At 39.7% G+C, this 67,290-nt stretch overlaps 3 protein-coding genes across 3 annotated transcripts; 2 read left to right on the top strand and 1 right to left on the bottom strand.

Moving 5' to 3' along the window:
- Nucleotides 1-8,068: 8,068 nt before the first annotated feature.
- Nucleotides 8,069-10,182, bottom strand: LOC110368361 (gastrula zinc finger protein XlCGF57.1). The gene is made up of 2 exons (XM_036133526.1): nt 9,637-10,182; nt 8,069-9,484 (listed from the first exon to the last, which is right to left on the bottom strand). The coding sequence occupies exons 1-2, from the start codon at nt 9,828-9,830 to the stop codon at nt 8,884-8,886; spliced, it is 795 nt and encodes a 264-aa protein (XP_035989419.1). The 5' UTR covers nt 9,831-10,182; the 3' UTR covers nt 8,069-8,883.
- A 22,288-nt stretch (nt 10,183-32,470) lies between these two features.
- On the top strand, nt 32,471-33,995 carry LOC118561428 (gastrula zinc finger protein XlCGF57.1-like). The gene has a single exon (XM_036133509.1). It carries the CDS (start codon nt 32,607-32,609, stop codon nt 33,900-33,902), a length of 1,296 nt encoding a protein of 431 aa, XP_035989402.1. The 5' UTR covers nt 32,471-32,606; the 3' UTR covers nt 33,903-33,995.
- A 29,894-nt stretch (nt 33,996-63,889) lies between these two features.
- On the top strand, nt 63,890-66,080 carry LOC105924111 (gastrula zinc finger protein XlCGF8.2DB-like; the record flags this gene model as incomplete). The annotated part of the gene is made up of 4 exons (XM_036133539.1): nt 63,890-63,898; nt 64,440-64,580; nt 64,662-65,197; nt 65,696-66,080. Coding segments are annotated over exons 1-4 (1,071 nt in total), but the record flags the coding sequence as incomplete, so codon positions are not given.
- Between the last annotated feature and the right edge of the window lie 1,210 nt (nt 66,081-67,290).

Genomic DNA, 67,290 nt, shown 5'->3' with positions numbered 1-67,290 from the left:
ACCAATACATGGACTCAAGTAACAGGTTGGAGGATTTGTGGCAACTTCACTCTAAACAAGATTTTCCTGATGCAGGTCAAACTGAAGAGTTTGAGATGTCCAAAGATGACAAGCAGTTCATTTCTATGATGTGTAAGTCTGTGGAGCTGGAGAATGGACATTACAAGGTTTGTCTCCAAGTGAAAAATACTACAAGGAGTGTGTGGCGTTCATGGACAGCATCTTGGAGAAAGGCTACGCAGTGGAGATAAATGCCCGAGATGAAACAACAAGTAACCGTGAATGGTACTTACCTCATCATGGAGTCAGACAATCCTGTGAAGTAAAAAGCTATGCGTTGTCTTTGATTGCGGAGCTAGTTTTGGAGGAACATCTTTAACTCAGGAGTTGCTGCAATGACCAGATTTGACAAGCTCATTAGTTGGAGTGCTTTTGAGATTCCGTCAGGAGAATGTTGTTATGATGGCTGAAGTGGAGGCCAATGTTTTATCAAGAGCAAGTGAGTGATGAAGAAACAGACCTCCTTAGATTCCTCTGGTGGCCTGGTGGTGATTACAGTAAGGAGCTGGTGGATCAAAAGATGCTGGTGCACATTTCATAGCGACGTCATCACCTAGTGTAGCAACATTTGCCATGCAGAAATGAGCTTCTGATTTTGAAGGAGAGTTTGGTCGAGACGCAGCTCAAACTGTATTTAAGAACTTTATGTGGATGACTGTATTAAGTCTGTTAAGGATCAAGGTAGTGCAATAACCCTTGCTGATGCTTTGACAGAAATGCTGGCAAAAGGCGGCTTCCAGCTGACAAAGTGGTCCAGCAACTGTCGAACGTTGCTTAACACCATACCAGCAATGAACGAGCAACTGGATTTCAACATCTGGATTTGGATCAGGATTACTTAGCAGTGGAGAGGGCCCTGGGAATACAGTGGTGTGTGGAACAGACCAAGTTCAAGTTTAAATCAATCTCAAAGAGCGCCCACACACCAGAAGAGGACTACTTTCACTGGTTAGTTCTATCTTTGATCCAATGGGTTTGCTCGCTCCCGTCATTTTACCAGTAATGAAACTCTTTAGGGGTTGTGTCGTTTAAAATACTCCTGGGATGAAGAGCTACCAGACACCATCACTAAAGGTTGGAAGAAGTGGCTTTCTGGACTCGAGCTACTGGAAGAATTTGGAGTGGACAGGTGCATTAAAACAAGCATTTTGGTAGACCAGTCTTTGCACAACTTGCTGATGCAAGTGAAGATTCTTATGGCACAGTAAGCTACCTGGTGCTACATAACGACTCAGGTGAGGCACGGTCCACTCTGCTGATGGCCAGAGCCAGAGCCGCTCCTCTAAAAACACCCACTGTTCCAAGGCTGGAGCAGCTGCTACAGTGGCAGTTAAAATGGATAAAACTGTTGAAGAAAGAGCTGGAGTTAGAGCTGAAAGACTCTGTATTCTGGACTGACAGTACATATGTCATTAAATATTAATATAAATATAAATAACAAAAACAATATTATTATAAAAAACACGGTTCAAGACCTTTGTGGCGAACCGTATTTCAGCCATCCTGCAACATTCACAACCACATCAGTGGAGGTATGTGAACTCTAGCTCTAATCCAGCTGATGTTGTCTCCAGGGGACTGACAGCCGAAGCTTTGCTGCTGTGTGGAGACTGGCTGTCTGCACCAAGTTTCCTTCTCCAGACATCTGATCTGTGGCCCACAAATCCTGATATCAGAGTTGCAGATTGTGAAGACTTGGAGGTGAAAAGAGTGGCTCAAGTTCACACTGTACAGGTACAGCTCAGCAATGCTACAGAGTACAGACATGTTAATGCAGCATTTCTCCTCCTGGATAAAGCTGAAGAGAGCTGTAGCGTGGTTTCTCTGGCTGAAAAAGCTGCTGCAGCTAAGGTTGAAAAGAAAGAAGATTTTATCTTCAGAGAATGTGACTAACATGGAAGACATGGGATCTGTCATGGTTGAGTTTTGATTTGGCTTTGTTTTTCTGTTATTTAATTTTTTCATCTCTTTTGAGTTAGGTTTAATTTTATTATTGTTTTCAGTCATCAGTTATTTTCTGTCAATTTTCACTTCACCTCCTCAGCAGTCAGTCACACCTGATATCATTTGCTTGTTAATTAGTCAGACCCTTGTTTCACCTGTTAGTGCTCTATTTAAACCTCCCCTCTGTCTTCAGTTCAGCACTGGGCCGTCATCAATCCACACCTCTCCATGCCAGTCCCTCTGTAAGCCTTTTATTCTGTGGTTTGTTGCTGGAGAAGCTCTGCTCTTTGTCCAGGTGTCTCCTGAGAAATGCTAACCTGTCAAGCTGCTCTGGTGAAGCCCCAGCTCTGTGCCACAGTGTATCCAGAGATCTGCTAACCTGACTAGCTGCTCTGAGAAAGCTCTGCTCAGTGCCCTGGTGTCTCCTGCAATCTGCTAACTAAGTAGCACTGAGCTTCCTGGCCACTTAGATTATTGTGGACTCTCGCTCCGGGCTGTCAGCTCCTGCCATCACCTACATCCCTGACCTTCTGCAGCCCTGAACCTCCGGTCTTCATCATCTGCCATCCAGCACACTTCCTTAAAATAAAAACTCTTAAGCTTTAGTCCCGTGTGTGCTTCCTGAGTTCTTCGGTAAACAAATCATGACAGGATCAAAATCCAAAGGAATGGACTTGTCCTGTGCTGATTTGGATGACGCAGAATCGGAAATTGTGAAGTATTTCCAAATGCGAAACTTTGCAGAGGACATAATGATCTAATAAAAGGAGAACAGCTTAAGAGAAGTAGCCCACTACATAAGCTGAATCCAGTGCTTCTACACTGCAAAAAGGGAACTCAAAGTCCAATTTTCTTGAAATTAGTATATTTTCCTTAATTTGAGCAGCTAAATAAGATTATTTGCCAGTGGAATTAGTATTTTTACCCCTAAAATAAGATAAATATATATCCTGCACTGAATTGTTCTTATTTTAAGTGCAAAAATCTTATTTCACTGGCAGATCTTATTTACCTGCTCAAATTAAGGACAAATGCACTAATTTTAAGAACATTTTACTTATTTTGAGTTCTGTTTTTGCAGTGTATTACAAGCGCTTCTTCAGACTTCAATGATTTGAAAGCATTGATACCCAATCATTTACTTTTGCTCAAAGTGAACCATTGTTGCCCCCAGGTGTTTTTGATAAGGAAGACCAATACGCTAGGAAAAGATGGAAACAAGTCCAGTATCTGGCAGATATCTGCTGGAAGCGATGGTGCAAAGAATATCTTGCTCACCTGAAGGAACACCAGAGGTGGTCCACAACCAACAGAAACCTTCTTGTGGGTGACATAATGATTGTGGATGAAACATCACCCAGAAGTTCATGGCCAATTGGAAGAGTGGTAGAGACTTTTCCTGACAGAAAGGGTTATGTCCGCCAAGTTAAAGTCAAGACCAAAACTTCTGAACTATGTCGGCCAGTGACTAAGCTATGTCTGTTAAAGGAGACTGGAGACATGAACTCCATCTGGAGGGAACTTCTTCAACTCTGTTTGAGGCTCCGTTTAATAAATTATTCTGTTTGATAATTGTTACAATAAACTTGTTAACAATTAGGGGCCGGTAATGTAGTAGCCTGAATATATGTTTAGTGATTTTATTCATATGCATTATGGTAATGTTTTGGGTTTGTTTTTCTTGCTAAATTTACTTTTGTTGAAATTATTAGATATTATTGGTAATTCCTGTAAATTTTGGGAATTGTATATTTAGCTATTGTGGTTATTCTTATTTCATTACTTCTTTGGTTTAAGGCTCCATACATGTCACTTTTTTAAGGATGATGCATCATGGGAGTTGGCGTGGATGTGTCGCTCACAGAGTGGAGCCAAATGTTTTTTTGACCTCTGTCGCCCTCATATTTTGTATGCATGTTTGGCAACCTTTTTGTTCTTCCATCTACTCACTAAATGTTTTTAAATGCAATAACGTCTCCATGGATTTCTTGGACGAATCATCTACACAACTTGTTGAAAATGTTAAGGGCGCAATGAGTCAGGCCGGCTTCACTTACTTAGAGGTCCGCCACAGTACCCTCAATATTTTGTTACACCATTGTTACACAAATGATTCCTGTAACTGATTAGTCCAAAAATTAGTCCATGTATGAATGTACTCAGTATACTTTCTGATTTTCATTTGTGTAAATACTTTGTCCTGTTTTAAGATGAATAACCTAATGATTCTTGAATGCATTAAGGTCAATCTTATTTAGTTGCCCTGTTTTTAAAATCTTCTCTATGAAAGTGATTGAGAATGAAAACTTAAAGAAGCATTAACAGGCTAGTCTTGAGTTTAACTAACTTATTATCGTACCTGGAATAAATATTTCACAACTTCTTTTCAGATATTTCCCACTTGTCTAAAGCCTGGATATTTTTCCTTTTTTCAAGAATTTTACCTAGTGCAAACCGTTTTACTTTACTGTCACATTATTTCACTTAATTTGAGGAGATCCAGACTAATACATTTTTAACTTTTTAGATGACAAGTTTTTGCAGCATTCTAACAGTAACCAGTCTTCTTAAACAGAATTGACATACAGATTATTCTGTTTTATTTGTTTTAACTATATGAATACGTTTGTTTTTGCAGAAGATGGTGTATACACACGTGCAAAATAAAAAGTTTACAGGAAAGACAATAAATCTATTTAATATTCAAGATTAACATATGTTGTGAGGGACCGAGCCGGAAAAGCATGAGGATACAGTGGGGATTTTCAAGGAAAATGAGTTTTATTTCCCCAAAAAACAAAAGTCCAAACAATAATTACAGGGCCCTGAAAAGAGGTCATATGAAGAAACTAATTTAAGGCAAAACATATCAAAGTTAAACAAAATCTCAAACTAACAGCTCAAATAAACTGACCTAACACACAACAAAGGGGTCTTAAATACTGGCTGATCAAACCAGACTGACCCACTGAGGAAGAGGGAAGGGGGAACATCTACACACATTTAACAAATATAACTAAACAGTTAGCTTAAGGATTAAACTTAAATGACTAATAGCTAAACATAACAAAATAGACAAATCAGTAAAGCAAAAGAAAGATTATGCAACAAAGTTAGAATAAGGACTCCAAGGTGTTCCCCTTAAAGGAACTCCAGATGGTACCACCCAGTCAGTCAGTCAATAAGGGACTGGAGTGTACCAGCCAGAGTCCTCTGCTTCAGCCCACTTCAAGGTACTCCCCACAACACCAGAACAGGAAGCACAAACAAATGTTATGTGGCAACATTAAATGTACAAAAGTTAACCAAATGTGTGCGCTACAATTGGAACTAACGTCTTTCAATACTGTCACAATAAAAATAAACAAACCAATGTATTTATGCTGCAGTGTATGTGTGTGAAAACTTAAAGTGAAGAAGTAGTTGTTTGTGGGGTTACTGACTGTGTGGCTGCAGGTGTGGCCAACACAGATGTATAAATTGTATTTTATCACAGCTGGTGATTTTATTGCTTCCTTTAACACGTTGCTGTTACACTGTTACAATATCTAACAGATCTAAGTTGCTGTAGACAACAAAGGTGGAGATGGCCAAAGGCCTCTTAACCACATGGATGACCAACAACTCCTGGAATATGTGAAATGGTAAATGGTGCTACTTACAACCACACGCTCTGTTCTCTGCAGACTTTATGATAATTTCTGTGAGGTGGCTGTGCCTATATGTCATGTCATGCAAAGGATTGTGGGATTCCTTATAGCTCCGTAGCGCCGGTAAGGGACATTGTGACGTACCTATGCTAAAGGAACTATGAGAGGAAGCATACAGGCTGAAAGGCTACTCTTGCAGGAAGAAACACTGTCAGGTTTAAACACCTAAAACATTCATTAAACAACACAAAGAAGAGAGACAACAACCATTAGATCTTTTCTTCAAGGAGAACGCCAGGTATGTGCTCAGTTGCATCTCCTACCCGTTCTGAAACACATCCCTGTCGCTCCTTACTTTTATTTTCTAAGGAGTGTAGGGGAGGCATACAGCAATGTGACCTTCGAGAAAATACAAAGTTTCCCACAGTTCAATTATGCGTATGCAGACCAGATGGCTGAGTGCAGTTCATATCATTATCACAACATGTTTTTCTGCTTTCTGCAGGCCTTCTGTACACATAGGAGAGAAAATCAATAGATATATACAGGAAAATAAGATGGTAACCACTGGTCTACATGTTCCAGTAAATATATAATAAAAACATTAAACACAAAAATAGTAATACATGAGAGAGAGGTCACCTGAAAACAACTTTAATATCTGAATAAACTCAAACCATAAAACCTTTTTAATGTTAATGAGTAAATATGTGATAAATGTAATGAATATGGTAAATAAAATAAAACATATAGAGAATAGTAAAAATAATTCTAACAAACATGTAAAAGCCAGATTAAAATTTTCAAACCCACACATGAACAAGGGAATTAATTTTTGGAGACATATCCTGTGGTCTAAGAACACTAAAGTTGAGCTGGTTGGCCTTAAGGACCATTGTTACATTTGGAGGCAGAAGGGGGAAGCTTTCAAGTCCGAGAACACCATCCTGAGAAATATGAGTTGGTAGCATCATGTTGTTATTTTTCTGTGTGCCAACATCTCCTTTCATTGAATAAAAAAAACTTTTTCACACAGCTTTAGTTGCTTCAGCTAGTAACCACAGATCAGGCCCAAAATCTGGGTGCACTGACGCAGGGGTTCACCTAATAGAGATTTGCTGCTACCTCCATTTGCTATCCATTGTTAATGTTTCTGTTTATTAATTTTTATTTTTTGTTAAAACTATGAGTTGTGCAATATTTGTTATAATTGTGTTATTTTCATCATATGGAAATAAAAGGCAATATTCTCTTCATTAATAGGCCCAAAAAAATAGGCAGCACATTTTTGGGCTAGATCGACTGATGTGAAAATAATCATCTATCTTCAAAAACCTTTATCAATCACTAATATGCTAAAGGAATAAAAATAAAGATTTTAACTCCTTAAATACAGAAGACATTCATTCAAGTTATATTTTCACAGGATGTTTTCTTAAAATATAACAATTTAAAGCTTCCAAAAAAATAAGCTGTGAGAAGACTGAAGTTAATTCTGGTGAACCCCATTTGGTCCATTATTCAGATTATAGACTCTTTTAATTGGCTCAATTTTAGTACAACAATCTTATTTAAACTATTGGCAGAAAAACATTCTTATGAAAATCTGCTTCAGACTTTGTTACTCACAGTCAATGACATCAATAACCTCTTGACAATTAGTGAGAAGGATGAGCCTGTCTCTCCCCACAGTTTATTCTTGGAGGCATGGATGACAAACAGAGTCTAAGATCATCTTCCACTTGTAAACCAGCTCTGCATTTGTTCTTCATTACAGTCAGAGCTGAAAATGTTGATCCACAGAGGTAAGTGGTTGGAAACAGCAGCAATATTTTCATGGCCTCAGCAGCCAGTTCAGGATACTCATGTGAGAGGGAGGCCCAAAAGTCTGCATGACTTTCAATGTTCTGTCACAAGATAACTCCAAGAGCTGTTCTTGTTTTACCTGTTAAGACATTTCTTGTTGCAGCAGGTGAAAATGGATCAGCATCCAGTCCCAGGTGTGAAGTCACAACATCCCTCACAATAGGAACAGACACCTTCTCATTGTTTAAAAAGTCCATCAGTTGGGGAAACATGTCTGTTATTCCATCTTGTATTTTTCTTCATAAAGGTGGTGATTTTGTCTATAACTACAAGGACAGATGTGTAGCCTCCTTGGGTGGAGAGGTTGAGGCTGTTCAATATGTTGAACATGTCTCAGATCGGCTAACTTTGCGATGCAGTCTGGATCATGTCAGAAATGTCCAATGTCCAGTTTCTCCTCGCATAAATTCAGTCATTTCTTTGTGTAGGTCAAAAGCTCTGCAACACTTTCCCACAAGACAACCATCACACCTCAGTGATAAAGCAGTGTGTCATGTTCAGCATCCAGATTTGGGCAAAGTGACCAAACAGCTGTGATTGCAAGCTCTGGATTTCACAAAGTTTTACTTCCTAATTTTAGCTGAATTGACTTTTACCTTACTTGATGAGGTGAATGGAGCTAAATATTTGTCCATTGTGAAACTTAGCTCAACCACGAAGCATCCTCAGCAGTGCCTCCTGAGGCTCAAAAGCATAGTTTCACGGACCCCAGTTTGAGGGCCGTAGCACTAATGGACTCAGGACCTCCATCTAAACAATTACAAAGTCTGTCTTCCATCATTTGAAGAACATTTCCAGGATTAAAGGACTGATGACTCAGCAGGTTTTGGAAAAGCGAGTCCATGCATTCAATTTTAGTCAAATTGATAACTAAGCGATGTTTTCAGTCCACCAAAAAAGTCGATCAGACAGCTGCAGCTGATCCAGAATGCTGCTGCCCACGTCCTCACTAAGACTAAGAAAGTAGAGAGCATAAAATCCCCAAATGGCTCAGCACATAAATACATCAAAGACTTGTTATCAGCATATCAGTGACAAGTGAATTTCTCCACTGTGAGATCAATAAAGCCTTATCAACCCTCCTGACCACTAAAGACATCCGTTTCAAACGTAATCTGTAAAAAGTGCTTGAAATGGTGAGTTCTTTTAAATCAAGATTATAAACCTATTTGTTTAGGATTGACTTTGATTGTTTCTAATAAAGCTTTTAACTGAAACATTATGTTTAAATTTGTAGTCCAATTGTTTATAAAATCATTAACACTTGCTCTTAGTTGCCCTTTTCCTGTTTTATTTTGTTTAACTTTTCCTACATTTCATTCAAACTAATCGTTTACATTTTTATTTATCTACGTTTTAATCATCAGAAATCAACAGGCATCTGTCCTGTATGGATTCTCATGTGTTTGTTTAAATTGTATTTTTGGCTAAAGCTTTTCCCACATAGATCACAACAGAAAGGCTTCTGTCCTGTATGGATTCTCATGTGTTTGCTTAAATTGGATTTAATGCGAAAGCTTTTCCCACAAAGATCACAACAGAAAGGCTTCTCTCCTGTATGGATTCTCATATGTTTGTTTAGAGAGGATTTCTCGCTAAATCCTTTCCCACATAGATCACAACAGAAAGGCTTCTGTCCTGTATGGATTCTCATGTGTCTGCTTAAACTGGATTTTTGGCTAAAGCTTTTCCCACATAGATCACAACAGAAAGGCTTCTGTCCTGTATGGGTTCTCATATGTTTGTTTAGAGAGGATTTGTTGTTCAATCTTTTTCCACATAGATCACAACAGAAAGGCTGCTGTCCTGTATGGATTCTCATATGTTTGTTTAGAGAGTATTTATTGATAAAAAAATTTCCACAAAGAGCACAACAGAAAGGCTTCTCTCCTGTATGGTTTCTCATGTGGCTGCTTAAATTAAATTTGGAACTAAAGCTTTTTATGCATAGATTACAACAGAAAGGCTTCTCTCCTGTCTGTTTAAATTTCCTGTATCGCTAAATCTTTTTCCACATAGATCACAACAGAAAGGTCGCTGTCCTGTATGGATTCTCATGTGTGTATTTAAGTTTGATTTGAAGCCAAAACTTTTTCCACATAGATAGCAAAAGAAGGGCTTCTCTCCTGTATGGGTTCTCATGTGTCCTTTTAAGTGTGATTTATTGCAAAACCTTTTTCCACATAGATCACAACAGAAAGGCTTATGTCCTGTATGGAATCTCATGTGTGACTTTAAATTTGATTGCTGGCTAAATCTTTTCCCACATAGATCACAACAGAAAGGCTTCTGTTCTGTATGGATTCTCATGTGTGTGTTGAAAGCGCATTTTCCAATAAATGTCTTGCCACAGTCTTTGCAGCTGAGCTTCACACCTCTGCAGCCTTTCCTAGATGACTCCTCATCTTTTTTCTCTGTAGAACATTTCTTATACCCAGAGTCTGACAAGTGTTTTAGCTCAATGAGAGGGTGGTCTATATCACTGTCTTCTTCATTCTCCTCAGTGTCTTCAGTCTTTAAAGAAATGGAAGCATCTCCAAGACCTTGTATCCTGGTGGATTCTCCATCATTCTCTTTGCAAAGCCCTCTGCCTTTAATTTGGTTTGGATAAACCTGTGAAAGCAGCAGAGACTGTTCATCCTCCAGACTCTTTATGGGAGGAGGAACCACTGGAAACCTGATGGTATTAATCACCCTCCTTCCCATTGAGCTGCTCTCCTGGCAGACTGATGTAGACTCCCTTCTGTTCCTCCTTGATGTGGGGGGGGCTTTGAGTCATGCAGGTCAGCAGGAGGTCTGTGGTCTAAAGAAGCTTCTTCTTTAACAATCAGCTTCTGCTGAACATCTGCAGGAAACATTGAAACACATTATCCACATTAGAAAGTATTTGGATCTTAGCCTGAACTGAGGCACATTTTATTTCAGACATATTTAGGCAATTTAGTTAGATTAAATTCTTTGACAGAACAACAAAATGACATGACTGTAATAACCCCTGCAAAAACTCAGTTCTTTGTAGAGCTATCTTTTTTTACTTTAAAGTGCTGATGACACAATATTGACCTTTTCAGCCATGCTTTAAAACAAAATGTTAGGCTTTTCCAATGTGCCTAATGTGTCTATGTCCACACATGGTGCACCGGATTCTAAGGCGCACCATCAATTTTTGAGAAAATTTAGGGACTTTAGGTGTCCTTTATACGCTTTGCGTGCCTGGATTCTTGTAAGCAAGCATAAGGGAGGGAGCCTTTAGTTGGCTGCACTTTTATACGCCTATATTTACTTTCTTAAGGTGTGTGCTGAGCTCCCCGCAGTGTTCTGTTCATTTGGTAGATTCAGGGTTTAACCGTTTACTTTAAATTATGTGATTCTGTCTGTGTTTCAGCATTGTGTAAATTACAGGCCACAGCTACTAGCTACTTTATCGATACCTTATAGATTACATAGTCCTACAAATCAGAGACAATGTCCTTAGCTCTGAAACACCAGCTTTATTGAGTTCTAGGTGCATTAAGTGGGTGCAATTACTTTCCATCTACGTGATCTCTGCTCTGTTTCTCAATAAAAGTGCTGGAACTTCATCACCACCATCTCTTCGTTTAGGAAAGATAGGAATTCAGTTGTTGTTTAGAATTCCATCCACATTTGAAGTCAACGAACAAGATCTCCGACCGACGGAGATCTTGAGCCGGGGAGTCCGGGCACAGGAGCAGCTTTGGTCCGCCTGGAGAAGTTTTTCCGGCCACTGGTACCCCAAATGGATTTTTAAGGGACTTGGAGGAGCTCCTGGTCTCTGAGCGTTGGCGCGAAGATCCGAACCGTTAGTCTAAAAAATGTTCATTTGTTTTATAGCTGTTTGCGGTAAGGCGTATTGTGTCACTTCTGTTGTTGCTGTGTGAACGACGGAGCTTTGCTCCAGGCTCTCTCGCTTTTTATTTTTAAACCTCTTTGCTGTAACATCTGTTTCCAAACATAAGCACTTTTAAAACATTGTCTGTGGCTGCTCATCACGTTTGGGAACTCCTCGTGTTTCACGCGGTTTGTTCTTTGGCGTGATAATAGGGCGCTAGCCTAGCTTTAGCCTAGCATTAGCCTAGCGTTAGCCTAGCGCTAGCCAAGCCTTAGCCTCATAATGGCTTCTCCGTCCCTGACTAAGTCTCCTATCTGCTGCTCTCTGTGTCAGATGTTCAGTTATTCCTCTGCCTCCTTTAGTGATGATGGTACATGTAATAAATGTAGTGTTTTTGCAGCTTTGGAGGCGAGGGTGTCAGAATTGGAGACCCGGCTCCGTGCTGTTGAAAAACCAGCTGATAGCCGCTCTTTTGCTAGCGCGGAGCCGCATAGAGTAACTTCACGTAGCGAACCTAAAGCAGTAGCACCCGAGCAGCCTGGTAACCAGGCTGGCTGGGTGACAGTTCGTAGGAAGCATAGCTCTAGATTACAGACCCCAGATCACCACCAACCCATCTGCGTTTCTAATAAATTTTCCCCTCTGAGCGACAATCTCGCCGAGGAGCCGACCTTAATAGACCCCTTGCATCTGACGTCACAGTCACGTGATCGGGGGTGCGCGCCTCCATCTTGGTGGGCAGGCTAGCCTGACAGCCCGTCTACTACATGACAAAACGGGTGATTTAGAGCGTACTTTTAGTTAGTTTATTTTTGGAATCTAAGCAATGCCTACGACTTGTTGCGCTCCCGGTTGCACAGAGAGGCATTCCAAATCGTTGGATGTACGTTTCTGTCGTTTACCAAAGGATGAGGAAAGAAGAAAGAATTGGATATTTTCAATGAAAAGAGCGCAGGCAGACCCTCCCAATGGACTGGGGGAGCCAACATACTACGACAGAATTTGCAGTCTACAGTTCATCTCCGGTAAATACAACTTAATTCTGCTCTAGTCATTGTTCTACTTAAATAGCGGCGGGGGGGGGGGGGGGGGGGGGTAGCTATCGCTACACGGGCCGGAGAAGCCGCCCGTGTAGCGATAGCTACCTCCCCTCCGCCGCTGTGTGTAGCAGCAACAGCGGCGGAGGGGAGGTAGCGATCGCTACACGGTCTCCGGCGGCAGAGACAGCGGCGGCTCTCCAGCCCGTGTAGCGATGAGCCGCCGCGGCTGCTGCCTCCGCCGCCGTCTGAAGCAGCACCCGCTTCCTGCTGCTCCAGACAGCGGCGGCTCTCCGGCCCGTGTAGCGATCGCCACCTCCCCTCCGCCCGTTCACGGGCGCTAGTACGTCTGTGTTTACGCTGCAATGTCGCCGACACCTCCACCCATTTTAACAAGACAAAAACACCAAAATAATCCGTAGTGAGTGATGTTTTTTTTAACCTACCGGGCGGGTGTTCCTCTCTGCTTTGTGCTGTTACACAAACATGTCTGAACATCCATCCATCCATTTTCTGACCCGCTTAATCCCTCATGGCGTCGCGGGCGTTGCTGGAGCCTTTTTCCTGATATAAAATAATTGCAGCCGTCCAGTGGTTTCAGGGGCTTTCGTGCTCTCTTGTCCGTATTGGCCTGCCGTGTTTATAAAGCAGCTGTGTCGCAGTACGAAACCCTTGGCCAGCATTTCACAGACTCGCTCCTCCCTTCAGGCTTTTGCTGTGTGGATCTGGCAATCTGATACCATCAACCATCAACTTACTCTTAAAACGATCTTGTGATACGTTATCTAAAGAAGAAAAATACCTGGAGAACTCGTCATTTCGTCAAATGGCGTGCCAACCAATATGGCCGCCACGCAAGGGGTTCTGGGTAACGGAGTCACGTGGTTGCAAGGGGTCTATTATTGGCAGCTCCATAATAAGAAATGTGGCACTAAAGAAACCAGGGACCATAGTTAAATGCCTACCAGGGGCCAGAACGGGCGACATAGAATCCTACCTAAAACTACTGGCTAAGGATAAGCGTAAATACCGCAAAATTGTTATTCACGCTGGCGGTAATGACACCCGGTCACGCCGATCAGAGGTCACCAAAGTTGGTGTTGCTTCGGTTTGTGAGTTTGCTAAAACAATGTCGGACTCCGTAATTTTCTCTGGTCCCCTGCCTGATTTGACCAGTGATGACATGTTTAGCCGCATGTCATCATTCAACCGCTGGTTGTCTAGGTGGTGTCCAGAAAACGACGTGGGCTACATTGATAACTGGAGAACTTTCTGGGGAAAACCTGGTCTGATCCGGAGAGACGGCATCCATCCTACTTTGGATGGTGCAGCTCTTCTTTCTAGGAATCTGGCCGGATTTATTAGTTCTCCTAAATGCTGACAACCCAGGGTCCAGACCAGGAAGCAGAGCCGTAGTTTAACACACCTCTCTGCAGCTTCTGTACTGTTACCCACCCATTATCCTATTGAGACGGTGTCTTTCCCACGGCCAAAACTTAACAGATCAAAAACTGATCTAAAAGGAACAAATCATAAAAACCTAATAAAAATCAATATGGTTCACCTTGAACCTAAAAATAAATAATAAAATGTGGTCTATTAAATATAAGGTCTCTCCCTCCAAAGACTTTATTAGTTAATGAATTGATTTCTGATAATCAGATTGATTTGTTTTGTCTCACAGAAACCTGGCTACAAGAGGACTACGTTAGTATAAATGAGTCAACCCCCTCCAGTTATTCAAATTTCCACATTCCCAGATCTGTGGGGAGAGGAGGAGGAGTGGCAACTATCTTTCAGTCTGATTTATTAATTAGTCCCAGGCCAACTAATAATTACAGTTCTTTTGAACATTTAACCCTCAGTTTCCCTCATCCAAACTGCAAAGCAATAAAACCTCTTCTGTTTGTTGTTTTGTATCGTCCTCCAGGCCCTTACACTCAGTTTTTGGATGAGTTGTCAGATTTCTTATCTGATTTGGTGTTAAATACTGATAAGGTTATTATAGTGGGTGATTTTAACATCCATGTTGACACTGAATGTGATAACCTTAGTGTAGCCTTTAAAACTATCCTAGATTCAATTGGTTTTGCTCAAAATGTGCATAAACCGACGCACTCTCGGCTCCATACTTTAGACCTTGTTCTGACATATGGCATTGATTGTGAAGAATTAACAGTATTTCCTCACAACCCTGTCCTATCTGATCATTTTTTAATAACATTTGAGTTTAATCTAACTGAATTCTCCACCCCCAAAAGAGGGTTCCATTATAGTAGATTTTTATCGGATAATGCTGTATCAAAACTTAAAGAGTCTGTCCCCTTTTTAATATCCTCAGTATTGCAGAAATGCCCTGTAGATGGCAGCATTGCTGTTTCTTCCCATTCACAAATCGATACCTTTGCTAACAATGTGACTTCCTCATTGCGTTCTGCATTAGACAATGTAGCTCCCTTGAAAAAGAAGGTGATTATTCACAGGAAGCTGGCTCCTTGGTTTAATTCAGAGCTGCGTTCCTTGAAGCACAATGTTAGGAAATTGGAGAGAAAATGGCGCTCTACACACCAAGAGGAATCCTACTTAATCTGGAGGGACAGACTATTGTTGTATAACAAGACCCTCCGCAGAGTTAGAGCAGCATATTTTTCATCATTAATTGAAGAGAATAAAAATAATCCTAGATTTCTCTTTAGTACAGTTGCCAAACTTACCCAGAGCCACAGCTCTGTTGATCCATCCATTCCCTTAGCTCTTAGTAGTAATGATTTTATGGGATTCTTCATAAATAAAATTGATGCCATTAAAAATAAAATAATTGGCATCCTCCCAAACATGATTACCTCGTCCTCAGTAAGTGAGGCAGCATTGGAGGAATCTTTAGAATCTGCGCAGTGTTTGAACTGTTTAGAAGCAGTAGAGCTTTCTGAGCTATCTAAAATTTTAGCTTCATCTAAACCTTCTACCTGTATGTTAGACCCAATCCCAACCAAGTTGTTTAAGGACATATTCCCTTTGATCAGTGGCACTATTTTAGATATGATTAATCTATCCTTAGTAAATGGATATGTACCACAGGTTTTGAAAGTAGCTGTTATTAAACCTTTACTTAAGAAACCTTCTCTTGATCAAGATGAGTTAGTAAATTACAGACCTATATCTAATCTTCTTTTCTTATCTAAAATTCTTGAGAAAGTAGTTGCTAATCAACTTTGTGAACATTTACAAAGTAATGACCTACTTGAGGAGTTTCAGTCAGGCTTCAGAGCTCATCATAGCACTGAAACAGCTCTGGTGAAGGTCACTAATGATATTCTCATGGCCTCAGATAATGGACTTGTGTCTATACTTGTCCTGTTAGATCTCAGTGCTGCGTTTGATACAGTTGATCACAATATTCTCCTACAAAGACTTGAACATACTGTAGGGATTAAGGGGAAAGCATTAGGCTGGTTTAAATCTTATCTGTCAGACAGATTCCAATTTGTTCATGTTAATAATAAATCTTCCTCAAACTCTAGGGTCACCTGTGGAGTACCACAGGGTTCAGTCCTTGGACCAATTCTCTTTACTATATATATGCTTCCGATAGGCAAAATTATCAGACAGCATGGGATTAATTTCCACTGTTATGCTGATGATACTCAGCTATATTTATCCATAAATCCTGATGAATCCAATCAATTACTTCGACTGCAGTCATGTCTTGATGACATCAAAAGCTGGATGACTTTAAATTTCCTGCATCTAAATTCTGACAAGACCGAAGTTTTAATCTTTGGGCCAGAGTCCTCAAAAAATAAACTTCTTAACCAATCACTTAATCTGGGTGGCATTAACCTGGCCTCTGGTAATAAAGTAAAAAATCTTGGTGTTATTTTTGACCAAGACATGTCATTTAAATCCCATATTAAACAGGTTTCCAGAGTTTCCTTTTTTCACCTCCGGAATATCGCCAAAATTAGAAACATTCTGTCCAGGAGTGATGCTGAAAAACTAGTCCATGCATTTGTTACTTCAAGGCTGGACTATTGTAATTCTTTACTATCAGGAAGTCCACAAAATGCAGTTCGAAGCCTTCAGCTGATCCAAAATGCTGCAGCAAGAGTTCTGATGAAAATCAACAAGAGGGATCATATGTCTCCAATTTTAGCTTCCCTTCATTGGCTTCCTGTTAAATCAAGAATAGAATTTAAAATTCTTCTTCTAACGTATAAAGCCCTTAATAATCAATCTTCGTCATATATCAGAGCTCTGATTACCCCGTATGTTCCTAACAGAGCACTTCGCTCTCAGACTGCAGGTCTGCTGGTGGTTCCTAGAGTCTCTAAAAGTAGAATGGGAGGCAGATCCTTTAGCTATCAGGCTCCTCTCCTGTGGAACCAACTCCCAGTTTTGGTCTGTGAGCAAGTTAATGGCTCTATGGTCATTTTCGGATGTCCTACAAAAATAACATTTACTTTGATTGTCGCACATCACCAAAAGTCTCAGTTGGAAACAAAAATCCACCTTCCTGAGTCCATCCCTGAAAACAGATGCTGCTTTATTCTTGGAAAATGCATTTTTGGGGCTTTATAGACCCGATGAATGGATCTGAAACAGATCCCAAATGTAATAAAATTAAAACTTAACGTTACACTCAAAAGTAATAAACTCTGGCAGATCTAGAATCTAAAGGGATTTACAATCACCCCAGATTGCTCCCCAGACGCCGTACAGTGGCAGCCCACTGCTCCCCAAGGGGATGGGTTAAGATGCAGAAGTGAATTTCTCCATTGTGAGATCAATAAAGTTCAATTATTAATTATTATTATAAATGTGAGGTTAATAGAGACAGAAGATGGCCGCTTGTATAAAGCTGCACTCTGATTTAAATGGACAGCTAATGGAAAAAAAGACCCCCCCCCCCCCACGATATATTATTTAAGATTTGCATATATCCTTATCGTGTGATAGGTAAATAAAATGCAGTTTATTCTTCCACTATCACATTTTTTCTTTCCTTGGTGAATATTTATTCTGGTATTTTACTCTTATCTGCTACTCTTGGTGTTTCTTTAGGAGGTAACTTTGGATTAGACAGATTCCTTCATTTTTATTCTCATTTTTGCCTCATTGCTAATAATTGTGTGTAACTGTCCATGTGTTTGCAACTGTGACACCAAAATTTCCCCATTGTGGGACACTAGAGGAATACTTTTTCTTACTTTTGTATGCGATCTAAATTATGACAGGATTGGTCCTCCATAACCAACAGCCAGAAGAAAACATGCAACCATCTTTCTAGACAAGATAAACCAAAAAGTGATGATCGGAGGAACTTTGCCATGACGACAGACAAGAAGAACTTGATGCTGAATATTGCTACATGCTAAGCTAGCATTAGCATCCCATGTGCTACATGTTAAGCTAGCATTAGCGCCCTCTTTGCTACATTCTAGCTGATCATGTGCTGCAGGCTTAGCCAGTTTTCTGGGGGAAACCCTGCAACGAGTTGTGATGAAGAGGAGGAATCCATCAGCTGCTGAAAACGGCTCCTAAACTTTAGCTCCATCCACACAGTTAGCATGAAGAAGGAAATCTCCAAACCTGATGGGTGCAGCAGAACTCTGGGCTGGAAAACATCCCCCATCATCGGTGTCTCCTCTGCTGCGTCCTGCCGCTCTTTGAGCTCCTGCTTCCCTCCAGTTTCTCCGCTGTGCCTCCAGCTGCTGGACTTCTTTCCAGACTTCATCACCTGCAGCAGCTGCTGCTCTCTTTCATCTTCAGAATAAGAATCAAGACCAGAAATACTTTAATAATCCCAGGGGGAAATTGTTGTTTCAGTACAATCGTAATAACATAAACTCACCAACACTGCCGCTTCTGGCCTCACAGCAAAACAACAAAGAACCCGGAGGATCAAAGTGCCTGCGCGATGGGAAGAGGGAAGGACTGACGAAACCGGAAACACCCCTCTTCTTCGTGTGGGAGGAGTGAGTGTGAAGGAGAGCAGCGCATGCGCATATCGTGGTTCGACTCTTTCAAACCACTGCTAAGCGGGCGATTAGCACTCCAGTGTATAATATATCTCAGTGTTTCAAACGCAGAACCGCCTGTCACTACCCGATCCGTACCGGTAGCACGATCCGTACCATCAGCTCATCTGCGCACGCGCGAAAGGAATAACTTCCGGGTCGCCAAAAAAATAATGTAATTACGGTACTGAAAATACTTATTTCTATACTTAAATCATTAAAGAATGCTAACTATATTGTATAGAAAACATTTAAGATTTTTCTGGAAGAAATTGATGCTTTTTACATTCTATACGTTGCAATGCCTGACGTCATCATCGGATATGCTCAGAGGTTTGAGAATATATTATTTCGCAACATTTGTCTGTATTGTCTGAATACACTCTATAAGTTATATTATTTGTTCAAACAGGACTGGAAAAAATATTTTCTCCTTAATTATAAAGGTGAATTTTGTCATCTAAATAATCTTGTACTAAAAATTATTAAAACCATATATTAAGAGTTTAGCGCCCGCTGGTGTACAAAACATAAACAAGAGAAGACCCCGTCATTAAAGTATCCGCATTGTTTATTTTTTTACAAAAACCGAACAGGGAATAGAACAAAGAGCAAATAACAAAGACAAGGCATACTTTTTTAAAAATGCATTTTTTAGGTACAAAATACACAAATACATATGCAAATCAAATAAATGATAAAAAAACTGAAGAATATTCGAAATAAAATATGTTTCTATACTCCTAAACGTCTTCATAGCTGGGGGTTTTATTTACTTTAATTAATGGTGTATATATTGTTATTAAAAAAATATACACCATAACAAATATATATATATATATATATATATATATATATATATATATATATATATATATATATATATATATATATATATATATATTTACGTTTTTCTCTATTTATTTTTAAAATATGGAATATTTACGCAAATACAAAGATATATAAAAAGAAACACCTGCCCGAAAAAAGACAAAAGCGAAAAAACCGGATGAAAACAATAGCAGTGAACTACCCTATTATACACTGGAGTGCTAATAGCCGCTGTTAGAACGAGTCGCTTTGAAGCCACCAGCCGCCATATTGGTACTCCCTATTTCTCCCCAGTAACTAGTGAATGTGTGCGCTACAGCATCGAATAAGGGGGCTTAAAACCTTTAAAATGTCAAATGCCATATACTTTTATATTGACTTGGGCAAACTCAAGCACAGTATTAATGGAGACGAGGTGAGCAGAATTAAGAGACTGTTGAGAACAGTAAATGGAGAAAGGTTTGAGAGCTTGTCGGTTCTTCTGGAGTTTCAGGAGTCCGTACTTCCAGAGAAAGTGAAAATAGGATGCATGAGCTTTCCAGTAAGGCCCTACATTCCTCCACCGCTACGCTGTTGCAAATGCCAGAGATATGGACATATAGCAGTAGTCTGCAAAGGGAAGCAGATATGTCCTAAATGCGGAGGTGAGCATAGAGTGGAAGAATGTAAGGAAAATGTGCAGGATAAATGTTGTAACTGTGGTGGCCAACACAGAGCAACATATGTTGGAGTCAGGAAGAGGGCCGTGGAAATACAGCAGGTTAGAACAGTTAACAACATAAGTTATGCAGAAGCAGTGAAGAAAGTACAACGACAAAAAGGAAGGGTGGATTCTGACAATGTTATCCAGGTGTGGAGAACAGAACCAGGTCAAACAGAGAAAACAAATCCAGGACTGTCAGTGGATAAGATTATTTTGTTTATGGCATACGTGATCAACTGTACTGATCAAGTTAAACATAAAACTGAGAAAATTAAAATAATAGTTAAAGGAGCTGAGAAGTTTTTGGGCATAAAAGATATATCCTGGGAGCATATCAAAACAAGACTTGAAGCAGATGGTAGGGCTGGAGGCCCGGGTGATGAGGCAAACTGATTATTGTACAATGGAATGCAAGAAGCTTAATAGCAAATGGTCAGGAGTTTAAAGGATTTATTAGAGATTTAAAAAATAAACCAGATATCATATGTGTTCAAGAAACATGGCTTAAATCAGAGTTAGAGTTTGTTATTAAGGGATATGATAGCATCCGTAGAGATAGGGGGGAAGGTAGTGGAGGAGGATGTATAATATTTATAAAACAACAAATGCAATATAGAGTTTTAGGGAAAGGAAAAGAGTTGGAATATTTAATAATTGAAGTATGGACTAAAGAAGGAAACATCAAAGTTGTTAATTTTTTATAATCCATGTAAAAAATTGTCATTAGAGTTGCTGGAGGAACTGGTGGTACAGTTAGTAGGGAAGGTGATTTGTTGTGGGGATTTTAATGCCCATAGCTCATTATGGGGGAACAGTAATGATGCTAATGGGATGGTGATTGAGGAGGTGATGGATATGACAAATTTAGTGTGTTTAAATGATGAAGGTGGAACAAGATTTAATATTAGAGCAGGTAGAGAAACAGCACTAGATCTCACATTAGTGTCAGACTCATTAGCAGGCATTTGTACATGGGAAGTAGTCAGAGAAACAACAGCAGGAAGTGACCATTATCTTATTGTGACAGTAGTAGGATTGAGTCTAGAGAAATATGAAACAGTAGGGTTGAAAAAATTGTCATTTAGTAGTGCTGACTGGAATCAATTTAGAAATATTAGTCATCAAGGTATTGGGAAAATTGATAGAAATAAAGATGTTGAAAATTTAAATATTTCATTATGTAAAATAGTTCTAGATCCTGTTTGTGGATTTCAGCTCTGCTTCAGGAGAAGCTCTCCCAGCTGAATGTTCCTGACTCCACCTGCAGGTGGATCACAGACTTCCTGTCTGACAGGAAGCAGCAGGTGAAGCTGGGAAAACATGACTCTGACTCCCAGCTCATCAGCACTGGTTCCTCCCAGGGCTGTGTTCTTTCTCCTCTGCTCTTCTCCCTGTACACCAACAGCTGCACCTCCAGTCATCAGTCTGTCAAGCTCCTGAAGTTCCTGACGACACCACTCTCATGGGACTCATCTCTGATGGTGACGAGTCCGCCTACAGGTGGGAGGCTGACCATCTGGTGACCTGGTGCAGGGAGAACAACCTGGAGCTCAACGCTGTAAAAACAGTGGAGATGGTTGTGGACTTCAGGAAGAACTCAGCCCCAGCTACCCCCATCCCCCTCTGTGACTCCACCATGGACACTGTGGAGTCTTTCTGCTTCCTGGGAACTATCATCTCCCAGGACCTAAAGTGGGAGCTGAACATCAACTCCCTCACCAAGAAAGCCCAGCAGAGGATGGACTTCCTGAAGAAGGCAGCTGAAGAAATTCAACCTGCCAAGGACAATGATGGTGCAGTTCTACTCCTCCATCATTGAGTCCATCCTCACCTCCTCCATCACCATCTGGTACGCTGGTGCCACCGCTAAGGACCAGAGCAGACTGCAGCGTGTCATCAGGTCTGCAGAGAAGCTGATTGGCTGCAATCTTCCATCTCTCCAGGACCTGTACGCCTCCAGGACTCTGAGGCGTGCAGGAAGATTGTGGCTGATCCCTTCACCCCAGTCACAGACTATTTCAGTCACTTCCCTCTGGCAGGAGGCTGCGCTCCATCAGGACCACAACCTCACGCCACAACAACAGTTTTTTCCATCTGCTACCAGCCTTATGAACAAGGCCAAGAGCCGCCTGTGACACTGGACAATGTCTCTCTCTCCCGTTCAGGACTTACAAGCTTCTGCGTTACATTAATGCACAGTTTACTGAGTGTATATAGGTTCTGTATATATATCGATTTTATTCAATTTTATTTTATTTTATTTTATTCTTATTTTGTCTGCACCATCAACACCAAGTCAAATCCCTTGTATGTGAAAACCTACTTGGCAATTCAACTTGATTCTGATTCTGAGAAGCTGCAGAGAAGTCAATAAAGAAGAAGGCAGGTGTAAAAGTGTAAAAGTAAGATTGTTCCATGGTGGACAAAGGAAAGAGCGATTAAATCTCCAAATAAAGCTTTTAAATTGTTAAAAGGGAATCATTGTTTTCAGAATCTTATTGAATATAAAAAGTTACAAGCAAATGTAAGGAGAATCATTAAAAGTGCAAAGAAAGAAAACTGGAGGAAGTTTTGTTGTTCAGTAGGGAGGGAGACAGAGATTGGTAAAGTGTGGGGGATGATAAAAAGAATGACCGGGATAAAAAGAAAGTATGGATACCCAGTCTTAGATGATGGACAAATGATAGCGGTACGAGATGAGGAGAAAGCAGAGATGCTGGCTAACAGTTTTGTAACAATTCACGGCTCAAATAATTTTAGTGAAGAAGGAAAAGAGGGAGGGAAAAAGCAGTAAGGGAGAATGAAGAGTTACAACAAGAAGAAAATTATAATGACTTATTAAACAAAGCTTTTACAATGGCAGAACTAAAACGCGCTCTCCAGAAATCCAAGATGTCAGCACCAGGAAACGACCAGATTTGTTATGTAATGATAAATCAACTCCGTGAAAATTCAAAGGATGTATTACTTGAGCTATATAATAAAGTCTGGGAGGATGGGAAACTGCCACAGAGCTGGAAGGGAAGCTGTGGTGGTGCCAAAACACAAACCAGGAAAAGATTGTACAAATCCAGGAAATTATAGACCAATTACTTTAACATCTGACATATGCAACATAATGGAGAAAATTATAAATGAAAGGTTAACATACTATATGGAAAAGAAGGGATATATAGCTAAATACCAAAGTGGTTTTAGGAAAGGAAGAAATACAATGGATCCAGCTGTAAGTTTAGAACATGAAATTAGAAAAGCACAAGTTAACAAAGAAAGTGTCGTGGCTGTCTTCTTTGATAAAGAGAAGGCATATGATAAGATGTGGAGAGAAGGATTGTTAATTAGACTGTGTCAATTAGGTGTCAAAGGGCGAATATATAGGTGGATTAAGGATTTTTTACAAGGGAGATCAATACAAGTTAGAATTACTCAAGAAAATATACTGTAGAGAATGGAACACCTCAAGGGAGCATAGTGAGGCCTTTATTATTCTCTATATTAATTAATGATGTGTTCAGGGAAATAGGGAATGGGATGGGGTTTTCTCTTTTTGCGGACGATGGGGCAATTTGGAAGAAGGGAAGAAATCTGAAATTTATTGTTAAAAATAAAATAGAGGAGTGGTCATATAAATTGGGTTTTAAATTGTCAGGAGATAAGACAAAGACAATGTTTTTTACAAAGAAAAGAATTAGTACAGAGGTAAAACTAAAGCTGTATATTCAAGAATTGGAAAGAGTGAAACATTTAAGCATTTTGGGGTTATGGTTTGATGAGGGAATAACATGGAGTGTACATATCCAGAAAATACAAGACAAATGTAGGAAGGTGTTAAATGTTATGAGATGTTTGGTGGGAAGTAATTGGGGAGCAGAAAAGCGTTGAAGGCAATTTACTGTGGATTAATTAGATCAGTACTGGGTTATGGTTGTGTGGTGTATGGATCTGCATCAAGTTCATCTCTAAAAAAGATTAGCCCCTCTATTTGGAACAAAGAAACCCTTCTGGTTCTGACCAACCCCCCCCCCCCCCCCCCCCCCTCTGGCAATAAACCTTCATGATGTTATGTTTACCAAACCCTGGAGCAGGGAGAGACAGACACCACTCTGCTTTCCTCAGCAACCCCAACTAAGATATATTTTTTATTCTCAACATAAGCTGGACAGTATCGCCGCCGAGAGACAGAGCTTGACGGAGCGGGTCGACGAGGCGGAGGTCCGCATTCATCAAGTGGAGAACTGGGCAAAAGAGGCGACCGAGGCGCTGTGCTCCTGCATCGAACAACAGAGGAAAACACAGCTCAAAGTGTTGATTTAGAATTGGTTACTCAAACACGTTTTACAGCTCTTGTAGAAATAGTAGAAAGAGGGGGGTAGTCACCCTTATTTCTGACTCACTGAATTTTGAACTGATATCTGAGAAGGGAGACAAAGAGGGCAAATTTGTCATTATAAAGGGGAAAATCGATGATGCTGTGGTCACAATTGTCAATATATATTTTCCTCCAGAGAGCGACAGGACCTTCTTAAAAATGCTCTTTGACACCATTATCTCATTTAGCGAAGGAGTTCTTGTTTGTGCTGGAGATCTGAACACAATTCCTAATTATGCTCTAGATACAACAAGTCACAAGAAACAAAAAACTGGCAGGTCAAAAGATCTAAATATCTTGATCAGGGAGTTGGGCCTGTTTGATGTTTGGAGGGGTCTTCACACTAAAGAAAGAGAATTTACTAAGGATCCAGGATCGATCTGTTTCTGATGAATAATATTAATAAATCTAAAGTGAAGGAATGCTTAATTGGAACTTCTGATGTTTCGGACCACAATACTATCTATTTGTCCCTCGGTCTGTCTAAGAGGCCTAAGACGAAACTATGGCGCTTAAATATAGGTATCCTTAATAATGAAACCACTACAAAAGAGATTAGAAAAGAAATAACGGAATGTGTAAAAGACAACAGCAATGGCCAAGTGAATCCCACTTTAGTCTGGGACACGGTCAAGGCAGTAATGAGAGGAAGACTAATTTCTAGAACTGCTTATCTTAAAAGACTGAAAAGGTTAAAATACGATAAACTAGAAAAGACATTGAGGGAATTAGAATTAAAACAGCAAATGACTAACAATGCGGAAGTATCAGAACAAATAACAAAAACTAAAACGAAATGATACTCGAGGAGCTAGAGGAAAAATTACGATTCTCCAAACAAGCATTTTATGAATCAGGCCCAAAAGCTCACGAATCTTAACCAGACAACTTCGTAAACATCAATCGAAGCATTCGATTGATGTAGAGAATTTTGGAAGATTCTCTACCAAAATTAGAAAATCTTCAACTGGTAACTTAACCTATGACATGGATAAAATACATAAGACTTTTGAAAATTATTTTAAAACATTATACTCTCCCCCAGAACCAGTTAACATAAATGATATTGACAATTACTTGGCAGCCTTGGACCTATCTTCGATTGGACTAATCCAAAATGAAGCTTTATCTGCTCCCATTTCCCAGAAAGTATTAGATACAATTATTGGACATTTGAAAAATAACAAGAGCCCAGGTAGTGATGGGTTTCCAAAGGAATGGTACAAGATGTTGAGAAAGGAGCTTTCCCCTGTTCTACTTGAGTCTTTGAACTGGACATTGAGCAGAGCTGAGATTGCCCCATCTTGGAGAGAGGCCATAATATCTGTCCCCCCTAAAGAAGGAAAAAACGTCAAATACTGTGAATCATATCGCCCAATCTCAATTTTGAACGTTGATTATAACATTTTTACGTCAATAATTTCTCGGAGAATGGAACATTACTTGTTAGATATAATACACAAATACCAGACAGGTTTTATCAAAGGCCGACAAACTCATGACAACATAAGACGAACATTACATGTAATAGACCATGCTAAAAAGCAGGGCCTTAGCATTGCATTAGTTAGCCTGGATGCAGAAAAAGCCTTTGACCGGGTCAACTGGGCTTTTTTACATAAGGTGCTTGAGCGTCTGGGCTTTAATAATCAGTTTATTAGTTGTTTGCGGTCACTTTACGATGAACCACGGGCCAGGGTAAAAATTAATGGGCACCTTACTAACAGCTTCCAACTATACAGAGGAACCCGCCAGGGTTGTTGTCTAAGTCCATCGCTTTTCGCAATATTCATTGAACCATTGGCACAGGCCATTAGAGAGGATGATGGAATAAAGGGCATCAGTTTTGCTAATATAGAACACAAAATCGGCCTTTTTACAGATGATGTAATCACATACCTCCAAAATCCAAATATAACTCTCCCCAAACTGTCAGGCTATAGTCTAAACATCAAAAAGACGCGGGTCCTGACCATTAATTATTCCCCTAGTAAATCTATAAGAAAGGCCTATGGTCTTAAATGGGACGCCAAAAAGCTAAAATATCTCAGAGTATTTATTTCTCGAGATTTAAATGAGCTATTTAATTTGAACTTTGGTAGTCTTACGGAAACTATACAAAAAGATTTGGCAGCCTGGGCAAGGTTAATGCTGGGTTTCACAGCTAGATTGGAAATAGTGAGAATGAATCTGCTCCCTCGATTTACCTGCAGGACATACCTTATATACCGGATATACCTTTTCATGTCATTGCCTGTTAGAATATCTAACGCACAGTTTCATGCCTGGGACAGGCTGATCTCAAGATTTATTTGGGCTGGGACCAGACCAAGGATAAAATTTATAACACTTCAAATTAATAGGGAGCAAGGGGGTCTGGCTCTTCCAAATTTGAGGGAATACTATTACGAATCTCAGATTGGTGCTCTTCGGAAATGGAGACTGGATGGAAACAGATTGAACTTAGGCAAGGTGGGGTTCAACCCCCATCAAGGCTGGGAGATAAAATAGTTACAGATAGAAATGGGAATGGTATAGTTGAAAACACATTGTTAATCTGGAAAGAGGTGGTGGACAGGTACAGATTGGCAGATGTCACTGGACTCCTGATGTGGCCCTCCTGTAACTCAAACTTTCGGCCAGGAGAATTGGATCCCTCCTTTTTAAGTCGGAAAGATTGTGGCTTTATGCCAGTTTGTAGATGGTAATACTTTTAAAACATTTGAACAATTGAAAAAGGAGTATAATCTTGAGAACAGAGTCTTATTTAAATACTTTCAGGTGAGACATTTTTACATCACTAAGATAATAAAGAGTGTTCCTCCTGAAGGTAATACTATTGTAAACATTTTCACAAATGCTTACTCTCACCTTCCATCTAAAAGTGTTTCCAAACTGCAGAAATAAAATGGAAATAACACCTTGAATATTAAGGCTAAATGGGAAAGGTAATTAGGAAAAATGATTTCAGAGGATGATTAGCTTTCAATGTGTACGACACAACAGACATCAACCAGTTCTAAGAGGTGGAAAGAATTTGGATTGAAATGCCTAATCAGATACTTCATTACACCTAAAATTAGTAGAGAGAGAGGAAAAGAACAGCAATGCTGGAGACAATGTGGCCATCAGAATGCCGATCACTCTCATATATTTTGGTACTGCCCAAAGTTGGCAACTTACTGGGACGGTATCTGTCAGACTACCAGGATAATCTTGGGGTATGTCATTCCTAAGGACCCCAGAATTTTTCTGCTGGGGCTGTTATCTGAAGAAGTACTTCGAAAAGAAGACGAGTACCTTTTTTAAATTTTATCTCTTGCAGGCAAAAAACCTATTACACGGTCCTGGCTGAAGAAACTTTCTCCCAAGCTGGATCATTGGTGGGAAGTTGTTGAGGAGATCCACTCCATGGAAAAACTGACCTATCTTTTACGCGTAAGAGCACATTCTTTCAATAAACGCTGGTCTAAATGGCTGACATACAAGAATAAAGAAGCATAATCAAGCTTGTCTTGTAATAGTTTATCTTTTATTTTTTATTTATATGTATCAGTGCCCCTAGTTCTGTGTGTGATGTATGTTTCATTGGTATGAAAAACCTTAAATAAAGAGTATAAAAAAACAACAACTCCAACGGCAGCATTACAGGTAGAAATGGGAGAAATGCCTCTTGAGTTGAGAAGAATTCAGTTATCTCTGACCTATAGGATTAATTTACAGGGTCATAGTGAAGATCATTCAGCACAAAGCACTTAAACATCTTGTTGGGAAATGGAGAAGAGGGAGAGAAAAAGCTTTGGGTGGACATTTAAACAAAAAGCAAATGGAGTTAGAATTAACTGATTTAATGTTCAGTCCAACGGTACCACTGCCAGCAGTACCACCTTGGATACTACCTGAAGCTAAAGTAGATCTTACACTATTAGAAAAGAGAAATAAGGTCAGGGGGTTTAGTTTGAATTCAAATACAATACAGGAATATATTAACAGTTACTACAGTTTCATACAGATCTACACAGATGCATCAAAACGTTTAGTTAACAGGATAGGAGTATCTTTTATTGTTCCAGAGTTTCATATTACAGTAAGAAAGAGGACCAGTGATAAAATATCAGTATACAAAGGAGAAATGCTAGCAATTTTGTTTGCAGTGCAATGGGTAGAGGAAATAAGACCTCTGAGAGTGATTATTTGTTCAGATTCATCTTCATCATTAATCAGTTTACAGAGAAGTCACTCAGATAGTAGACCAGATATTTTGATAGAAATCCAACAAACATTATACAGAATTCAAATGATGGGCATTACAGTCATATTTTTGTGGGTACCAGCACATATGGGAGTTAAAGGAAATGAAACGGCAGATAAGGCTGCAAAGGAGGCTACAAAAAGAGAAGACATCGATGTGTCAGTTAAAATTAGTAAGATGGAAATAAAGAGCATTATTAAACAGAAGATGAAGGAAAGGTGGCAAAAGCAATGGGAGGAAGAGAGGAAATGAAGATGGTTTTACATGATTCAGAGGAGAGTGGGAGAAATGAGATGTGCAGGGAGGAACAGAAGAGAAGAAACAATTATATCAACACTTAGATTTGGGCACACAGGATTAAATGGAACATTATTCAAAATAGGTAAATATAACACTGGCAGATGTGAATACTGTAAGCAACAAGAGACAGTCGAACACGTTATGGTTCACTGTAGGAAGTATGAAAGAGAGAGGAGGGAAATGGTTCAAAATCTAAAAAAGGAAAGAATAAAATTTGATTTAATAGAAATACTTAGAAAAAACTCAAGATATAAGTGTTATGTAGTTGTTTTTCATTATCTTAGATTAATAAATGTAATTGAGAGGATTTGAAATCTTATTTTGGTTTTGTCGATACTGTGTTGTTAATTTGATTGTGACTTGTTTTGTTTAGTATAAATAAGTAGTAGTCATTCTGATCCACACTCCATACCAGTTGATGGCGGTAATGCACCAATTTCTTGCGTGCCAACCGCCAAAAAAATCCATAAAGAAGAAGAAGAAGAAGAAGAAGAATATTTCCGGTTTCGTTGATCTTTCCTCTTCCCAGCTTACAGCCACGTTGATCCTCCGGGTTCTTTGTCCTTGTGTTGCTGTGAGGCCAGAATCGGGAGTGTTGGTGAAGCTGGAAGAGAGCAGCAGCTGCTGCAGGTGATGAAGTCTGGAAAGAAGTCCAGCAGCTGGAGGCACAGCGGAGAAACTGGAGGGAAGCAGGAACTCAAAGAGCGGCAGGACGCAGCAGAGGAGACACCGATGATGGGGGATGTTTTCCAGCCCAGAGTTCTGCTGCACCCATCAGGTTTGGAGATTTCCTTCTTCATGCTAACTGTATGGATGGAGCTAAAGTTTAGGAGCCGTTTTCAGCAGCTGATGGATTCCTCCTCTTCATCAGAACTCGTTGCAGGGTTTCCCCCAGAAACCTGGCTAAGCCTGCAGCACGTGACCAGCTAGCATGTAGCAAAGAGGGCGCTAATGCTAGCTTAGCATGTAGCAAAGAGGCGCTAATGCTAGCTTAGCATGTAGCAAAGAGGCGCTAATGCTAGCTTAGCATGTAGCAAAGAGGGCGCTAACGGTAGCTTAGCATGTGGCACATGGGATGCTAATGCTAGCTTAGCATGTAGCAACATTCAGCATCAAGTTATTCCTGTCTGTCTGCCTGGCAAAGTTCCTCCATCATCACTTTTTGGTTTATCTTGTCTAGAAAGATGGTTGCATGTTTTCTTCTGGCTGTTGGTTATGGAGGACCAATCCTGTCATAATTCAGATCACATACAAAAGTAAGAATAAGTATTCCTCTACTGTCCCACAATATGGAAATTTTGGTGTCACAGTTGCAAACACATGGAACGTTACTTTTTTCCACTTAGCTGTCCATTTAAATCACACAGTACAGATTTATATGAGCAGCCATCTTCTGTCTCTCAACCTGTTATTTATCAATCTTTCTCTCTCTATCATGTATCTTTATACACGGTTATATTCTGAAGGCTAGCTGCCATTCTTACTTCCTACTTCTTAATTAAATGTAAATCCCTATAGATTCTAGATCTGCAGAGTTTATATTATTTTTGAGTGTAATGTTATTAAGTTTTAATTTTATTACATTTGGGATCTGTTTCCGATCTATTCATGGGTCTATAAAGCAGCAAAAATGCATTTTCCAAGAATAAAGCAGCATCTGTTTTCAGGGATGGACTCAGGAAGGTGGATTTTTGTTTCCAACAGAGACTTTTGGTGATTAGTGACGATCAAAGTAAATGTTATTTTTGTAGGACATCTGAAAATGACCATAAAGCCGTTAACTTGCTGAGAATGTGCTTTATTGAGCGTTAATCCTTCTAATAATCTAGTTAAAACATATGATCGTCGTCCTCGTATCAGGCAAACATTCTTAGTATATTGAAGTAATCAGGAACCACAACATGAAATAAACAAATGTCCCTTTTCTGTTGTAGCACAACAGAAAGAAACGACAAAGGAGGCCTTCATCCTGTTGTTTCCCTTTGCTCCTGACACATGTGATATAAATTGTGTCTGGGATAATTCCTGCCTATTTCAGTTTTTCTCTTTAATGCATCACCGCATGTTTCCCCATCAAAATTCCACCAACATCTCCACGGCCAGAAGGCGCTCAGTGCTGCCGACTCCATGGAGCCGGCTTGACCGGCGCTGCAGCGGAGGAGAGATCGCGCTGAAGTGACTTGAGTTATATTTGCCCCCTAGTAAATAGGGCAGGTGGTCATTATTGTATAAATATTAAAATATAAAAGTGGTCCAGCACATGCTGGGGCGGAGGGATACCACATCACATGTGGTATCCCTCCGCCCCTCTGCTCAGTGACCATCCCCGCAAATTCTAAATAAAAAATTTTAAATTAAAATATAACTTACCGAAAATCCTCGCTCTCATGTCATGTTGAAAACATTCTTCAAAATGGTCGCTGCATATGACGAGTTTTCTCTCTGGCCAGAAGTTAGATGGCAAATCCGCTCTCTTCAAGTTGGCAATCCAGCAACGAGCCCGGTGGCTCATGAATCGGGAAGTTGAAATAAGCAATGTTTTTTCTACTTTTACCAGTTGTGTTGGAACATCCGATGGCCATGCACGTGGGCATTGTTGCTTCAGCAATAGCTCTTGGGAATGTCAGCAGTGAAGTCCTCTGGAAATCCGAAAAAATTATTGATGATCGCAGCTATGTAGAACGGCTCCTATTGACTTTGCATGGAAAGAGCGGAGAGAAATGCTGTCGCAGCTTCCGCTTTTCCACGCCCCAGGATGTGATGTCAGACGGCCCTTACTGCCCAAATATGGGCAGTAATGTCAGCCCCCATACACAGTGATTTAGACGACAATTTATGTTTTTATTTTCTTATTGATTAAAGATAAGTTCATTAAATAACCACAAACGTATTAGTTTTAGTTATAGCTAATGATACCCTGATTTGTCCTTGTTGACCGGACTTCCCCTTTAAAGCATGGCTGAAAAGGTCAATATTGTGTCATCAGCACTTTAAAGTAAAAAAGGGTAGCTCTACAAAGAACTGAGTTTTTGCAGGGGTTATAACAGTCATGTCATTTTACTGTTCTGCATGTTCTGTCAAAGAATTTAATCTAACTAAATTACCTAAATATGTCTTTATTAAAATGTGCCTCAGTTCAGGCTGAGATCCAAATACTTTCTAATGTGGATAATGTGTTTCAATGTTTCCTGCAGATGTTCAGCAGAAGCTGATTGTTAAAGAAGAAGCTTGTTTAGACCACAGACCTCCTGCTGACCTGCATGACTCAAAGCCCCCCCACATCAAGGAGGAACAGAAGGGAGTCTACATCAGTCTGCCAGGAGAGCAGCTCAATGGGAAGGAGGTAATTAATACCATCAGGTTTCCAGTGGCTCCTCCTCCCATTAAGAGTCTGGAGGATAAACAGTCTCTGCTGCTTTCACAGGTTTATACAGACCAAATTAAAGGCAGAGAGCTTCCAGAAGAGAATGATGGAGAATCCATCAGGATACAAGATCATGGAGATGCTTCTGTTTCTTTAAAGACTGAAGATACTGAGGAGGATGAAGAAGACAGTAATGTAGACCACCCTCTATCTGACCTGAAACACTTGTCAGACTCTGGATATAAAAAATGTTCTGCAGAGAAGAAAAATGTGGAGTCATGTAGGAAAGGCCGCAGAGGAGTGAAGCTTAGCTGCAAAGACTGTGGCAAAATATTTGTTGGAAAACGGTATTTAAACAGACACATGAGAATCCATACAGGAGAAAAGCCTTTTTGTTGTGATTTATGTGGAAAAAGATTTAACGATACATCCTCTTTAAAAAGACATACGAGAATCCATACAGGAGAAAAGCCTTTTTGTTGTGATTTATGTGGAAAAAGATTCAACGATAAATCCTCTTTAAATAGACATATGAGAATCCATACAGGACAGAAGCCTTTCTGTTGTGATCTATGTGGAAAAAGCTTTAGCGATAAAGGACATTTAAACAGACACATGAGATCCCATACAGGACAGAAGCCTTTCTGTTGTGATCTATGTGGAAAAAGCTTTATCTCCAAATTAAATTTAAACATACACATGAGAGTCCATACAGGACAGAAGCCTTTCTCTTGTGATCTATGTGGAAAAAGCTTTAGCATCAAATCAAGTTTAAACAGACACATGAGAATCCATACAGGACAGAAGCCTTTCTCTTGTGATCTATGTGGAAAAAGCTTTAGCGAAAAAGGACATTTAAACAGACACATGAGAACCCATACAGGACAGAAGCCTTTCTGTTGTAATCTATGTGGTAAAAGCTTTATCTCCAAATTAAATTTAAACATACATATGAGAGTCCATACAGGACAGCAGTCTTTCTGTTGTGATCTATGTGGAAAAAGCTTTAACCAAAAATCATATTTCATGACACACATGAGAACCCATACAGGACAGCAGCCTTTCTGTTGCGATCTATGTGGAAAAAGCTTTAGCTCCAAATTAAATTTAAACACACACATGAGAATCCATACTGGACAGCAGTCTTTCTGTTGTGATCTATGTGGAAAAAGCTTTAACCAAAAATCATATTTCATGACACACATGAGAACCCATACAGGACAGCAGCCTTTCTGTTGCGATCTATGTGGAAAAAGCTTTAGCTCCAAATCAAATTTAAACACACACATGAGAATCCATACTGGACAGCAGCCTTTCTGTTGTGATGTATGTGGAAAAAGATTTAGCCAAAAATCTAATTTAAGCACACACATGAGAATCCATACAGGACAGAAGCCTTTCTGTTGTGATCTATGTGGAAAACGATTTAGCCAAAAATATAATTCAAACAAACACCTGACAACTCATACAGGACAGCAGCCATTCTGTTGTGATCTATGTGGAAAACGATTTAGCCAAAAATCAACTTTAAACCAACACATGACAACTCATACAGGACAGAAGCCTTTCTATTGTGATTTATGTGGAAAACGATTTAGCCAAAAATCAACTTTAAACAAACACATGAAAATCCATACAGGACAGGTGCCTTTCTGTTGATTTCTGATGATTAAAACGTAGATAAATAAAAATGTAAACAATGTATAGGGCTGGACGATATAGGAAAAAAAGCTTATCGATTAAAAAAATGCATATTGACATTTTATGATATTGCTAAATGATTTAATTTTAATAAAGAACACAAACACAGAATTCCAATTAAATCTTTATTTAACCAACTTTTTTAACCTTAACAGATTTTTTTAAAGAAAAATAACTTAAGAGACCTGAGTTATGTTATAAATACTGACAAAGAATAAGCTAAAGTGACCAGTAAAATTACCAAAATAAATATACCAAATAAATAAATAAAATAGCCTATTTAGGTGGGAATAGTACACTAGTTACTTTTCAGGTTTCATAATTGAGAGGCTGACGCAGGGCTGAGGTCCGAGGTCGTGGCGTGTAAGGACACAGATAGCAGCTCATTTTGCACTGATTCTTTGCACTAGTTGCACAATTTAGGGAGCGCTGTTAGAGAAAAACTTGTCTCGGAACCTTATATCGCGGATCAAGAGTGGCGAGTAATTGTTGAAGCCAGGTTTTTCAACTGCAGACAACAGCAGCATTTCTGGAGTCGCATGGGGCTGCGGGTGTGAGCGACTGAGCGGCTTACGTGATGAAACAAGTTGGTTGCGTTACCAGACTTTGTTTTTACCGGTTCCTTGCAAGTTTTACAAATCACTGGTTTATTTCTGTTAGGCTGGTGAACTAGTAAAACCCCGTTTTGGGACCGTTTCCTCCGCCGCTCCTTGCTGCGACATATTCCCGTGCTCTGTGTTGTGGTTTCATAGGGCGGCGCTTTGTGATGGCGTGCCTGGGTCCGCGATTACGATTGGTCGAGAGGAAGTAGTGACTGTAGCATCAACTAATATGATAGGCTAAGAGGAAGGAAGGAAAGCTGTTTCTATATCGAAGTTTTATCGACCCTATTTTTTCCTATCGCGCCACACGTCTATCGATCGATATATATTGTTATTGAATTATCGTCCAGCCCTAAGTTTGAATGAAATATAGGAAAAATTAAGCAAAATAAAACAGGAAAAGGGTAACTAAGAGCAATTAATGATTTTATAAACAATTGGACTACAAATTCAAACATGTTTCACTTTAAAGCTTAACTAGAACAATCAAATTCAATCCTAAGCAAATAAGTTTATAATCTTGCTTTAAAAGAACTCAGGGTTTAAAGCACTTTTTACAGTCTTCTGGAAGTTTGTTCCAGTTGGTAGAACATAGGAAGTCAACTTGTTACAACTTGTAAAGCACTCTGGGGTCATCGGACTAGTTAAAGTGCAATACAAGTACAGACCAGTTACCAGATTAGGTTTAAGCTGAAGTCCTTAGTGGTCTGGAGGGTTGATAAGACTTTATTGATCTCACAGTGGAGAAATTCACTTGTCACTGATATGCTGATAACAAGTCTGTGATGTATTTAGGTGCTAAGCCATTCAGGAATTAAGTCAATTTTCTGAGATCCAGGGAGCCAGTAGAAAGAATTTAGTACCAGGTCGATGTTCTCTACTTTCTTAGTCTTAGTGAGGACGCGGGCAGCAGCATTCTGGATCAGCTGCAGCTGTCTGATCCACTTTTTTGGTGAACCTGTGAAAACACCGTTCAGTTATTGAAAATTGAATGCATGGATTAGTTTTTCCAAAACCTGCTGAGACATCAGTCCTTTAATCCTAGAAATGTTTTTCAAGTAATTTCCTGAGTCCATTAATGCAACGGACCTCAAACTGGGGTCCGTGAAACTATGCTTTTGAGCCTGAGGAGGCACTGCTAAGGATGCTTTGTGGTTGAGCTAAGTTTCACAATTGACAAATATTTAACTCCATTCACCTCATCAAGTAAGGTAAAAGCCAAATCCGCTAAAATTAGGAAGTAAGTAAATTAGGAAGTAAAACTTTGTGAAATCCAGAGCTTTGCAATCACAGCTGTTTGGTCACTTTGCCCAAATCTGGATGCTGAACATGACGCACTGCTTTATCACTGAGGTGTGATGGTTGTCTTGTGGGAAAGTGTTGCAGAGCTTTTGACCTACACAAAGAAATGACTGAATTTATGCGAGGAGAAACCGGACATTGGACATTTCTGACATGATCCAGACTGCATCGCAAAGTTAGCCGATCTGAGACATGTTCAACATATTGAACAGCCTCAACCTCTCCACCCAAGGAGGCTACACATCTGTCCTTGTAGTTATAGACAAAATCACCACCTTTATGAAGAAGAATACAAGATGGAATAACAGACATGTTTCCCCAACTGATGGACTTTTTAAACAATGAGAAGCTGTCTGTTGCTATTGTGAGGGATGTTGTGACTTCACACCTGGGACTGGATGCTGATCCATTTTCACCTGCTGCAACAAGAAATGTCTTAACAGGTAAAACAAGAACAGCTCTTGGAGTTATCTTGTGACAGAACATTGAAAGTCATGCAGACTTTTGGGCCTCCCTCTCACATGAGTATCCTGAACTGGCTGCTGAGGCCATGAAAATATTGCTGCCGTTTCCGACCACTTACCTCTGTGGATCATCATTTTCAGCTCTGACTGTAATGAAGAACAAATGCAGAGCTGGTTTACAAGTGGAAGATGATCTTAGAGTTTGTTTGTCATCCATGCCTCCAAGAATAAACTGTGGGGAGAGACAGGCTCATCCTTCTCACTAATTGTCAAGAGGTTATTGATGTCATTGATTGACTGTGAGTAACAAAGCCTGAAGCAGATATTCATAAGAATGTTTTTCTGCCAATAGTTTAAATAAGATGTTTGTTGTGGTAAAATTGAACCAATTAAGAGTCTATAATCTGAATAATGGACCAAATGGGGTTCAATGGAATTAACTTCAGTCTTCTCACAGCTTATTTTTTGGAAGCTTTAAATTGTTATATTTTAAGAAAACACCCTGTGAAAATATAACTTGAGTATACTATAACTTTTATTTAAGGAGTTAAAATCTTTATTTTTATTCCTTTTAGCATATTAGTGATTGATAAAGGTTTTTGAAGATAGATGATTATTTTCACATCAGGCGATCTAGCCCAAAAATGTGCTGCCTATTTTTTTGGGCCTATTAATGAAGAGAATATTGCCTTTTATTTCCATATGATGAAAATAACACAATTATAACAAATATTGCACAACTCATAGTTTTAACAAAAAATAAAAATTAATAAAGCAAAACATTAACAATGGATAGCAAATGGAGGTAGCAGCAAATCTCTATCAGGTGAACCCCTGCGTCAGTGCACCCAGATTTTGGGCCTGATCTGTGGTTACTAGCTGAAGCAACTAAAGCTGTGTGAAAAAGGTTTTTTTATTCAATGAAAGGAGATGTTGGCACACAGAATAATATCAATATGATGCTACCAACTCATATTTCTCAGTTAGGATGGTGTTCTCAGACTTGAAAGCTTCCCCCTTCTGCCTCCAAATGTAACAATGGTCCTTAAGGCCAACCAGCTCAACTTTAGTGTTCTTAGACCACAGGATATGTCTCCAAAAATTAATTCCCTTGTTCATGTGTGGGTTTGAAAACTTTATTCTGGCTTTTACATGTTTGTTAGAATTATCACATATTTACTCATTAACATTAAAAAGGTTTTAAGGTTTGAGTTTATTCAGATATTAAAGTTGTTTTCAGGTGACCTCTCTCTCATGTATTACTATTTTTGTGTTTAATGTTTTTATTATATATTTACTGGAACATGTAGACCAGTGGTTACCATCTTATTTTCCTGTATATATCTATTGATTTTCTCTCTTATGTGTACAGAAGGCCTGCAGAAAGCAGAAAAACATGTTGTGATAATGATATGAACTGCACTCAGCCATCTGGTCTGCATACGCATAATTGAACTGTGGGAAACTTTGTATTTTCTCGAAGGTCACATTGCTGTATGCCTCCCCTACACTCCTTAGAAAATAAAAGTAAGGAGCGACAGGGATGTGTTTCAGAACGGGTAGGAGATGCAACTGAGCACATACCTGGCGTTCTCCTTGAAGAAAAGATCTAATGGTTGTTGTCTCTCTTCTTTGTGTTTAATGAATGTTTTAGGTGTTTAAACCTGACAGTGTTTCTTCCTGCAAGAGTAGCCTTTCAGCCTGTATGCTTCCTCTCATAGTTCCTTTAGCATAGGTACGTCACAATGTCCCTTACCGGCGCTACGGAGCTATAAGGAATCCCACAATCCTTTGCATGACATGACCTATAAGCACAGCCCACCTCACAGAAATGATCATAAATGTCTGCAGAGAACAGAGCGTGTGGTTGTAAGTAGCACCATTTACCCTTTCACATATTCCAGGAGTTGTTGGTCATCCATGTGGTTAAGAGGCCTTTGGCCATCTCCACCTTTGTTGTCTACAGCAACTTAGATCTGTTAGATATTGTAACAGTGTAACAGCAACGTGTTAAAGGAAGCAATAAAATCACCAGCTGTGATGAAATACAATTTATACATCTGTGTTGGCCACACCTGCAGCCACACAGTCAGTAACCCCACAAACAACTACTTCTTCACTTTAAGTTTTCACACACATACACTGCAGCATAAATACATTGGTTTGTTTATTTTTATTGTGACAATATTGAAAGACGTTAGTTCCAATTGTAGCGCGCACATTTGTTTAACTTTTGTATATTTAATGTTGTCACATAACATTTGTTTGTGCTTCCTATTCTGGTGTTGTGGGGAGTACCTTGAACTGGGCTGAAGCAGAGGACTCTGGCTGGTACACTCCAGTCCCTTATTGACTGACTGACTGGGTGGTACCATCTGGAGTTCCTCTAGGGGGAACACTATGGAGTCCTTATTCTAACTTTGTTGCATAATTAGGGTTCCAAGCCCGCAGCGCATGCGAACGGCTATGCCGTTCGTCTGCTCTGTGAGCAGAGAACCCTATTGTTTTTCGTGTGTTTTTAAATTATTTATTATTATTACGGCTAAAACGCGTTGGCCGGCCCATGCGGATTTGTAACGAATCAATAGGATCAGGTATCTAAGTACAGAATGTGCGCCTCTACTCAAACCCAGAAATTCAGACCCCTCAACAACTAGGGGGCTGTAATAAAGAGCTTCATTACTGTTTCTAGGACACTTAAAATGCAGTTTTAGAATATTGTGTATGAATAAATTGCACTGTGATTTAAAGTATTTTATTTTAAGTTGTGATGGTTTGTGCAGTTCTTCTCAGCTGGCACTGATGACCTGTTGACAAACCAATTGATATTGATTACTGTTTAGAATTGTTTGTGTAAATGACCTCCTGTCTCTTCCTATGCAGGGTGTTCAGGCTAAAAGATTCCCCGGGGGCCTGAACACCTTTTAAAGGTTCCGGAAGAGTCCATTATGGATTGAGGGGGGGGGGGAGTAAACTGTATTTTTGGTTGTTGTAGTATTTTAGGAATCTAGACAGAAATGTTCTGAGATATTTATAGATGATGATGTTTGTTAAATAAAGTATAATGTTTTAGCTATATTATTTGTTAGTGTTTGTAAGTTAGAGTGTGAGGGTGTTTCCCCTGTTTAATGGTAGATCTGGTTAATGGGAGGAGTTAGTGATCTATAAAAGGCTGCTTGTAAGAAGCTAGAGTGATTGTGGCTGCTCCTGTGACCTGTTTGCCAAGGTTGGACAATAAATACCAAGTTGGTGCACCTTTTCTCTGCCTCAAGTCTCCTGCTTAAGCCAGCCTCTAAGGGCCATTCTAACAGGGGCGCTATAACAAAGGACAATGCGTTTCGGCCTGTAACCACCAAACTACTGGTCCCACACTCAAAAACTTGATAGCACTTTGTTTATTGGATGTTTCTGCATCAAAAAGGGAATTGGCACACCTTTAGTTTCCCAGCTACTTTTCGCGCTACATGGCTACAAAGGTTGGACCTTTCTTGTTAATCTCCTCCTACATTTTTTGTGCAATCCGCGCAAAACTTTATACATAAGCGTGTCATTGACAGATAAAAAAAAGTTAATGCGGCAGATTTTTGAATTTTGACTTTTTCGAAAAGTAACGCTACAATAAGTGATGGCGAGCTAGCACTAAATGTAATTGCTGATTATTCTAAAACCATAACAGATTTTAACATGTCCTTTATAACCCAAACTACAAATAAGATTTTGCACATGTGACCCGCGTTTGAAGATCGTCCATCACTAGGGGGCGCTGTGATGTCAAGAAATCTATTACGCAAGAATGGCTGATCGGATTTTTACAAAACCATCTTCATCCCCTTCCAGTCATAACCCTGAACTAAAGTAATAAAAATGTTAATGATTGAAACAAGAGGGCGGGGCCTATTTCCAAAAGTGTGGAAAAAAACTTGAAAACTTCAAAAATTCACCTAAAATCACTTGTGTGGTGTACCAAGCTCAGATTTTCAGGATGTATTCCTTGAATAAGGTGCAACAATTCTCTCACTGCATGTATTCAAGTTTTTGAAAGTGCCACACTCTGTTTTTTTCAAAGTTTGTAAACTGGAGAAATCAATGTATTTTCCACAAATATTGGTCAATGCCAATAAAAATGGCCTCTATCTGTAAAGCACAGCCAGAATAAACATGTGTTTCAGTTTGGTAAAAAGCCAGGTGAATTTGACCAATTTACAAGAAATTAAAATTTACATGTATTGGACTATAAAGTTTAATGTTTTTTTTTTCTCTGAAATCGTTTCATTAATGACCAGATTAAAAATCACGTAGTTGGATAAAGCACTCTTGGACATACATAAATATTTTCAGAATTTTAGAGCAAACCGTTGAATTTTAACAAATTTATAAAGTTTGTGATCAGTTCACAGCTCTCATCATCCAGAGCTCTGCCATCCAGAACTGTGAAAAGGGCGGCCATTATGCCCATATTTGGGCACATCACCGGAAGTGACGTCATATCCCATGTTTTTTCTAAGCGGAGCAGAGACTTGAAATGGGAGGATAGCTTTTAGAGTTTTGAGAAGAACACATAATTTAAAAACTTTAATTGAATATAAAAAAGATCAAGCAGAAGCAAGGAAAGTTATTTAGAAGGCAAATAAGACAAAATGGAGAGATTTTTGTGATTCAATAGGCAGAACAACTTCTATAGCTGAGGTATGGGAATGATTAAGAAAATGAAGGGAAATAGAACAGAGAGAACATATCCAGTTCTAAAACATGAAGAAGGAACAGCATTAACAAATGAAGAAAAAGTAGAAGTAATGGCAAGAACATTTGCAAAGATCCATAGTTCAGATATGGATCAGACTTATTCGAAAAGTAACGCTATAATATAATATGGATAGATAGATAGATAGATAGACTTAGAGAGAATTAGAAAACTTTGTCATTTTGTATGCACAGGGTGCGTACAGAACGAAATTCTGTTGCATACAGCTTGTAAATTGCAGTAAAATAAATTACAGTATAAGGTGCAGCAGTGATTTGAAGTAAACAATTGAAATGCAAACAAATCAGGAGAAGTCACAGTGTACAGGTGTGTATTTAAAAAAAAAACATTTGTATATGCAGAATTGATTGTGCAGAGGGCAATTTGTGCAAGAATACAGCTTGTAAATTACAGTCAATTTAAATTACAGTATAAGGTGGAGCAGTGATTTAAAAGTAAACAATTGAAGTGTAAACAATGCATGAGAAAGTCACAGTGTACAGGTAAGTATTTTTAAAACCATTTGTATGTACTGAATTGATTGTGCAAAGGGCATTTGTGCGAGAATGCATTTAGAAACTGAGAGTTCGACAGCATTTGTAATGCTAGTTGGAGATGCAATGATGCAAAATGAGCAAATATGCGAATGTTGTGCAAAGTTTATGGGTTATAGTTATAGATAGCAGTGACATGCATTCAGGGGAGGCAATCATGGAAAGAAAGAAAATATAGAATAATGATAACAATATATATTGTGATTCACTTAGTCATTTGTAATAATAATTGTTTTTTTAATCTAATTTCCTTATTTTTTTTATCATATTCTCTTTAAAATCGAAGACTTTTGGCTATTTTTAACGTAAATCCTTGGTGGTGCTTGATAGTGAAGCGCCACCAAGCCAGCGATCTTGGCCTCCCCTGGGATTGCGCAATCCCATGTTAACTGCGCTGACTTCCATTCCGTGAATGCATCTTCCTGTCTCTAGATCATAAATTCAATTGTTCAAACACTGATGAACTGATTTTCCACAATTTAATATATGTGGATTACGAATTGTGTTTTGGTCATTAAACTATGTGTTTTCGTGTGCTGCTGGGCGATCATAAAAGCCAAAGAGCTGGTTGTAGGTGAGGCCGGCAATTCCTTGGCCTCTAGGCAGGGGGCGCTCAAGGGGCACCGCTCTGATCCCCAATTAGTAGAGTCAAAGCAAGTTATGGATGTGTTATTAGCGAGTTTTGCTAAACAAGTAAAGCACTAAAAAGACTCTAAACATACAGCTGGAACAGGACTGATGAAGGAAGGCTTTCCTCCCTGGCAGTGAGCTCCACTGAGACTGAGAAACTTTTAAAACTGAAGAAGATAAAAATAACTTTTACCGGAAGTGACCAATATTTTGTTCAGAAAGAGCGCAGCTGGACTTCATTTCTAAGTAGAGGTAAGACAGCGATAATTATTCATGTTTTGTTTTTGTAATGAAATGTGCGTAATGTAGATTATAGTTTTTGAATGTGTTACAAATGCGGAAATCCATCATAACTCATAAACTGCTACCAATCAAATGACAAATAATTTAGTTTTATTTATTTTTTTAACAAATAATCAATATTTTTTCCATGTCTCTTGGTTAATTGATTTGGCTCAACCAGTCTCCTTCTGCACTTTGCAATGAGTCTACTCTGTAGAGTGTATATATTTGTAAATCTGACTGATGACGTCAGTGCTTCACCAGCTATAAACCCTACCGCACGTCACTGATAGATAGATATATCTATCAACATCTGCATACCTTGATTCGAATGAAATTATTTTAGTCTTATTTAACACTACAGGCTACAAGGATAAGAAGAGAATATCTTGGTTGAACTTAAAATAAAAAGGTATAAGTTACGGGAAAGATGTAATTCATATATTATGATTTGTCATGAAAAGGAGTAATAGCATTAATGGTTTATAGGGTCACTGTAAATAAAGAACATTCATTATATATATATATATATATATATATATATATATATATATATATATATATATATATATATATATATATATATATATATATATATATATATATATATATATATATATATGGTGAACAGTTCATGGTGGGGGTTTGAGGGTCTCTGTTGATGCTATGGGCTGGGGACATGCAGCGCTGGGATGAAATGTCCTTGATGGAGGGAAGAGGAGCCCCTATGATCCCTTCTGCTGTCCCCACCACTCTGCTCATTTTCCACCAGTCGGAGGTGCTGCCGCCTCCACACCACACAGAGAGACAGCTGGTCAGAATGCTCTCTATGGTGCTTCTGTAGAAGGTTGTGAGAATGTGCGGGGACAGGTGGGCTCTCCTCATCCTCTGCAGGAAGTACAAGCACTTCTGTGCCCTCTTCACCAGTGATGTGGTGTTCACAGACCAGGTGAGGTTGACCGTGATGTGCACCCCCAGGAACTTGGTGCTGCTAACCACCTCCACAGCTGAGCTGTTGATGAGTTTGTCATCTGCAAACTTCATGATGTGATTGGGGGTGAACCTGGGGGTGCAGTCGTGTGTCATCAGAGTAAACAGCAAGGGGCTCCGGATGCAGCCCTGAGGGGAGCCCGTGCTGAGGGTGATGACATCAGAGGTGGTCTGTCAGACCCGGACCGACAGTGGTCAGGAGGTGAGGAAGTGGTGAAGGGCTGTGCTGAAGCCCAGATGTTCCAGTTTTTCCACCAGATGCTTTTCCACCAGAAGCTGCTAAACAGTCAATTAATCAGAAAGGAGTGAAACATAAACAGAAAATTGTACCATGGGGGACAGAAGCATGTGGAAATGTGATTAAATCTCCAAATAAAGCATTTAAAGTATTAAAAAGAACTCATAATATACAAAATCTTATTGAATATAAAAGGCAGCAGTCAATAGTGAGAAAAACAATAAAAAATGCAAAGAAGATATATTGGAGAAAGTTTTGTAATCCAGTAGGAAGAGACACAAAAATAGATAAAATACGGGGAATGGTTAAAAAAATGACTGGGATGAAAAAAGAGTTTGGTTATCCAGTTTTAATAGGTAATGGAATTACAGCAAAGATTGAGGGATTAAGCGGTTTGGAAAATGGATGGATGGATAAATTATATACATAGTTAAACACGCAACACACATACATACTAAATCCTCTCAGCTAATTTTGTATCTTTAAATATTTAATAAGTGCTTGAATTATATAATGTGATTGATGCTTCCATAATAAATTAGCCATAGTTACTGAACTCCATTACCCTTTCCAGTTATTTCCTCTCTTTTATATATTTTCTATAATAAATCAACACATGTTCTACTCTTTCTGTTTCCCTACAATAAGAACAATCACCTGTTGGATGTTTACCTATTATTTTTAAACCAATATTTAAACTAGTATGTCCAATCCTCAACATGTTAATCCATATTTCCTCTCTCCTATTCATTAAACTATTATTTCTTATTATCTCCTTCTTTTTTATGTAAATGCTTTCCTTTCTTCTAAATTCCATCTCTTCTGCCATATATTATTTATTTTATCTTTAATAATTACTTTTATTTCTGCTCTACTTAGTGGGACATCATGTTCAGTTTCACTTGCTTTAACTGCTTCTTTAGCTAATTTATCTACTTTTCCATTACCCACAATTCCTTTGTGTGCTGTAGCCCATGTGAATTGAATTTTTTTTGCTTTATACCATATATCAAATAAATAACTTAATCTAAAAGATTTTCACGTTTTCAGATTTTCCACTTATAATTCTGGTTAAACAAGACATTGAATCTGAACAGATAACTATCTTACTGGGCTTCACCCTTTGCAATGCCAAAATAATTGCCAACATCTCTGCTGAAAATATTGATACATTATCTGTTGTTCTTCTTTTTATAAAAAATTTTTTTTGTTTTGGAATATAAAATGCTACTCCTGTTTTACCATTTTCCTCTTTTGGTGCATCTGTATATGTTGTTTTCCAGCTTTGACATCTCAAAAAATTCCACAAGGGCCACAGATGCACCGTGACGAGTTATTTACGCAGGCAAAAATAATTTCTGTCATCAGAAAAGCAAAAGATACAGACCAACGGAGATTTGTTGGATCTAAAGAGAATCCTGCAGATGAAGCATCCACAGTGTTGAGAGGTGAAGAGTTTCTGAAAGACAAGAGATGGATTAATGGACCAGATTTTCTCTGTAGGTCAAAGGAGGAGTGGCCTAAGTTTGATGTTGATATTCATGTGATTTCTGCAGATGACCCGGATATCAAAAGAGATCTGACAGTGAATGTTGTTACAAAAGATCCAGAAAACGCCACAAACTATCTGATGCATTTTTTCTCATCCTGGTTTAAGTAAAAAACCTGCCCTGGATCAAGAGGATTGATGGCAATCATCAATGGATTTTTTGGATGTTCTGTTAAAGATCTGCGTGTGGATTAAAAGTAATGAAAGGATCTTTGGATGTTAAAGGATCACGCAGGATGCACCGCACAGAAAGGCAAGTATCAAGTAAGGCCTGAAAGGACTCTTCAAACTGCTATGTGATTATACTACAATACCATACAAGAAAACGGGTGGAACTACTGGAATTTCAAGGAGAGTATATCATTACGCATTATAAAGTTTGAAGTGTGTTGGAGCCGCGCTTCCGCTGTGTGATTGCGCAATACCAAGCTGTCAGGCTTTTGTCAGAGAGGAGTTCAAAATCTGATATTCTTTGCTTCATAAAGTGTGTGGCAACGTAACGTTCAGTGTTGGGGAGTTTTAACGAAGACAAGAACAAAACAAAATGTCCGACACTAATGCCAAACAAAATGATGTTAAAACGTCTAAAACTAAAAGGTCTGCTAAGTTTACTGAAAAGTGTTTGGCTCTTTACGTTAAAACATGTCAAGAGAAAAGAAGTTTGAAATTCAAACAAGCTTCAAGGTTCATGAAAAACGTCTTTGGGTTAATAACATCTAACGAAAATGTCAATGCTGTGGCTGCTGAGTTTGCAAAATGTATTAAGTAAAGAACCAAACACCCACCCAGATGCATGCTGGTCCTACCACTGACAGCCTATTTATGAACTTAATCCACCCAATCTGCTCATAACTAGACAGAAGCAAAGAAACATAACTACAATCCCAAAACATAACATCAAAAATAAATAATCTTAACTAGATTATCCACAAAAATACAAATTTAGTTAATAATAAAAAATAATTGGCTCCTACACTCCGGCCCCTAATTGTGCTTACACTTAATCACAATTACTGTTATTCTTATAAGGAGCCATACTCTCAAACAAAATTCAAACAAAATTAATATTGTGATCCCTTTATTTCCCTCTTATTCTACTGTAACACGGGGAGATGGAGCCCGGACTGTGACAGAGGACGTGGCCCTAAAGCCAACTGGTAGGCCTTAAATCTCAAGTGGCCTAGGGTCTCCCAATTAAAAGTACCCAGGTAGGTCTGGCTTAAGAATTAGGAAACAGAAATAGTATACAAAATATGTTTTATTTCTACAGTCTTTTACAATATTAAAAATATACTTTATTACACCAATCTAAAATCCAATAAAGCACAGGAACACAGGACAATACTAGAAACAATCTGAGAATTAAACAAACAACTGCAACCCAAATTAGTAACAACCAAAGACACAAAATAATGTTAGATAACCAAAAAAACAAAACAAGTCTCAAACTGCATCAATCCAGTCCTGTAAAGCTGTGCCAAATCAGCTATTTAATAAAATTTAAAAGAAGAACCCCGTACTATTGTCTGGTTCAATGTGTGTGGTGCTACCACTCCAGCTCTAAACAACCCCTTTTCTTAATAAACCCAGAGCATTAACCAAGCACCTGGGTGAGAGCATAATATGCAGCAGCAGCAACCTGAAATACCAAAAAAAGATCACAATAAAGGGTCTGCTAACAACAAGACATAAGAAAACAAGGGAAAAACTGGTACCTTCAGATGCTGCAGTGAGAAGTCACTGAAATGTTCCCAGCACACAAATTTCCTGATACCAATTCCTGGTACAGCAAACTAACAGCTCCAGTGGTCAGCCAAGTGATTTCCAAATCCACTCCTGGCAGGCACACCTGGTGCCTATATACACCTACTAATGAGCCCAACAACGCTGCAAACCCGAGGAAGGTGGAGAAATAGGGCACAGATGCATTCAGGGACATTTAATGGGTAGGAATTTACCACCACTCCACTGTTCCCGACCAATAAACCACCCGGTTACACTACAATAGTGTTTACCAAGAAAATCTGTAAAAGACAAAAAGAAAGAATGTGGGAAAAAAAATGAGTCCAAGATGCCAGACCGTTGCCTCCAGCAGCAAGCAGAGCTTGGTGTCATATTTTCATAAATTATTTCTAAATACTGCTGAATAATTTGATACAAACCTCCACAGGACTGTTCTATTTTTTTGGTTTCTACATTTACTATTGGCATTTCAGCTTTAACATCCAAAGGCAACTATTAACAAATAGGTTTTTAATCTTGATTTAAAGGAACTCAGGCTTTCAGCACTTTTACAGTTTTCTGGGAGTTTGTTCCAGATCAGTGGAGCATAGGAACTAAATGCTGCTTCTCCATGTCTGGTTCTGGTTCTGGTTCTGCAGAACAGGCTGGAGCCAGAAGACCTGAGTGGTCTGGAGGGTTGATGCCCTGATAACAAGTCTGTGATGGATTTAGGTGCTAATTCAAGGATTTAAAGACTAACAGAAGGATTTTAAAGTCTATTCTCTGAGACCCAATGAGAAACTTTTAGGAGTAAACCAGGCGTAGCCAGAGTGATAAATTCCTCTGTAATCACTATAAGGAAGAGGGACAAAAGATTATTGCCTGTTTTCACCACTCTGGTTACATGCTTGTAGTTTTAGTGTCCTTGTAGTTCTCATTTTGACCACTAGATGCCTTCCCCCCCAATCCTTGATGCATTAGAATCCTTTTCCCAACCAAAGCAGTAGTGTGACTTCTCTATGATCTGTTTCATCAACAGTGAGCGTCTTTTGAAAAGCAAACACATTACTCTCATTGTTAGTGTGACCCATGATGAGGCCTATTTTCTGTGTGAAACTGTGAAAGTTTGGATCTGAGCTGTTTGTGTTACAGCTGCTAATATTGCAGACTGTGAGGAGGCAGAGGAGACCAGGGGTCTCATTTATAAAGATGGCCTACGTGCAAAATGGGACCTGAGACGTGTGTATGTTCACGCAAAAAATAGGAACTATAAAAAGAAACATGTTTTTCTGACATCTGCAGTCCTAACAGCAGCTCTGATCCAGTAAGCTCATTCTGAGGAATCTGCCGATGTAGATGTTAAAGTGGTGATTTGCAGCCAGACGTCATCATGATTCCTCTCAGACCTTCAGTTTCTCTGCAGATCAGACTTTGTTCATAGATCAACTCCATCATAAGCATCCAAACCCCAGTGGTGTTAATGCTTGTGCTAGTGACACATCTATAGGAGATCCCCCTTCAAATAAATAAAAGAAAGCCCATAAGCCATCTTAGATCCTAAATCAAAGTCCTGACAAAATTTATTCTGGCTTTTCTACCATCACATTCCTCTCTCTGTACAGTCAAACAGTAACAGTCACATACACTCTGCGGATGCATTGGCGCAGCTGAAAGGCCGTGCAGATGGGAGAACTGAGGAAACGTGGTTCCAGGGGTCAGTTCCTGGCTAATAAAGAGGACTGACCAATATCCAGCTCTAGACTCAAGGCGTTGCCTTCTGCCATCAGCTACAGGGGAACGTGGCTACATCTGCCTCCAGGTGCTGAAAGGCAGCTCTCCAGAGCCCAGAGCAGAAAGGAGGTGTGTTCACCACTCACTGCAGTTCTTCTCGTCTTTTCTGGATCGTTTCTGCATTTTTTCTCCCTCCCTCCTCTGTGTAGCCGCAGGGGAATTTCATCAAGGAGCACTTTTAGCTACTTTAACAACTTATTTTTAATGTGGGCATCATGTCTACTCTTACCTCTCATTTTCACATTTAATCAACTCCTCTGAGTTCTTCTTCCAGTTTCGTTGCCTTTTCTCCGTGTTTGCCGCGTCGACATGATTAAAATAATTGATTAAGAATTGTTGTTTTAATGCCAAATAGAGCTTGACGGGATTTCAAACTTTCAAAAATCTTTCCTACCGGAAGCTATTCTGTTTGAAAAGAAATGAAAGAAGAAATAGAAAGGAGGGAAGGGTGGTAACAAGATTAAGATTAGGGTATACAGGTCTTAATTATACACTTTTTAAAATACAAAAGCATAATAATGGAAAATGTGATTATTGTGACAGATATGAAACGATAGAACATGTTATATTAGAATGCCATAAGTATGAAAGAGAAAGAAGGTGTATGAAAAGAGAGTTTGAATGTATTAAGGAAAAGATTAAATTGAGGAAGAATTCGGGGAGTAAACATATACAAATAATGATTAAATATTTAAAGAAAACTAAATTATTTCAAAGAATATGATTAAAATAGGTGTGTGTGTGTGTGTGAATGGGTGCATGATCTAGGGGGGTGGATTATAAAGATATATATAAAAATGGATGAGAGTATGTAGGTATATATAAATATGAAATTCATTTAGTTAAATTATATATTAAAGGTAGGAGTAGGATACAAATACAAATAAGTACAAATACTTATATAAGTTGATAGTCCATTTCGAACCATACTCCATACCAGTAGGTGGCGGTAATGCTACTTAAAGTTTGTTGCCAACCGCCAATAAAATCAAGAAGAAGAAGAAGAAGAAGAAGAAGCTATTCTGTTCGCGCACGCGCAAATGACCTGATGGAACGGATCGCGCTAATACGTCTATGGTCCTTTCCTCTTCCCAGCTTACAGCCACGTTGATCCTCCGGGTTCTTTGTCCTTGTGTTGCTGTGAGGCCAGAAGCGGGAGTGTTGGTGAAGCTGGAAGAGAGCAGCAGCTGCTGCAGGTGATGAAGTCTGGAAAGAAGTCCAGCAGCTGGAGGCACAGCGGAGAAACTGGAGGGAAGCAGGAGCTCAAAGAGCGGCAGGACGCAGCAGAGGAGACACCGATGATGGGGGATGTTTTCCAGCCCAGAGTTCTGCTGCACCCATCAGGTTTGGAGATTTCCTTCTTCATGCTAACTGTGTGGATGGAGCTAAAGTTTAGGAGCCGTTTTCAGCAGCTGATGGATTCCTCCTCTTCATCAGAACTCGTTGCAGGGTTTCCCCCAGAAAACTGGCTAAGCCTGCAGCACATGATCAGCTAGCATGTAGCAAAGAGGATGCTAATGCTAGCTTAGCATGTAGCACATGGGATGCTAATGCTAGCTTAGCATGTAGCAACATTCAGCATCAAGTTCTTCTTGTCTGTCTGCCTGGCAAATTTCCTCCATCATCACTTTTTGGTTTATCTTGTCTAGAAAGATGGTTGCATGTTTTCTTCTGGCTGTTGGTTATGGAGGACCAATCCTGTCATAATTTAGATCGCATACAAAAGTAACAATAAGTATTCCTCTACTGTCCCACAATGGGGAAATTTTGGTGTCACAGTTGCAAACACATGGACAGTTACACACAATTATTAGCAATGAGAATAAAAAGGAAGGAATCTGTCTAATCCAAAGTTACCTCTAAAGAAACACCAAGAGTAGCAGATAAGAGTAAAATACCAGAATAAATATTCACCAAGGAAAGAAAAAATGTGATAGTGGAAGAATAAACTGCATTTTATTTACCTTTCACATGATAATGATATATGCAAATCTTCCATAATATATCTGTGGGGGTGGGGGGGGGACTCTATTTTCCACTTAGCTGTCCATTTAAATCACAGAGTACAGATTTATATGAGCAGCCATCTTCTGTCTCTCTTAACCTGTTATTTATCAATCTTTCTGTCTCTATCATGTATCTTTATACATGGTTATATTCTGAAGGCTAGCTGCCATTCTTACTCCTTACTTCTTAATTAAATGTAAATTCCTATAGACTCTAGATCTGCCAGAGTTTATATTATTTTTGAGTGTAACGTTATTAAGTTTTAATTTTATTACATTTGGGATCTGTTTCCAATCCATTCATGGGGTCTATAAAGCAGAAAAAATGTGTTTTCCAAGAAAAAGAGCAGCATCTGTTTTCAGGGATGGACTCAGGAAGGTGGATTTTTGGACTTTTGGTGATTAGTGACAAACAGTAAATGTTATTTTTGTAGTACAAAAATAACTTGCTGAGAATGTGCTTTAATCAATTCAATTCATTTCAATTTTATTTATATAGCGCCAAATCATGAAACATGTCATCTCAAGGCACTTTACAAAATCAAGTTCAATCATATTATACAGATTGGGTCAGATTATACAGATTGGTCAAAAATGTCCTATATAAGGAAACCAGTTGATTGCATCAAAGTCCCGACAAGCAGCAGTCACTCCTGGAGAAGCGTAGAGCCACAGGGAGAGTCATCTGCATTGTCCATGGCTTTGCTGCAATCCCTCATACTGAGCAAGCATGAAGCGACAGTGGGAAGAAAAACTCCCCATTAACGGGAAGGAAAACCTCCGGCAGAACCGGGCTCAGTATGAACGGTCATCTGCCTCGACCGACTGGGGTTACAGAAGACAGAACAGAGACACAACAAGAGAGACAAAAAAGCACAGAAGCACACATTGATCTAGTAATCTGTTCTACATTAGATGGTAGTAGCGGGTGAGCCGTCTTCTCTGGATGATGTCACAGTTAACAGAACGCCAGACCAGGTGTACCTACTATGAAGAGAAAAGAGAGAGAGCAAAAAGTTAAAAGCTGAAATGACAACAGTCATTTCAATGTAATACAATGCAAAACTGGAGAACAGTAGACTGAAGAACAGTAGAAATCAGTAGAGTGAGAAAATTAGACCCTGATGTCCTCCAGCAGCCTAGGCCTATCACAGCACAACTATAGAGATAGCTCAGGGTATGAGCCACTCTAACTATAAGCTTTGTCAAAAAGGAAAGTTTTAACATTAGTCTTAAAAGTAGACGGGGTGTCTGCCTCACGGACCAAAACTGGGAGTTGGTTCCACAGGAGAGGAGCCTGATAGCTAAAGGATCTGCCTCCCATTCTACTTTCAGAGACTCTAGGAACCACCAGCAGACCTGCAGTCTGAGAGCGAAGTGCTCTGTTAGGAACATACGGGGTAATCAGAGCTCTGATATATGATGGAGCTTGATTATTAAGGGCTTTATACGTTAGAAGGAGAATTTTAAATTCTATTCTTGATTTAACAGGAAGCCAATGAAGGGAGGCTAAAATTGGAGAAATATGATCCCTCTTGTTGATTTTCATCAGAACTCTTGCCGCAGCATTTTGGATCAGCTGAAGACTTCGAACTGCATTTTGTGGACTTCCTGATAGTAAAGAATTACAATAGTCCAGCCTTGAAGTAACAAATGCATGGACCAGTTTTTCAGCATCACTCCTGGACAGAATGTTTCTAATTTTGGCGATATTCCGAAGGTGAAAAAAGGAAACTCTGGAAATCTGTTTAATATGGGATTTAAATGACATGTCTTGGTCGAAAACAACACCAAGATTTTTAACTTTATTACCAGAGGCCAAGTTAATGCCATCCAGATTAAGGGATTGATTAAGAACTTTATTTTTTGAAGACTCTGGCCCAAAGATTACAACTTCTGTCTTGTCAGAATTTAAATGCAGGAAATTTAAAGTCATCCAGCTTTTGATGTCATCAAGACATGACTGCAGTCGAAGTAATTGATTGGATTCCTCAGGATTTATGGATAAATATAGCTGAGTGTCATCAGCATAACAGTGGAAATTAATCCCATGCTGTCTGATAATTTTGCCAATCGGAAGCATATATATAGTAAATAGAATTGGTCCAAGGACTGAACCCTGTGCAGTGTTTGCCGCAGGAATTTGCTTATGCCACGTTTTCCGCGGACAGACTCGCGGAGCGGGGGTATCCATGTGTTTTTTCCATGCCATTCACGCACGTGTTAACGTCACTTTTTTTTTTTTTTTTTTTTTTTTTTTTTGTTGGAATGTTGGCGTGGCGGTAGCGTGACTTTGGCGTGGCGGCCGCCACGCCAACATAGCGCTGCGGGAAACACTGCTGTGGTACTCCACAAGTGACCCTAGAGTTTGAGGAAGATTTATTATTAACATGAACAAACTGGAATCTGTCCGACAGATAAGATTTAAACCAGCCTAATGCTTTTCCCTTAATCCCTACAGTATGCTCAAGTCTTTCTAGGAGAATATTGTGATCAACTGTATCAAACGCAGCACTGAGATCTAACAGGACAAGTATAGACACAAGTCCATTATCTGAGGCTGTGATGGCAAGCCACACAGGGTAAGAACACACCCTAAAACAGTTTGCTTTCTCTTTAATTCACTTTAGTTATTACTTTAAATATTCCTTCATTATATCTCTTAGTTTATTCCTTTATTTACCTTACAATGTTTATATGGAGTGCACACATATTAACACTGCAAGGTCAATTCAGTTTATGTTGTACTAATACTTTTTTCTTTGTTTGAGTTACTTTGGTGTTTGGCTTCCCCTTCCTGGTGGGAGAAGGCGTGTCTATGGCATGGCTGATCACTGAAGTGCAGCTGATGGCCTCATTGGACTGAACCAAGTGCCTCTTGCCAAGTGGGGTAGTCTTTGGGGGGTGTTTAGGATTATTTCATTGTTTGAGTTAGTAGTTATGTGGCAGCCATTTTGTTTTCCCCTATAGTATGTCTATGGTTTAGCTAAACTATTATTTAAGGGCCCTTGTTTGTCATTTCATTAGGTCAGTTTTGTTTGTGTCTGTCTGTGTTCAGTATTTTCAGTTGACCTCTTTTAATGGCATGCCAGTTTAATTCCTGACTTTGTTAAATATTTTTGTGCTTTGGGTAAATAAAACCCACTTTTTGAATCCAACACTTGTGTCCTCCACTATGTACTGCTTGGTCCCGCGACAGAGGCCATGAGAATATCATTAGTGACCTTCACCAGAGCTGTTTCAGTGCTATGATGAGCTCTGAAGCCTGACTGAAACTCCTCAAGTAGGTCATTACTTTGTAAATGTTCACATAGTTGATTAGCAACTACTTTCTCAAGAATTTTAGATAAGAAAAGAAGATTAGATATAGGTCTGTAATTTACTAACTCATCTTGATCAAGAGATGGTTTTTTAACTAAAGGTTTAATAACAGCTACTTTAAAAGCCTGTGGTACATATCCATTTACCAAGGATAGATTAATCATGTCTAAAATAGGACCACTGATCAGAGGGAATACCTCCTTAAACAACTTGGTTGGGATTGGGTCTAACATACAGGTAGAAGGTTTAAATGAAGCTAAAATTTTAGATAGCTCAGAAAGCTCTACTGCTTTTAAACAGTTCAGACACTGCGCAGGTTCTAAGGATTCCTCCAATGCTGCCTCACTTACTGAGGACGATGTAATCATGTTTGGGAGGATGCCAATTATTTTATTTTTAATGGAATCAATTTTATTTATGAAGAATCCCATAAAATCATTACTGCTAAGAGCTAAGGGAATGGATGGATCAACAGAGCTGTGGCTCTGGGTAAGTTTGGCAACTGTACTGAAGAGAAATCTAGGATTATTCTTATTCTCCTCAATTAATGATGAAAAATATGCTGCTCTAACTCTGCGAAGGGTCTTGTTATACAACAATAGACTGTTCTTCCAGATTAGGTAGGATTCCTCTTGGTGTGTAGAGCGCCATTTTCTCTCCAATTTCCTAACATTGTGCTTCAAGGAACGCAGCTCTGAATTAAACCATGGAGCCAGCTTCGTGTGAATAATCACCTTCTTTTTCAAGGGAGCTACATTGTCTAATGCAGAACGCAATGACGAAGTCATACCGTTTACAAAGACATCTATTTGTGAATTGGAAGAAACAACATTGCTGCCATCTACAGGGCATTTCTGCAATACGGAGGATATTAAAAAGGGGACAGACTCTTTAAGTTTTGATACAGCATTATCCGATAAAGATCTACTATAATGGAACCCTCTTTTGGGGGTGGAGAACTCAGTTAGATTAAACTCAAATGTTATTAAAAAATGATCAGATAGGACAGGGTTGTGAGGAAATACTGTTAATTCTTCACAATCAATGCCATATGTCAGCACAAGGTCTAAAGTATGGAGCCAAGAGTGCGTCGGTTTATGCACATTTTGAGCAAAACCAATTGAATCTAGGATAGTTTTAAAGGCTACACTAAGGTTATCACATTCTGTGTCAACATGGATGTTAAAATCACCCACTATAATAGCCTTATCAGTATTTAACACCAAATCAGATAAGAAATCTGACAACTCATCCAAAAACTGAGTGTAAGGGCCTGGTGGACGATACAAAACAACAAACAGAAGAGGTTTTATTGCTTTGCAGTTTGGATGAGGGAAACTGAGGGTTAAATGTTCAAAAGAACTGTAGTTATTAATTGGCCTGGGACTAATTAATAAATCAGACTGAAAGATGGTTGCCACTCCTCCTCCTCTTCCTACAGATCTGGGAATGTGGAAATTTGAATAATTGGAGGGAGTTGACTCATTTATACTAACGTAGTCCTCTTGTAGCCAGGTTTCTGTGAGACAAAACAAATCAATCTGTTTATGAGAAATCAATTCATTAACTAACAAAGTCCTCGGAGGGAGAGACCTTATATTTAATAGACCACATTTAATTGTTTTATTTTTAGGTTCAAGGTGAACCGTATTGATTTTTATTAGGTTTTTATGATTTGTTCCTTTTAGATCAGTTTTTGATCCGTTAAGTTTTGGCCGTGGGAAAGACACCGTCTCAATAGGATAATGGATGGGTAACAGTACAGAAGCTGCAGAGAGGTGTGTTAAACTACGGCTCTGCTTCCTGGTCTGGACCCTGGGTTGTCAGCATTTAGGAGGACTAATAAATCCGGCCAGATTTCTAGAAAGAAGAGCTGCACCATCCAAAGTAGGATGGATGCCGTCTCTCCGGATCAGACCAGGTTTTCCCCAGAAAGTTCTCCAGTTATCAATGTAGCCCACGTCGTTTTCAGGACACCACCTAGACAACCAGCGGTTGAATGATAACATGCGGCTAAACATGTCATTACTGGTCAAATCAGGCAGGGAACCAGAGAAAATTACGGAGTCCGACATTGCTTTAGCAAACTCACACACTGAAGCAACACCAACTTTAGTGACCTCCGATCGGCGTGACCGGGTGTCATTACCGCCAGCGTGAATAACAATCTTACTGTATTTACGCTTATCCTTAGCCAGCAGTTTTAGGTAAGATTCTATGTCGCCCGTTCTGGCCCCTGGGAGGCATTTAACTATGGTCCCTGGTGTCTCTAGTGCCACGTTTCTGACTATTGAGCTCCCGATAATCAGGGTCGGCTTCTCAGCGGGTGTGTCGCTGAGTGGGGAAAATTTGTTTGAAACGCAAACGGGTTGGTGGTGAACTGGGGGCTGAAATCTAGAGCTATGCTTCCTACGAACTGTCACCCAGCCGGCCTGCTTACCCGGCTGCTCGGGTGCTTCTGGAGGACCACTAAGTGAACTAACGCTAGGTCTATGTGGCTCCGCGCTAGCAGAGGGGCGGCTATCAGCTGGTCTTTCCATAGCACGGAGCCGGGACTCTAATTCTGACACCCTCGCCTCCAAAGCTACAAAAACACTACATTTATTACAAGTACCATTATCACTAAAGGAGGCAGAGGAATAGCTAAACATCTGACACAGAGAGCAGGAGATAAGGGGAGACTTAGTCAGAGACGGAGAAGCTGAAGTAATAGTAGGAGAGGAAGCCATTGTGGAGCTAAAGCTAGGCTAGGCTAAAGCTAGGCTAGCGCCCTTCTACCACGCCAAGAGAGCAAACCGTGAAACACGAGGAGTTCCCAAGCGTGATGTGCAGCAACAGAAAATGTTTTAAAAGTGCTTATGTGTTAGAAACAGATGTTACAGCAAAGAGATTAAAGATAAAAGCGAGAGAATCCGGAGTAACAAACCGTTGCTCACGCAGTGAAAACAGGAAGTGATACAATACGCCTTACCGCAAACAGGAAGTGACGTCAGCCAAACGGAGGTAGCCTTGTGTTGTGTTCAACACAAGGCTACAGTGTTAATCCTTCTAATAATCTAGTTAAAACATATGATCGTCGTCCTTGTATCAAGCAAATATTCTTAGTATATTGAAGTAATCAGGAACCACAAGATGAAATAAACAAATGTCCCTTTTCTGTTGTAGCACAACAGAAAGAAGCGACAAAGGAGGCCTTCATCCTGTTGTTTCTCTTTGCTCCTGACACATGTGATATAAATTGTGTCTGGGATAATTCCTGCCTATTTCAGCTTTTCTCTTTAATGCACCACCGCATGTTTCCCCATCAGAACTCCACCAACGTCTCCACGGCCAGAAGGTGCTCAGTGCTGCCGACTCCATGGAGGTTTTTACTGCAGCCATCCTCAGAAACTAGAAACTAGGCCTGTTTACTAAACACACATATGTTTACCAAGGCAGGTAAAAATATGCTGGGACTCTGAGCGCTGTCTCACCTGGTGGGAATGTAAGTTTACCTGCGTGTGGACCCAGGTGACTCTGAGCTGAAAGTAGAGGAGCGCCGTCTTAGTTTAGGAGAAACATTAAAGGATGCTGCACACTTGGTTGTACTGCGCACCATGCAGACTCTCCCAGTGGGACGTCAGGCTGGTTTTAATGAAAGATCGTATAATAATTTACTGCAGGCCACACCTTCCTGGGGGGGGGGGGGTTGGCAGAGCGGTTCCTGTTGAATGTTAGGGAAACACTGCAATAAATAAATATGGTAGTGCAGCTTCATCCTAGCTAAAGCGTGTGAGTTACCTTAGCATTTGGGAACAGTGTAAACAGTTGATGGTTGAGAAGCTGTGCAACGATTAGCATGATGTAAACAGTTATCTTCAGATCTGGGAACAGTGAAAACAATGGTTGGATCATGACCTTTGGAACACTTTATATGATTTAAACAGATATTATGTCTGTTGGGAGCAGCTAAGATTCTAAAGTCTGACTGCAGCTGGGAGGAAGGATCTGCAGAAACGCTCCTGTCATCAACCACCCCGATGCCAGGCTGGTAGGCAAACTGCAGGGGATCCAGTGAAGACCTCACCAGGGGATGAAGATGGTTGAGGATCAGCCTCTGGAGGGTCTTCATCCGGTGTGATGTTAGTGCTACCGGCCTGTAGCTGCTCAGGTCTTTTGGGTGTGTGGTCTCTGGTACCGGCACCACACAGGATATTTTCCATGGCTTTGCTACTTTACTCTATTTGATCCAAGCCCTCCCCATGAGGATCACACAGTTCATCCCACATAGTGGAGCTGAAGCAGTCTCTGAGGGCTTCTTCTGCCTCCTCTGACCATCTCCTCACTCTGCGTGTTACGTCTGGCTCCCTGATCACCAGTGGCTTGTAAACAGGTTGGAGATGCATTAGACTGTGATCAGAAGAACCCAGGGGAGGGAAGGGGAGGAGCTGTATGCCTCTTTGCAGTTAGCATACAATGGGGTACCGCACACGTGACGTCACCATCTCAAGAGCAACGCCCCTTTTGCCGCTTTGGTAGGACAAACAGGTAGAGAGCGCCCGTAGCCACCAGCCATTACATGCGCAACAGAACCAGTGATATGACCGACTTTGCAGCCGTTAAACTTTTGCAAGACGATGTTCCAGGCGCACGGTTTACTGCTCGAACTGTCGAAGAACACACCAACCTTCAGCTCAAACGATGGCTTGAGTGTCGAGGGCTTAAAAAGACCGGAAAACGGGCCGAGTTGATCAAACTGTAAGCTTTGTTTTTTTTTCCTGCTCGGCATTCATGGCGACGTCGGCCATTTTTTTTTTCTGTTTGTAATCACCGTCCAGGAATCGATGTTGCCAATAGGTAGCTACAAAACAACTGTTTACATCTCAGCTGCCATGATAGCCTATATGCTATCATGGTAGCAGGCGCTCGTTGACAAAGGTAAATGGTATTCAAAAAACTCTTACCTGTTCACTACTTGATGTCGCTGGAATTGGGTCAGGATGTTCTTCGGTTGGGCCCTTTCCTCCGACAAAATGCTTGCTACATATGTAGGTGAATTTGGTAACTTTTTCTGGGTTGAACTGTTGTGTAGGCCGACCGCACCGGTGTACCCAGTGCACACATTTCTCCTTGGCAGTCTTGAAGAAAACATCCTTCATATGCGGCCGATCAGCGTACCTCGAGTCGCTGTTGCACGTTCCATAGCAACAATGTTTAAAAACCATGGTTTTAGATTTGGAAAAAGCAGTCGTTTTAACGAGTAAAACCAAGGGTAACGCACAGCTCTATTACAGCGAAACGGCGGATGACAGAGCAAGCGGTAGGGCGTACCACGTGATATGACGTGGGGCACCAAAATAGCTCGCTCGCGGTACGCCATTAGCATGCTTGGTCTGCATTCTCCTCCCTGACCAGCAGCTCACAGCTCAGTGTCCTTTGTTCAAAGTCTCTGTTTAAAGTGTTCAGAGCGACACCAGCAGGTATTAATAAACACAGCCCCCCCCCTCCTCTTACCACCGTCTCTCGTCCTGTCGTCACTCAGTCATACAAAAACATCATCATGAAATAAAATGAAGCAGAATAAAATAGAATTTCTTCTTGTACCTTCATGTTGTGGTTCTCAGTAAACCGGCGGCACAGAGAAAGTCGTTGACCTAAGAGCCGCAGGACTGTAATAAAGCAGATGCCTGGTGATGCTGGAAACATCACATTCATTTAGAAACGGTTAGCATGTGAAGGTGGACATTGTCATGATGGGAGCTAGATGGGACATTCCTCTTAGAGAAACAGAAGAGCGCTAGATTATCTTCTGGGGTCGGTGCGCTGTGGGGCTTCAGTTGCATTCAATTTAGTCACAGTTATGTCGCTGCGTACGTTTAAGGGCCTTTTAGGGTCTTGTAACATTTGCAGCTTCAGCTCAGACGCCTCATTCCTCTTCCTCCTCCTTTACAAAGAGCGCTTTACGGTCAGTATTTGTCAGGTTTAGACACCTAAAACATTCATTAAACAACACAAAGAAGAGAGACAACAGGGTTAAATCTTATCTTGTAAGGAGAACAGCAGAGAGATGGATTCTGTTACATCCCTTTTCTGTTCTGACATCAACTCTGCTGCTGCCTTGCTTTTTATTATCTCACAAAGGGAGGGCCCTAGTTACATTGCAGAGCTTAAGGAAGGGGGAGACATACTTTAGTGACTTTTGACATCGTGAACTAGCAATATTTATGCATTTTACCAACAATGTTTAACCTTTGCGCTCAGAGCAGAACTAAAATAATTGTTTGCAGTTCTCTGACCGCCTCAACCTGCTGTCATTGAACAAAAAGGATGCTGGGATCAGACAATCAGTTCCCAAATATTCTATTGTTTTTCTACAGCCATCCAGGCTGTGTAGAGAAGAAGCCCAGAGCCTAAAAGTCTCAGCCTATACTTATAGAATTTGGGGATAGGACCTAAAAGAGCTGTTTCCTATAATGCTATATCCTGTAGGCTTTAGACTAGGGGTTAAAGGTCAAGCAGGAGTGCAGGCCTCACTGGGTCCGCTTGGAGCACAAACCTAAAACATCTGTTCAGAGAACTCCAAACTCAGCCTTGGCCATGCCTTATTACACACTTAGAGGCAGCCTGCGCACATTCAGGAGAAATACTGTGTGGTCGGGGGGGGGCTAAGATGACAAACAAATAAGTAACGTCAGACTACAAGCTGTGAGGCGTGCTGATTAAAACAGGGCAGAGCTTTAACTTTACACATGAGAACATTTCCACAGGATTTACGTCACAGGTGTGGGCCATGCGTCCAAACTCTTGACACATGTCACTCAGTAATCTGCATGGATTGCCAGACAGAGCGCAGTTAATGCAGAAATTAAGAGCACAGTTTAGTAAAGCATGACTACCGATGTCAACCAGATTTCTTTATTTATTTTTACCCTCTGACACTTGGCCGGCTCCGTATAAAATAAAATAGCAGTTTTCCATTGATTAAAAACGGTTTTGTGTCCTGGGCGTCTGGATCAGTGATGCGACTGCGGCCGTTTCCGAGTGACGCTGCATTCAGAAACGCAAATAATGAGTCTGACGGGCTGCCGTAGTTTAAATGATCCAGAAGCTGCTCTGCCCTGTTTGTGGTTCTAAATCATCTTACATGTGGCAGTGGCGGATACAGGCGGGGGCGCGGGTGGTGCGCACACCCCCTTTTGGAGACCAAAATTATTTTTTTAGAGTGGGCTTGCATTGGGCGGAAGCTGTACTTTTTTTTTTTTTTTTTTTTTTTTTTACCTCGGAGTGGCCATCGCTCTGTTAGTACTATCTTTAATGTGTCAATCAAACAATTCAACCAATCAAATCAACGACTGAAGACACAATGCTAACCAATTACAGCCGGAGAGGGACGGGTCGCTTGGTCATACAAATAGAGAGAAGCCGGCGCGGCTCGGCTGTTGTCACTGTTGGTGTTGGTAGTGCAGGATGGATATTTGGTCTGATTACCATATAATTACAAGAAGAGACAAAGAAGCAAGCAAGAGCGAGCTGGAAGCAGCGCTATTAATTTCTGTTTGAAACGTCAGCAATAAAGTCAATGCTGGAGTAAACATTCACGCTAGGAAGGTTAGCAAGATAGCTAGGAGCACAAGGAGCAGAACTCAGGAGTAAAACTGCTAAACTAAAGAAACTTGGGTTACTTGCAGGCAGAAGGGAACTATATCTCACTGTTAGTTTCCATCCCAAGCCCAGCAAAAAACCTGCCCAACTAAAAAGAAAAAACAAGCCCAAATCTCAAGCTCTCTTATGTTAAAAGCGCAGAAGTATTAAACACATGAGAACATTCCACAAAATGTCAACCAAATAACACACAAGATCACTTTAACAATCATCATATATCAACCGAAAAAAAACAAAAAGTAAACTTTTATCAATAGCTTCCCAACATGAGTAATAAATCTACCTTAGTATAAATGTAATTTCTCTTACAGAATATAGCTCAATCAAACATTTCTCTTTTACACAGCCATGAAATATTTTAAGAACTCAACTCCTCTTGAGGCGTTTACATTGACCAATACAATTTCATAGTAACACTTGATTAACCATTATTCTTTTCTTGTTTTATTATAACTATTAATATTATTCATTATAACTATTATTCATTGATGATGTCAGATTCGACTCATTTAAAAAATTGACCAGTAAAATGAGTTCAATGAGATGGCATTTTATTGAAAGGGTTTTAGTTTTTTCCAGACATAGACAACTATTTTGATATATATTTTGATAATAATTATTTCTAAAATCCCAACAAATGTGAAAAGCTTCTCAAATTTTTACAACCCTCCCTTAACCTATTTTAGTTCCAGCTCATTGTGTTCAAAAGAAGCCTAATTGGGTGGAAACCTGCCTAATTTGGTGACACTGAATACACTATTTCTTTTTGTTTGATTTTTTTTTTTAGATTTTGAAATTCTAAGGATCACAAATATGAATTGCTACCCAAACATTTCTATAATTCTTCACCTTCTGTCAGTTATACCTGTTACGAGTGCTTCTGTGGAACGTGCTAACTCAGGCCTTAAAGCAGTGAAAACTTTGCTAAGGTCGACTATGGGACAGGAAAGGTTTGTGGCTTTGCTACTTATGTATGTCCACAAGGACATTCATTTAGACATCAACAAAATCATAGACATATTTGCCTAGAAGCATCCTAGAAGGTTGACATTCATAAACCCATTATCATTGTCATCATGAAGTTGAAGGTGTTGTAGAAGAGAACAATATTCTTTGTCAAGTCTTACTGTTCTATTATAGGCTTACGGCTTAATTTCACCATACATGTTCATTGGTTTAACTTACCTTAAACTTTTTTTTTCTCTCACCATAGTTTATCTCGTTACAATATATTCAAAACTCCTTTATCACTTGAACCATAAAAAACTGTTCTAAGTCCTTGGGTCTTTTTAAGTAATTTTATTCTTAATATAGTTTATCTGGATGAAATAAATTGTTAAAATACATGTATATTAAAAAAATCATAATTTCAACCATACCGAACCATTGTTAAGTCCTTGGGTCTTTTTATTTCATTTTACTAAATAAATATAATTTCTGGAAATGAAGAGAATCTTTGTTTGATTAGTTGTTGATAAAGATAATTTGTTCTTCAAACTACTTTTTAACCTTGTGCATACTGTAAAAAACAAGAAATTTTGGCTTAAATCCTTTTTCAATTACAATAATGTAATCATGCTACTTTCACTTATGTTCATCAATTAAAATGATTATCAATTCAAAAACCCTTAGATGAATAATTAGGGTAGTGTGAAACAGTAAAGATGGCATTCTTTGGTCGTTTAGCCTCACATTGTCTTGACAGGACCCTTAGGTGTGCACCCCCCTTTGAAAAATCCTGGATCCGCCCCTGGGTGGTTCTGGTTCTGATTATTTTTATCTGCTGTCAATTAAAGGATGTTCACTTGAACAGAGAAGGTCTTTTCTCCTTCTCCTCAGCTTCTATCTTCTCCACAGTGAACTTACAAATGTGCAACTTAAAAATAAATTAATTTATTCCAAGGCGTGCAGTCACATTTTCATTCAGCAGAATCCCAACATTAGCCTAACAATCACTTTTATAGGGTTTTATTCACATGGATGTGTATTTTTCCAGTGTTTAGTCGACCAAACAGATGTTTCCTATTAATCCTGGAAAAATGCTTGCATAACCATTAAACTATAATAACAGGAAATGGCTAAACATAAATCCCCCTTGATATCATTAGGAGGATGTCCAGTGTTAGTAAAAAAAAAAAGCAATTTGGAATAAATTGTAGAAAATGTAAACAAGATAAAACAGGAAAATAGTAAAACAGCAAATAGTAATGATATTTATATAAACAATTGGACCAAACTAATGTTTCAGTAAACAGTTTAACTAGAACAGTCAAAGGCAATCCTAAACAAATGTTTTTAATCCTGATTTAAAGGAACTCAGGCTTTCAGCACTTGTCCAGTTTTCTGGGAGTTTGTTCCAGATCAGTGGAGCATAGGAACTAAATGCTGCTTCTCCATGTTTGGTTCTGGTTCTGGATCTGCAGAGCATGTCAATATTGTGTCCTCAGCACTTTAATGTAGAAAAGGTAGCTCTACAAAGAACTGAGTTTTTGCAGGGGTTATAACAGTCATGTCATTTTACTGTTCTACATGTTCTGTCAAAGAATTTAATCTTACTAAATTACCTAAATATATCTTTATTAAAATGTGCCTCAGTTCAGGCTGAGATCCAAATACTTTCTAGTGTGCATAATGTGTTTCAATGTTTCCTGCAGATGTTCAGCAGAAGCTGATTTTTAAAGAAGAAGCTTCTTTAAACCACAGACCTCGTGCTGACCTGCATGACCCAAAGCCCCCCCACATCAAGAAGAAACAGAAGGGAGTCTGCATCAGTCTGCCGGGAGAGCAGTTCAATGGGAAGGAGGTAATTAATACCATCAGGTTTCCAGTGGCTCCTCCTCCCATAAAGAGTCTGGAGGTTTAACAGTCTCTGCTGCTTTCACAGGTTTATCCAGACCAAGTTAAAGGCAGAGAGCTTCCAGAAGAGAATGATGGAGAATCCATCAGGATACAAGATCATGGAGATGCTTCTATTTCTTTAGAGACTGATGATACTGAGCAGGATGAAGAAGACAGTGATGTAGACCACTCTCTCTCTGAGCTGAAACACTTGTCAGACTCTGGATATAGGAAAAGTTCTACAGAGAAGAAAAATGTGGAGTCATCTAGCAAAGGCCGCAGTGGAGTGAAGCTTAGCTGCAAAGACTGTGGCAAAACATTGATTGGAAAATACGCTTTAAAAACACACATGAGAATCCATACAGGAGAAAAGCCTTTCTGTTGTGAGCTATGTGGAAAAAGTTTTAGCCTCAAATCAAATTCAATCAAACACATGAGAATCCATACAGGACAAAAGCCTTTCTGTTGTGATCAATGTGGAAAAAGATTTAGCCATAAAGGAGATTTAAACACACACATGAGAACCCATACAGGACAGAAGCCTTTCTGTTGTGATCTATGTGGAAAAAGCTTTAGCATCAAGTCAAATTTAAAAGCACACATGATAATCCATACAGGACAGAAGCCTTTTTGTTGTGATCTATGTGGAAAAAGCTTTAGCCTCAAATCAAATTCAATCAAACACATGAAAGTCCATACAGGACAGAAGCCTTTCTGTTGTGATCAATGTGGAAAAAGCTTTAGCGAAAAAGGACATTTAAACAGACACATGAAAACCCATACAGGACAGAAGCCTTTCTGTTGTGATGTGTGTGGAAAAAGATTTGGCCTCAAATCAAATTTAATCATACACATGAGAATCCATACAGGAATGAAGCCTTTCTGTTGTGATCTATGTGGAAAAAGCTTTAGCCAAAAATCAGTTTTAATCAAACACACGAGAATCCATACTGGAATGAAGCCTTTCTGTTGTGATCTATGTGAAAAAAGCTTTAGACGAAAATCACATTTAAACATACACATGACGACCCATACAGGACAGAAGCCTTTCTTTTGTGAGATATGTGAAAAACGTTTTAGCAATAAATCAAGTTTAAACAGACACATGAAAATCCATACAGGACATAAGCCTTTCTGTTGTGATCTATGTGGAAAAAGCTTTAGCCCCAAATCAAATTTAATCAAACACATGAGAATCCATACAGGAGAGAAGCCTTTCTGTTGTGATCTATGTGAAAGAAGCTTTAGCCAAAAATCTAATTTACACACACACATGAGAACCCATACAGGACAGAAGCCTTTCTGTTGTGATCAGTGTGGTAAAAGATTTGGCGTTAAGTCCACTCTAGACCAACATATGAGAACCCATACAGGACAGCAGCCTTTTTGTTGTGATCTATGTGAAAAAAGCTTTAGCCTCAAATCAAATTTAAACAGGCACATGAGAATCCATACAGGACAGAAGCCTTTCTGTTGTGATCTATGTGGAAAAAGATTTAGCCACAAATCACATTTAAACACACACATGAGAACCCATACCAGACAGAAGCCTTTCTGTTAATTTCTGATGAATAAATGATAGATAAATAAAAATGTAAACAAATAGTTTGAATTAAATGTAGGAAAACTGAAATGAAATAAAACAGGAAAAGGTACCTAAAAGCAGGTGTTAATGATTTTATAAACAATTGGTCTACACATTTAAACTGATATTTCAGTTAAAAGTTTAATTAGAAAAATCAAAGTCAATCTTATGCAAATAAGTTTATAATCTAGATTTAAAAGATGTCAGGATTTCAAGCAATTTTCACAGTCTTCTGGACGTTTGTTCCAGTTGGTAGAATAGACCCCTTGCAACCACGTGACTCCGTTACCCAGAACCCCTTGCGTGGCGGCCATATTGGTTGGCACGCCATTTGACAAAATGACGAGTTCTCCAGGTATTTTTCTGCTTTAGATAACGTATCACAAGATCGTTTTAAGAGTAAGTTGATAGTTGATGGTATCAGATTGCCAGATCCACACAACAAAAGCCTGAAGGGACGGAGCGAGTCTGTGAAATGCTGGCCAACGGTTTCGTACCGCGACACAGCTGCTTTATAAACACGCAGGCCAGTACGGACAAGAGAGCATGGAAGCCCCTGAAACCACTGGACGGCTGCAATTATTTTATATCAGGAAAAAGGCTCCAGCAACGCCCGCGACGCCATGAGGGATTAAGAGGGTCAGAAAATGGATGGATGGATGTTCAGACATGTTTGTGTAACAGCACAAAGCAGAGAGGAAGACCCGCCCGGTAGGTTAAAAAAAACATCACTCACTACGGATTATTTAGGTGTTTTTGTCTTGTTAAAATGGGTGGGGGTGTCGGCGACATTGCAGCGTAAACACAGAAGTACTAGCGCCCATGAACGGGTGGAGGGGAGGTGGCGATCGTTACACTGGCCGGAGAGCCGCCGCTGTCTGGAGCAGCAGGAAGCGGGTGCTGCTCCAGACAGCGGCGGAGGGGAGGTAGCGATCGCCACCTCCCCTCCGCCGCTATTTAAGTAGAACAATGAATAGAGCAGAATTAAGTTGTATTTACCGGAGAGGAAGTGTAGACTGCAAATTCTGTGGTATTATGATGGCTCCCCCAGTGCATTGGGAGTGTCTGCCTGCGCTCTTTTCATTGAAAA

The sequence above is a fragment of the Fundulus heteroclitus genome, unplaced genomic scaffold, assembly GCF_011125445.2.
Source record: "Fundulus heteroclitus isolate FHET01 unplaced genomic scaffold, MU-UCD_Fhet_4.1 scaffold_63, whole genome shotgun sequence".
NCBI lineage: Eukaryota > Metazoa > Chordata > Actinopteri > Cyprinodontiformes > Fundulidae > Fundulus > Fundulus heteroclitus.
The sequence above is the reverse complement of the archived record's forward strand: the minus strand, read 5'-3'. Positions and strand labels throughout refer to the sequence as shown.

Coding starts and splice junctions, on each gene's coding strand:
- LOC110368361 (XM_036133526.1), bottom strand. CDS start 9,830: ATGAGAATCCATACAGAACAGAAGCCTTTCTGTTGTGATCTATGTGGG. Junction 9,485..9,636: donor ACCCATACAGGAGAGAAGCC/CTTCTTTTGCTA, acceptor AGGAGAGAAGCC/TTTCTGTTGTAATCTATGCA.
- LOC118561428 (XM_036133509.1), top strand. CDS start 32,607: ATGAGAATCCATACAGGAGAAAAGCCTTTTTGTTGTGATTTATGTGGA.